The 68,016-nt window shown below is 46.4% G+C and overlaps 8 protein-coding genes and 1 non-coding gene across 11 annotated transcripts in view; 3 read left to right on the plus strand and 6 right to left on the minus strand.

Moving 5' to 3' along the window:
• Window positions 1-1,601: 1,601 nt before the first annotated feature.
• On the minus strand, window positions 1,602-5,623 carry LOC125535576 (uncharacterized). The gene is made up of 3 exons (XM_048698642.2): window positions 4,047-5,623; window positions 2,738-2,952; window positions 1,602-2,448 (listed from the first exon to the last, which is right to left on the minus strand). The coding sequence occupies exons 1-3, from the start codon at window positions 5,476-5,478 to the stop codon at window positions 2,002-2,004; spliced, it is 2,094 nt and encodes a 697-aa protein (XP_048554599.2). The 5' UTR covers window positions 5,479-5,623; the 3' UTR covers window positions 1,602-2,001.
• A 4,146-nt stretch (window positions 5,624-9,769) lies between these two features.
• On the minus strand, window positions 9,770-13,214 carry NSN1 (GTP-binding family protein). The gene is made up of 8 exons (XM_048698643.2): window positions 12,801-13,214; window positions 12,423-12,522; window positions 12,162-12,335; window positions 11,860-12,074; window positions 11,227-11,491; window positions 10,870-11,049; window positions 10,584-10,795; window positions 9,770-10,287 (listed from the first exon to the last, which is right to left on the minus strand). Exons 1-8 carry the CDS (start codon window positions 13,062-13,064, stop codon window positions 9,931-9,933), a joined length of 1,767 nt encoding a protein of 588 aa, XP_048554600.2. The 5' UTR covers window positions 13,065-13,214; the 3' UTR covers window positions 9,770-9,930.
• A 944-nt stretch (window positions 13,215-14,158) lies between these two features.
• LOC125535578 (DNA primase) lies at window positions 14,159-23,729 on the minus strand. Its single transcript, XM_048698645.2, has 16 exons — window positions 23,525-23,729; window positions 23,179-23,253; window positions 22,658-22,951; window positions 22,442-22,572; window positions 22,185-22,354; window positions 21,954-22,100; window positions 21,650-21,701; window positions 21,071-21,245; window positions 19,618-19,700; window positions 18,449-18,661; window positions 16,785-16,916; window positions 16,566-16,701; window positions 15,627-15,734; window positions 14,923-14,988; window positions 14,586-14,836; window positions 14,159-14,499 (listed from the first exon to the last, which is right to left on the minus strand). The coding sequence occupies exons 3-16, from the start codon at window positions 22,722-22,724 to the stop codon at window positions 14,416-14,418; spliced, it is 1,815 nt and encodes a 604-aa protein (XP_048554602.2). The 5' UTR covers window positions 22,725-22,951; window positions 23,179-23,253; window positions 23,525-23,729; the 3' UTR covers window positions 14,159-14,415.
• Window positions 23,730-25,363: 1,634 nt separating this feature from the next.
• LOC125540951 (SNF1-related protein kinase regulatory subunit beta-1-like) lies at window positions 25,364-27,736 on the plus strand. The gene is made up of 4 exons (XM_048704467.2): window positions 25,364-25,785; window positions 26,637-26,818; window positions 26,918-27,080; window positions 27,216-27,736. The coding sequence occupies exons 1-4, from the start codon at window positions 25,576-25,578 to the stop codon at window positions 27,531-27,533; spliced, it is 873 nt and encodes a 290-aa protein (XP_048560424.2). The 5' UTR covers window positions 25,364-25,575; the 3' UTR covers window positions 27,534-27,736.
• A 1,579-nt stretch (window positions 27,737-29,315) lies between these two features.
• LOC125535581 (calmodulin-1) lies at window positions 29,316-31,327 on the plus strand. The gene is made up of 2 exons (XM_048698650.2): window positions 29,316-29,544; window positions 30,658-31,327. Exons 1-2 carry the CDS (start codon window positions 29,469-29,471, stop codon window positions 31,029-31,031), a joined length of 450 nt encoding a protein of 149 aa, XP_048554607.1. The 5' UTR covers window positions 29,316-29,468; the 3' UTR covers window positions 31,032-31,327.
• Window positions 31,328-31,546: 219 nt separating this feature from the next.
• LOC125535580 (dihydrofolate reductase-like) lies at window positions 31,547-33,437 on the plus strand. Its single transcript, XM_048698649.2, has 6 exons — window positions 31,547-31,757; window positions 31,852-31,944; window positions 32,040-32,138; window positions 32,274-32,315; window positions 32,820-33,051; window positions 33,142-33,437. The coding sequence occupies exons 1-6, from the start codon at window positions 31,578-31,580 to the stop codon at window positions 33,300-33,302; spliced, it is 807 nt and encodes a 268-aa protein (XP_048554606.2). The 5' UTR covers window positions 31,547-31,577; the 3' UTR covers window positions 33,303-33,437.
• A 98-nt stretch (window positions 33,438-33,535) lies between these two features.
• Window positions 33,536-37,880, minus strand: LOC125535579 (CBL-interacting protein kinase 31). Of its 2 annotated transcripts, XM_048698647.2 has the most exons (15): window positions 37,717-37,880; window positions 36,659-36,895; window positions 36,372-36,434; window positions 36,179-36,250; window positions 35,919-36,026; window positions 35,745-35,825; window positions 35,578-35,631; window positions 35,369-35,494; window positions 35,198-35,287; window positions 34,907-35,029; window positions 34,704-34,814; window positions 34,470-34,583; window positions 34,276-34,332; window positions 34,124-34,198; window positions 33,536-33,787 (listed from the first exon to the last, which is right to left on the minus strand). In XM_048698647.2, the coding sequence occupies exons 2-15, from the start codon at window positions 36,845-36,847 to the stop codon at window positions 33,707-33,709; spliced, it is 1,344 nt and encodes a 447-aa protein (XP_048554604.1). In that variant the 5' UTR covers window positions 36,848-36,895; window positions 37,717-37,880; the 3' UTR covers window positions 33,536-33,706. The 2 variants fall into 2 exon arrangements, with proteins under 2 accessions (XP_048554604.1, XP_087399212.1); XM_087543086.1 differs by having other exon boundaries at window positions 35,745-36,026.
• A 27,481-nt stretch (window positions 37,881-65,361) lies between these two features.
• On the minus strand, window positions 65,362-65,434 carry TRNAE-CUC (transfer RNA glutamic acid (anticodon CUC)). The gene has a single exon. It is a non-coding gene; the product is annotated as a tRNA-Glu (tRNA).
• Window positions 65,435-65,440: 6 nt separating this feature from the next.
• Window positions 65,441-68,016, minus strand: part of LOC125535582 (alpha-L-arabinofuranosidase 1) — a 5,761-nt gene continuing 3,185 nt past the window's right edge. For both annotated transcript variants that reach the window (XM_087543087.1, XM_048698651.2), the window contains exons 11-18: window positions 67,499-67,643; window positions 67,092-67,210; window positions 66,939-67,010; window positions 66,727-66,830; window positions 66,421-66,477; window positions 66,107-66,305; window positions 65,865-66,008; window positions 65,441-65,744 (exon numbers count right to left, since the gene is read on the minus strand). In XM_087543087.1, the coding sequence (XP_087399213.1) occupies window positions 65,625-65,744; window positions 65,865-66,008; window positions 66,107-66,305; window positions 66,421-66,477; window positions 66,727-66,830; window positions 66,939-67,010; window positions 67,092-67,210; window positions 67,499-67,643 (960 nt within the window). In that variant the 3' untranslated portion in view covers window positions 65,441-65,624. The remainder of the gene's footprint in view (window positions 65,745-65,864; window positions 66,009-66,106; window positions 66,306-66,420; window positions 66,478-66,726; window positions 66,831-66,938; window positions 67,011-67,091; window positions 67,211-67,498; window positions 67,644-68,016) is intronic.

Here is a 68,016-nt window from a genome sequence, read left to right on the forward strand (position 1 = left end):
CATTGACATGCAACTAGGCCATTGACCCTTTTATTTGCCCCAGTTGCAAGTCCATCCTTGACTCGCAACTGGCCCCGACATTTTCTTAACCCAATTTCAAGTCCACCATCAACTCGCAACTAGGTTCGACCATTTTTTTTGTCCCAGTGTACATTTTTAAAATTCATGACCTTTTTTTTCTATTCGTGAACATTTATTTTATTCATGAATATTTTTAGAAAATAAAAAAATAACAAATTCATGAACATCATTTTATATCACGAATATATTTTTCTAATTTGTGACTTTTTTGAATTGATGAACACTTTTTGAGCTACCACTGTTTTTATTTCAAATTCTTAAAAAAAACACAAACTTTTTTCATGTTTTGCGGATGGGGTAAATTGACCTAAAAGACGTCATCCTAGGGACAAGCTGGAGGGCACTTTGCAAAAAAAAACCTAAAGGATACGGGCGTTATCAACAATAGGGCTGCTTCTCATTGCATGCAGACTTGTACAGTATCAATCAAGTCAAGGCCAGCGAGGGGAGCCGAGCTAGCAAGCGCTGGCCAGGCAGCCCGGATGTGTTCAACCTGACAGCAAATAAAAGCGGAAAAGGCTCAAAAACAAGGGAAACGTTTAGCTTCAACCGGCTGATAACTACGCCGCGTCCGCCTCCTTCGGTAATTGACACGCGTCACGTGGGCCTTTACTCCACCGATATCCTTATCACGAACGAAACATCTTCACGTTTTTCTCGCCCATAGCCAAAACTCAATGTGAGTTAACAACTTGGCCAGCGTCGTTCGCCCGCGCGCGCTTCGCCGGCGAGCCGCACCCCTTATCGCTGCTCGGCGTCCCTCCGCATGCGGCTAACCCATGCGTCGTGGTTGCCGCTAGAGGAGCACATCAAGAAAAGCAGCAGCTCGTTCAGGCTTGTCTGTAACGAGGACTGTTCGGCGGCGGCGTTGAGGAAGATGGCCAAGGAGCAGTCCCTGGTGACGCAGCTGCTCGTTGTCTTGCTTCCGGCGATCCAGCTAGCCGGTGGCGAGCTCGCCGAGGTCGTCGCCAAGATGTTTGAGAGCATACTGGACTGCTCGTCCAAGGCCAAACCGTGCAGAAGCTTTTCGGCTCGATCTGTTGACACAAAGCTTCTTCCACAACATCATCTTGGCTGCATTTTTTTTTGGCAACAAAGATCTTGTTGCAGGAATACGGAGAAAAGGCCGGAGATGTTGTTGAAATTTTTGCAACAAGGGTCTTGTTGTAGGAATACAAAGAAGAGGTCGGAGATGGTCTTGCAACAAAGGTTATCTTGAAATGCAAGTTTTGTAACAAGGGTCTTGTTGCAGGAATACAGAGAAGAGGTCGGAGATGTTGAAATTTTTGCAATAAGGGTCTTGTTGCAAGAATACAGAGAAGAGGTCGGAGATGGTCTTGCAACAAAGGTTATCTTGAAATGCAAGTTTTGCAACATGGGTTTTGTTGCAGGAACATGGGCGGGTTGGGGTGGCGCCCGTGCTAGGCGCAGCTCTGTCGAGGCTGGGGGCAAGGTTGTTTGTTTCTGCAACAACACGCTTGTTGCGAGAATTAATGAGGGGGCATGCGAGGCGCGGGCACTACATCGAACGGCTAACAGCGCGGGGATCCAACGGCCATCGATGCGGCGGATATTTTAGAATCATCGGCCGGCGGACATGTAGCAACACCCAAAAAACAAACGAACAACAAAAAAGTCAAGCAGGAAGGATTACAAAACACATGACATTATACTTAGATGTAAGATATTATGTCACATCTAGATGTAATATAGACGGACTTCCGATTATCGTCTCGTCTAAATGAGTGAGGCACTCTAACCAGTAAACCACGAGGTTAAGCTCAACTTTTACGTTAATTAATCCTAAAGATACGTGCACCATCAGCCCCATGATCAGTCGCACCATACTCTACATACATACTCTTGTCTGGTCTGAAGGCAAGGCAGCAGGACGTGGCCAAGAGCGAGCGACGCTACCAGCTAATACGGGCTACCAGGGCACCGAGGAGGCCCTCCACGGACCCCCGGGAGCCCCTCGCCGCCACGATCACGGCCCCCGCCGGCGTCGTGCCCCGGCCGGGCACCGACGCACCGGGGCAAGAACCTGGGCTGCTCGTGGAACCGGTGCTGCCGCGCCTCCCGCTGCAGCCAGTGCGGCTTCCGCTTCCGCTTCTTGTGCTGCTTCTGCCCGGCCTCCTCCTCTTCCGGCGGCAGCTCCTGACGCCGCCGCTGCGGGCTCCAGGCAGGCGGGGAGGAGGAGGAGGAAGAGCCGACCGGCACCGACAGGCTCTGCCGCTTGCGCGCGTACCCGTGCAGCAGCTGGGTGATCTCCGCCTTGATGCCGGTGCGGTGCGCGACGTCGACGTGCTCGTCCACCGCCCTCCACGACAGTATCAGGGCGTTCACCTGCCTCGCCATGGCCTGGTTCTGCCCATCCAAGGCAAAACCCCAAGGAGCCAAATCAGTTGAAAGCTTATAGCGAAATGATATGATGTACTATTAGTATTTGCAGCATATATGTAAATCAAAAAAAAAGCTGTGCAATTGTTTTTCTAATCCTGTGAAAGTAGATATATCCAGATTTTGATTCAAAATTCACGATCTAACTCTACTCACATTCATATGAGCTTGACTAGTATAAAGATGTTCAGTTTGGAAAAATCACTCTCATGCAAGACAAGATATTCTTATTGAGGAAGATATGCGAAGGACAAACCAGAGAGTCCCGTGAATCGCCTTCCCTGCTCAATATCTCCTGAGCAGTCTTCTTAGCTTTGCCAACATAATCATTCATGAGGGAAAGTGGAGGATATTTGTCGGTCAGATTCAAATCACACGCCAGTTTTATAGCATCAAGTGGCTTCCCATTCTCAATCAGATGGCTGATAGCATCAACTGGCTGCCCATTCTCAATCAGATGGTCGGCCGAGTCTGCAGAAGAATGAATCAGCAACTCAACATAGCGCGTGCAACAGGCAAAGTGGAAGTGTTAATTTTTTTCGAAAAGAAGATAACATGGCCCAACTTTTTTTCTGTGGCCGTGCATCACATGATGCAGAGGCCGGGGTTATCTCCTTTTTGAAAAAAAATTGTAATAACATTTTCTTGATACAGGTATTAACTGCAAAAGATATGTATAAATGAGACACTGGGAGAACATCAAGCAGTAAAAGACTGTCATCGCCCGCTGCTACAATTTGCATGCATGCATGATGACAACAGTATATATATTTCAGCTTGAAATTAGCAAAGTAGCCGCTTGTCCACTTGCCATAAGTTATGCATCAGCAGCTGGTGATATTGTATAATAGTATTCCGTATGACTCGGAACCAGTACCAAACAAATGCATGAGCATGAATAACTGTCAGTTTCGCCACTGCATCAACAAAATAACATGGAGAAATATGTATATTCCTCACCTAACAAAAAACATTATTACTTGTTTGGAATATGAGTATACAAGAGAATGGTTGGAAAATCTGCAAAGAACTTGTTTGGAATGCAATTTTGTTTTCCAATTCTTGCAGGGTTTGCAAGGTCCAAACATGCCTGCAGTAAGATTTTAACATGTACAGCTACAGGTTGGGAATATCTGAACAATAGTACTCCCTCTGTAAACAAATGCAAGACATTTACATTTGTTTACAGAGGGAGTATATTATATATTGTACAGCTACAGAGAGAGTGCATGGAACACTAAGGTGCAATATTATAGGACCATGACTTAGCACTTAAATGTTGAGCTAAATGTGAAGAGCAAACAATATCATCCGTGGCAACCCCTGTGCAAGCATGTTGAGCTGTTGACTCTATTCATATCCGAAGAACAAGCAACATCGAGCACCACTTCAGGGGCATACCACTGAAAGTATCTCAATAGGCCACATGATAATGATGATCCATGTAAGCGAGAAACCAAAAGTACTGTATATGCTAAGTGGATTGGAGAACACACTGACTATCTGCATTCGGCCACAGCAGTTCATGAAACTATGATTCAGCAGTGAGAGGCGTCCTAGCATACCAGCCATGGCGTGGATCAGCCCGAGACCATTGCGGAGCTCGATGCAGCTCTGCTTTTTGTTGCGCGGGACGTCGGCGAGGAGATGGTTTATCCCATCGGCGTCCAGCTCCAAGGTGATTTTGTACGAGGCAAGAAACTGCAGAAGGCCCCATACGGCGAGCCGGCCGAGGTCCCTGCAAGTTTCAGGCCTGCCGATGATCATCTCCCTCCAGTCCTCGGCCAGCCGTCTGGCCCGCTCCAGCGTGGCCGCCGACGGCTCGGCCCTGAGGCTGGGGACGCAGCAGAGGAGCGAGGCGCAGTTCTCCCAGTTCTTGTCGCTCTTGGGCTCGGCCCTGGCCAGGAAGTCCCTGACGGCGCCGACGACCAGCGCGTGGGGCTCCGCGGCGCACAGCAGCGCCGGGAGGAACTGCCGCCGGGCGCGCAGGCTCCTCTTGTTGCCCCAGTACAGCATGTCCGCCAGCAGCGAGGCGTCCCTGTCGGCGCGCGCCGCCGCGAGGTTCCACCTCACGGCCTCCCCCGCGCCGCCTGCGTGGTCCGGCGTCCGCCAGCTGCTCGGCGCCTTCCCCGTCGTCTCCCCGTGGCGATGGCTTGGGTACGCCCCTTGGATGGTCTCCTCCTCCCGCTCCTCTTCCTCTTCCTCCTCTGGTTCAAGGCCAGGAGACGCCTCCCAGTCTTCAACGGCGTCGTCTTGGCCGGGAGACCCCTCGATTGCCATCTCCGCCCTCCCCTGCTCCCCCTCCTCCTCGTCAGTGAGGTCCGAAGGTGCCCGCTTGGCCCGCCCCCCATCTTCTTCGTCCTCCTCCTCTGGTTCAAGGTCAGGAGACGCCTCCCCCTCCTCGACGGCGTCGTACTGGCCGGCAGACCCCTCGATTGCCACCTCCACCCTCCCCTGCTCCCCCTCCTCTCCGGCATTGAGGTCCGAAGGCGCCCGCTTGGCCCGCCCCCCATCCTCCTCCTCCTCCTCCTCCTCTGGTTCAAGGCCAAGAAACGCCTCCCCCTCCTCCGGTTCAAGGCCAGGAGACGCCTCCCCTTCCTCAACGGCGTCGTACTGGCCGGGAGACGCCTCGATTGCCATCTCCGCACCCCCCTGCGACCCCTCCTCCCCGGCATTGAGGTCCGAAGGCGCGCGATTGGGCCGCGCCCAATCCTCCTCCTCCTCGCTGCTGTCTTGGCCCTTGCCCCTCAGCTGGTGCTGGACGGGGTCGGCGGTGGACCGGAGCGCGGCGGCCTGGTGCGCCTGGAGCTGGCGGAAGCGTCGGGCGATGGAGGCCTGGAGGGAGGAGATGTGGGCGTCGACGTCGGCCCAGGTGAAGGGGACGGGGATGGGGGAGGCGGCGAGGAGGCGGTCGAAGGACTCCCGCAGGCGCTGCTTCTTGGCGGGGAGGGCGGCGATGGCGGCCTCCAGCTCCGCCGTCGAAGTCGCCGACGCCATCGGAGGCCGGCCGGCCGGCCGGTCGGTCGGGCTCGCCGGAGTGGGGATTCCGGGAAGGGGCTGGGGTTTTCTTGCCGGCGAGCGGAGGGGCTGGTTGGTTGGGGTTTAGAGAGGGAGAGAGATGGTGGGTGCGTGTCAGTCGGGCATTCTTCGCCCCCTGTTCAGTTCCGTCGCGGGGCCCACCTGCCAGTCCCTGGCTTGTCTTTTACCGCTTGGTTTGGGGGCAGTTGGGAAGAGGGGGTCGTATTCATTTTACTTTCACCGTGTGAGCTATTTACTGGGTTGGTGGAATTTATGAGACTGGGATTTTAGGTCTTTGAGGAGTGTGCAACTTCTTTTTCAAGTTTTACTGTAAAAAAAGGAAAAAAAAGACTAACAAAAATGCTTGCACAAACCTTCGCGTAAAATCAATGACACACGACTTAGATGTGCTTTGGTAGAAATGCAAATTTCCGTTTGCTAAAAAAATACAAAATCCCGGGACTGGAAATAAATATCACATGAGTGAGGCTTTCTGCGTAGGACAACTTGCATTCGGATTCTTCTGAAGCCATGTCCAGTTTGTCCAATGATGCTCCGGTTCGCTCGGCGTATGGCCGGTTAGTTTTGGAGACTAAGGAACTGATGAGTGAGAGGGAGCTTTTACCTCGGAAAATTAGCCCCTAGTCAAAATAGAGTTGCCGATTGGTTGGCCACCTATATAGCCGGTCCAAACGAGCTACGGCTGTGTGGTTGGGCTCGATTCCACCTTGTATCGAGGACTTGTGGCCTCTTGACTGTAACTTTATGAACTTGCAATAAAACTCCCTTTTGCCTCGCAAAAAAAAGAAATAGATATCACATGAGTGGGGCTTTCTGCATATAGGACAACCAAAGGAAAGGCTTACTCGAGGAAATCTTAACCTGTTGTAGTGGCGTGTAGTGGGGGGGGGGGGGGGGGTTGCCCATGGAATAGTTTGAGATCCTAGTAGATGAAAAGAGAATACTCAGAGGGATGCTCTGCTAGAAAATTGATAAACTGTGAATATGAGAGGTAGAACTATGTTAACTAGAAGATAACCCGTGCGTTGCTGCGGTAATAGGTTGCTGAAAATTTGGGCTGATAACGTTATCATATGATTTGTTATATTTGATTTTGTGTGGAGTTGCAAAATATATATTGAATATAAGTAGAATAACCGGATGGGAAACGTTTTTATTGCATGGTTGAATGTTGTGGTGGGGCTTTCTTCATGCATGGTCACATGTTGGGGTTGGCCTTATTTCATGCATAATTGTATGATGGGGTTAGCATGCTTGCATGTTGAGATAAATAAAGTAATGGGATCACTCTCTTATGTATACTATATGATTAACGGTTTTGCTAAGGGTGGTCATAGTGGGGAGTAATTTAGGCTAGTGTCATATACTACTGTCATGTATATGACACTAGTCTAAATTACTACTTTCATAATGCGAAGTAACATAATAGTAGTATCTTAGATGACTTCATTTATTAGCTTGTAGACTCATCTTGTCTTAAAAAGCGCTATGCTACAGTAACATATTATGTTACCACCTCTCATTAATTACTTGCCATATAAGCAACAATTTCTTGAAGTATGCTATGTTACTAGCTAAGTTACTCCCACTATGACTAGCCTAAAACACATCTAGATGTACCCTAAACATATCCATTAATTAACTCATCTCTTTCAAGCTTATCCTTGTGCATGTCATCAGTGGCGGAGCCAGAACTTTTGTGAAGCCTGGGCGAATTTGAGACTGAGTGTCGAACCTAGAAACCAAAATCGGGTGTTCGGATACACAATATATAAAACGACATCAAACTTTTAAACCACAAATCCACATTAATGATGTGGTGAAAATATAACCATAGAAATCATATAAATGTAATTTATAGTGAAATAAGTGTCACTGATTTTGTACCAAATTAGTGTACAAATTTTAAACTAAAGCATTGACACTTATTTTGGGGCGGAGGGAGTATTTATTTAGTTTCATAGGCCAAAATAAAGTTGAGACTTGAAAATATTAAGTTATAAAACCAGGCTTGCGACCAAACTCGTCATATTGCCGGCGGAAATATAACTATCCAAATTACCATTCAAATGTCCTAGAAGACACTATAAGATAAAAATGGATTTGTAATTCACATAAATTAAGTATTGTGATTTGTGAATATATTCAAATTAGAGAGCTTGCAACCGTCTCACGAGGCAATATGAGATGGTGGTTGTGGCGTACTTTCAGTGCCAAGAACCTCCTTGTCTCTCAGAGTTAATAATTTGAAGTTTGAAATTAACATCAACTATCTAAAACATACCCCTAAACGAAGGATTAAGCTCATAAAAGTGGTGATCATCTCCAATGATCAATTCCCCTCGTCGTGACCTCAAAATAAGTCTATTAATCTATTCACAAAGAAAACTATTAATCTCACCTAATTACAAAGACGGGGACAAGCGGCCGTTGATGCAAACCGTTCCTTGGGGTCTTGGGTGGATACTTTCTGGCTCCGCCCCCGCGGCCGGCCGCGCGCCCAGGCCAACCTCCGCTCACTGAAGGTCTGTCTCTGTCTCTAATCGATGAAGGATGCCGCCATTTTTCAAATAGAAGCTAAACGAACGGGGAGTCCCAGGGAGGTTGCCTTCTCGTCTCGAGTAAAAGAAAGAACAATCGAACCGAACAAGTAGGCTCGTCTCACGTGGGTACTCGTAGCCCATCCGTCAATGCTTAATTGAATAATTGATTAGTACGGTTGACTAGAGAGGAAATTAATGGAAGCCCATTGGCCCAGCTGCCCGTTGCCCGGGTAAACCGCTGTGCGAGTAGTATTTTCCCTGTTTTGATACCACCATCGTAGCATGCAGCGCAGCTAGCGAGCCCGGGCAACTGCCCAGGCTAGCCGGGCGGTGGCTCCGCCACTGCATGTCATCCTTCTACGATCTATAGAGGAGGGGAGTGATTCGTCGCACATATGACACGGTTGGTTATGGCAGTAAAGACATGTAGTTTCTTTAAATGGAATTAGGGAAGAAATCTCTTTTTAGAATAAAAAACTAACACAAAAGTAAAACTGTGACGTGAAAGCACAATTAAAGAAGGAAAATGAGATTGTATCTTTTTGTATAATGTGACTCTTGTCATCGTAGTTGAAGCGAGTTAATTGACATTGCGATGTTGTGCGCGTCCCCATCCCCACTCCTGCTCGTGTGTTTCTTCCAACTCTCTTCTCCCCCACGCGCTTCGTCGTGAACAAATACCCGAAGAACTTCGTTATCAACACGAAATGCAAGGGCAAGGCGATCTTAGAGCAACTCTAACAGAATCGCCATATTCGCCAAAATTGCATAATAACTGTCATATGTAGCACAAACCACAAAAAACAAACTCTAGAAGAGTTGTCATACCTTTCAAAATCACCATATGTTTTGTAATGGGAGCTCCATATTTGGTCTCCAGCCTCCATATTTGGAGTACAGGAGGGATACCATGGGTTGCACTCCATAATTTCACCCACGTGATGGGAACGTGGCGGGACGGAAATTTCATGGTAGGTGGGAATTGGTCCCCACCTACCAAGAAATAGGTGTCCAATGACAAACAGAATCCCACATGAAAAGTGAAATATGAAGGTTGTATTTTTTAGCGATTGTGACTTTCGCTCCACTAGCTCTTGAGTCTCCATGTTCTTTGACGATTGTCTTCATCGTATTTTTGTCAATGACGATTCTACTAGAGTTGCTCTTAGAGTTTGTGTCGTTGGTTTCCTTGCTCTCCTTATAGGGAATCACGAACCGGAGCAAAACAAGTAACTTCACTACTCATTGAGTTACACATTTACAAGTGGGATTTGAAAAGAGCAACAAAAGTGTTCCTCTAGAACAAACATGGAGACAACGCACGGCATCACGATGCCAATTAATTAACACGCTTTAAACTTACTTTCGATCTCCCGTTGCCGCTCATGATTGTATATGTGATTTGTACATGGGGAGAAGCATCTGTAGGGGCTGGCTTTGGCCTACCCATTGGCTGACACTGACTCAGGAGAGGAGAGGTGATGCTGCTGCTTGGCTGTGGCTTCGCTGACAGGTGAATGCAATCTTTTTTAGGGTTCAGAAGTTTGAAGACACGTCTATGTAGGTTGCCCCCAAAATTACCAGAGGAAACTTACGCCATCATCACGTCGACGGCAGTTTATATATTTTCTTTCTTGTACTCTCTTTGACAGTCCAAGCCGTGCACGTGTAATTACTAATTTATCAAGACAACAAAAACAGAGGGGTAAAAACAAGCATCATCCCATTTGTTGCATCTGTCTTCATCATTAAACCTAACGGCGTACAAAAACTCCTGCCAACTGTTGGCAGCCCACATCATACAGTTGTAATACAACCTACTAATTCGCACCCCCAAAACCTGCGGTTCTTATCTCACGACGCATCATCAACTCGTCATAGGCTCGCACTCCGCAGCAGGGGCGTCTTTCTTGTCGTCTTCACCCTTGGGTTCTTCGCCCTCGGCTTTGCTGCCATCGCCATCTTCGTCGTCCGCGGGGGAGGCATCCTTCATCTGGTAATCCACCTTGAAGTCGTAGTCCGCGTCCATGTCGTTCAGCACGCTGAACTTGTTCCCCTTGCGCCGCTTCTTCTCCGCTTTCTTCTTGCGGGGGTCGAGGATGCCCTCGGCGGTGTACAGCTTGTCGTGCTGCGTGCCACCACTCGCCGCCGCCTTGCTTCCTTCACGGTCGTTCGCGTCGGACATCGATTCGTCCTTCACAGGCGCACTCTGCGTCAGGGGATCCTGTTCAATGCAAGACAAATATCATCTAGCTGTACTAGTAATATGCAACTTGAAAGTTAACTTAGACGTCTCCAACACAAGAGATACCCAAAGCCCGCTTCTTTTCTGTCTACCAAAGCCTTTGACAGGTCTACAGTTTATAACTTGCTTAGTTAGAATTAGAACATGGCCAAACAAGCATATGTAGGAACTAAAGTGTAGGATACTGTCAAGAAAGGGGTAGCTGACTGCAAAAATCTACAATAATAACATTGCTGTTTTAATTAAAGGAAGACCACTGTAGCTGTAAGAAATACCTCGAGCATCGCTTCATCAATCTCTGGTGGGGCATTAGATGGAATTTCAATATGACTGAACTCCTCCATAGATTTTAGACCACTAATATATGAAGACTCAGCTTTGTAAATTTCATCAACATTGAATTCACTTCCATCTTCTGTGATAATTACCGCATTGGCGTCCTCCACAACATCCCTTTTAGGTGGCAGTGTAAAGTAGGGTACCTTGCCTAATAACAAGAGGGTTAGATGGCTTGGAAACAAAATAATAATTAACAATTACAGGATAACTTGTCAATTGTACCTTCATTCCAGTCATGAATCACTATTTTTGCAGCAGCTTCCACATCCACTATACCACCTTTTTTCAATTTCCCCCTGAGTGTAGCAAGTTTTTGAAGGAAATCATCAACTGAAGTAAAGCTTGGCACCTTGTACAGAGACAGCAATTTCTCGTGTGGGCAAAGACTGATGATTTCTTTAACTGCAAGAATGCAATAAATATGGAGTAAGTCATTGGATAATGCATTTCCAGGTATACTACCGTACTAGCTTGTTGTCAGATTAGTATCAGCAAAGTAAACTACAAGTACAGTAACTGGGATGAATATAAATTATCTAAAAGCTGGCTTGAGTGATGATAATGCACGATAACACCTACCAGGAGTGATTACATCGTCCATCTTCTCAACTCTTTTGCAATTACGAAGAGCTACAGACACACCACTGCTGGTAGATCTGAGCATCACAACACCAGGACAATCCAACAACTTCACCTTCTTGTCTAACTGAACCTCCTGCATTGATCTAGTAACCCCTGGAGTAGAACCGACATTAACCACACGGGACCTCTTCAAACTGTTGATTAGACTGCTCTTGCCAACATTAGGAAGGCCAACAATACCCACAGTAATTGCCAACTTGAGCTGCAAGCACACCCCAATAGTTAAATTTAGGCACAGGACCACTGTAAAATCAGGAGTAGTTATCAAAATGTCACGACGAGATTAAACAGTCCACACAGAAAATTTAGGTGCGTGCATGAAAATAAATCTGTCTGTCAATGTTGATATGGCTTCCATGGAACAGGACAACAAGACACAAGGACAAAATCCAATAGCATGAAGTCAGGCAAATCATATTTGGTCTTAATAAAGGATGGAATTTTCAATGTAAATAAGATAAGAAAACTATAAATCCTAAGAACACAGGTGAAACTCCTAAATGAAGCTAGATAAATACACACAAACAAAGACAGTCTCCGGTCATCTCTAAAAACATCAAGATAGGATACCTCATGACTCCTGGAATAATTTTTTAGCAGTTTAATCAGGTTCTCAGCACCAAGACAATCACTGCTTTGTGGGATATTGCTTGTTTTATCAAGCTTTGACGATTTCCATCCCAGCTTGGTCCTCTGCTCTTGAGTGTTGCACTTGAATGCAACAGTTGGCAATTCCTCCCTTAGATATGAAAGCCACTTCTCTACCGACTCCTTGGGGACAAGATCTACAATCGACAAAAAGGATAACCATAAGATGCAGAAAGATAGGAAAGATCACACTGATGATAAAGTCATCAAAAGTTACACTATACCTATCTTGTTGAGAAGCAGCACAATCCGTTTAGTTGGATCAGCCTTCCTGACCATCTTCTCCATGTCAACGCAGCGAGTGCCCAGTGGGTCCCTTGCATCAAGAACCTCGAGAATCACATCGGAAGCTTCGATGACTTTAACCAGCTCCTTGTAGAAGGCTCTCTCTGAATGGTCTGGAGACACATTCAGCAGCTTTAGTAAATAATGTTCATGCAAGCAGTAGGCCGAAAAACACCGGCAATGGGGGAAAAGAAGCTAACCATTGGTCTTAGGCACCGCTAAAGCAGCAGTCACCTCTGCTGCGTCATTGTCATTAGCCATGTCTTCATCGTCGGGTATTCCGAGCTTTCTCTTCCTAGCCTGAAAGAGGAGGCCACAATATTTGAGATCATTGTTCAACTTCTGTGAACATTAATAACAGACTTCTGAAGGTAGACATCGCGAAGGAAATCAACTCTCAACATCTAGCCAACCAATCTATCTAAGCAAGCATCTAATGACACCTAGGGAATTGACACTAAAAAATAACTAGATCATCAAGGACGACTACAAATTTGCTCTCATGACACCGACCGAACACTGAGGAATTGGTAGCGGCACGCCAGGGAAGTTAACGGCAGAGGCGGGTGGTTGCTTACCCTCTCCCTGCGGGCCTCCTTCTTGTCCTCCTGCTCCTTGATGGCCATGGCGCGGCGCACCTCCAGGTTCTTGAGCTCCTGCTCCTTGAAGGGCCACTCGTTGGGGATCCCGGGGTCCTTCTCGACCTTGCTCCGGCCGGTCTTGCCCTCCTTCCTCGCCTCCTTGCGCTTCTTGCGGTGGTGCTCCTTGACCTTGCGCAGCACCTTGTGCTTCGCCTTGAGCGTGACCCGCTTGCTCTTGCTCTTCTTGCTCTTCTTCGGCATCTTGCCGCCGACGACGACGCCTCTGCCGGGTGGGGTGGCGAGGAGGAGGGGAGAGCCGCCGCCGGTGGAGGGAAGGAGAGAGGAGGAGGAGGAAGGGAGAGCCGGTGGCGACGAGGAGGTATGGATGGCTCTGGCGGCTGGTAAGCAGGGGAGAGGTGCTAGGGTTTAGGAAGACGGCAGATGGGCCTTGAGGTACGCTGCGTGTGCGGCCCGCGCTAGGGCGGCACCGCCCACCTTGGCCCAAACAGAAAAGCACCCGTTTCCCCCTCCCGCAGAGTGGGCTGGCCCCGTAGCGTTAATTTGTTAGCATGCGTTCTTTGTTTCGTCCTGTTCTTCTTTTTTCTTTTATTTTACATTTGTCTTTTTTAATATGCTAGTAAATACTTATAATTCAAAAATTAATTGAGTTCAATCTCTAAAAGGGATATAATAGTGTAAAATATTGATAGCATTAAAAAAATTATGGCATTAAGAAAATATTCACATGTTTCAAAAATATGTTTGTGACATTTAAAAAAAGTTCACATACATTTTAAAAATTGATATTTAAAAATTTTCACGCATTTTTCAAAAGAAATGTTCATGAATATTTATTAAAATGTTTATACAATGCAAAAAAATGTTCCCATTAATATTTTTTAACGTTACATGACATTCATAAAAAATGGTCAATGTGTATTTGAAACAATGTTTAACATGTATTGAAAATATATTCATCATGTGTTTGAAAAATATTCAAGTGTATCGTGTATTGGAAAAAATATATGAAAAAACTAAAGAAAATCTCTCCTGCTCCCTGACTCCTCTCCTTGGTCTTATCGACTGTATGGACATACAGGAGAATTGGAGTGGGACTTTTTAAACTTTGGAACTTTTCTCAAATTTGCTAGAATTGCAACGGTACCTATCAAATTAACTCAGAAAAACAAACTCAACTTAGAGCAACCCTATACGTTCATGCCTCCCATTGTACACACCAATTTGTTTTTTTCTTTTAATAATAGGAAATTTATGTCAATACCATTAGTCCCTCCTCAAATTTTACCATCACATTGTTTCTTGGTAATAATAGAAACTTGCACGCTTCTAGCACATCCAAGCATCTTAGATGCCTAAAAACTTCAGATTTTTCTTTTGCTATTTTTTCGAATTTACTGTTCATCGAGAGGAGCCTGGGCTCATCTGTGGATTACCATTGCAATTTACCTTGTCAAACAATTAAATACACATCGCTCCCCTCAACAGATTCTGCGAACCAAATGGCAGGCATTCTATGTACCTTATTATGGCAGCTACATCTACATCTACCATGAACAAACGTGTTCAGTAACCGTGGTTGCAAGAACCCTTCCTATGCATCGCCCTGTGATTCCATCTGCACCATAAACCTTTCCACATCCGTCCACCAGCCAGCATCATCACAGCCGCCATCCTCCTGCGCATACACACACATATCAGGGATCATGACTTCCACCGACCAACTTGGGGCAGCAAAAGCGAGAAGCGACACAAACTACTAACCAAGTTACAAGATGCAGGAGGAGCATGATCGACATTCTCGACACTGTCAGCAAACTTCACCGCTTCTTCCCACCAATCAGGATCCTCCTCCTCCTCCCCGCTCCCCATAACAGAGTTAGCATCGTTTCCGCCGCCTTCCATATTGAATTCTACAACATTCCCTTGATAATCTCTCCGGGCTGATCCGGCTATGGAGGTGGTGAGCTCAGGAATCACATCTAAGGGTACGGCACGCAGTGGAGAACGGTACCCTGTTCATTCCAAAGCACTCGTGTTAAGAGGAAATGATTATAGTGAAAAAGGAGAGTTACTGGAACAATCGATGTTCCTTTCTTACCTCGACAATCAGGGTCATAACACTTCTGGTAATACGCAGCTCTTTGGAAATCCACAATGTACATAACTGGTGCACCGTCAGTCAGGATTAGTGATTAGCTAATATGCTAACATGAAGTAGTGACAAACTTCAGAAAACACACCTACATGTGCAGGCAATGTTGCTTGCAAGTATTCATCTAAACTGAAAACATGTCACCGACACGCAGTTAACGTTTCCTACTTTGATCAACTCTGTAGGGTTTGTGAATACTTTTTTGCAAAAAAATTCATTGCAGCTATTATAGGCTAACTACTTCAAGCATCCTCATTAACAGAAAATTATGATAATATGTACTTACGATGATTTTGCAGCAGAGTGAACTAGCAGATGAACACAACATGAGATGATTGTAATGCTTAACAAACATGTCAAGTATTATTTGGTTAAATATTGTATACTAAAGGCAAAGAACATAACACAAAAGATTTGTTGCAGCAGCACATGGCCATTATACATTTGTTCTTGCAAAAATGCTAACAGTAAATTAAGGGTGAACACATGATGGTACAAATCCAAACAACACTGTAGTAGCATACATAAAGTACAGTATAAACTTATGGTATTTTCTCAACTAACTGATTATGGTACATTTGCAAGCAGCATCAACAAAGTAATGCACTGCTGTGCAAGAAAGTCATATACAGAGAACGGTAAAATGTTACCATGATTGCTTTTATGCTCTCTTCCAATATGCTCACAGTATCTACTCCTTGACATGCTATAAATCATTAAACCATCTTGGGAAAACCAGTACCAGCATCGAATTTTCCCTGCAATAATAAATAAATGTTTAAGTAGTGATGAAAGAGTAAGACTTGCATTTCCCAAAATGCAGCATTTATTTGCTTTCAGCATAAAATTAATTAAATAAGAGTACTATAAGAAATAATCTCCTAAAAATATATTACAACATTATCTGCGGAAACACCAATACTGTGAAGCCTTCAGCAAATGAAACAGCGCAGCAAAAGTTCAGGATTAATGACCAGAAACCATTCTTTTTTATTTTACTGTAGAGGGGCTTAGTTAGACACATTTCCAACTGAAGGTAGTGTCACTTGCATGGCCAGCATGCTAGTGTAACAATGTGCCGTATTCATACAGCACCAAGGCAGCAGCAGCACACAACTAGACAGCATACACTCAGGTTATATTGCCATTGAATGGTTTTTATTCTGAAGAACAGGGTACTATAGGCATATTGTGGAACCATGTTCTTTGACAGGACTGCCCACAAACACACATTTCAGAATTTCAAATAGACTGCCGGAGGCAGACAAACCTGTTGAAACTGAGTCTTGTATAACACATAAATGTATGCTAGAAAAATAACCACTGTCTCAAACAAAAATAGTCCATCCAGAAATAGAAGGTGCAACGCTTCTCAAGATTTATTTCTGGCTAAGAATTTGTTCAGTAGCATGTGGATTGCGTGATACAAGATCAACATCAATGGTTCGTAGTATAAAAGCACTTCTCACCGATATCGATTTTGTATCAGATAATCTACATATAGTTGGACTAATTGCTGGTCAAAATCATGTGCCTCATATTTCTGGATGAAGGGAGTAGAAGGATATCTGTGAGGAAGAACCAAAAACCTGAGACACTTCCAAAGGAAGCTATAGATTCAATAAAACCGTCCAGAGCTGGAAAAGGAGATCTCCCGTAAGTATATGCTTGAGGAAAATCACTTCGGTAAGTATCAATGGCAACCCGGCAGTTTTTTACTTGAATCTAAGAATGGCACATTAGAGAAAAAATCATATATAAACTCAACATAGTAAAAATACATCAGTAATGAAACCACAAATACTCACTCGTGTAACGCTGGCTTCAGTGTCAAAATGTAATGCTTTCTTGCATTCCAAATCAAGTTTGCAGATCAAAAGCTTATCGCAGTCATCATCTAGTCTGCAAATAAGTGACTCCATAAATAGTTCCTTGTCATTCTGTAAACGAGTAGAACATCATATCAGCCTATCAGATGCAATATTGAGATAAACCTCGCAAGTTTGCATGTGGTCAACAGTGGGTAACATTAGGGGTAAAAGATAATGACGCTATGACAGGAAAAGGGAACCAGAGACTGTATAGCATCACCATCACATGAAAACCTGCACCTGTCAAGTTGATTTGTCTGCAAGACTGCAAGCACATAGGGACTGCAGTGCAGACAAAAATCTAATCGCCGACTGCATTTCAGCATTCATTTAAATTCCTCATGCCAAAAGATATTAAAAACTGTTGACGCAAAACACATTTCGAAGGTTGCATGAGTTGATACTCGATTTTGATTTCAAAAAAGAGCTGCCTGCACCAGCCTATTTTTAAAAAGCTGGTTTGGGATGAATTCCCAGGTCATTTATGGAACCTCATTAAGTTACATCATATTTGGAAATAGTGCTTCAAAATTCAGATATAATATTAAATTCTTTATTTTACCATCTGCAATGCATTGCCATTTTATATTTTTAACTGACAATGCGATAATAGTTTTCTCATGGAATTTCCAGATTTGTTACATGTACACAAGAGAACCGAGTGTCACTCATTTTAGCTAGGTGCATGTCCACACCTACCCACGCGCCTTCGGGTCCTGGACTCCGCGGGCATCTCACAGTTTTCTCCCATTTCTAAATAAGAAATCTGCAGGGTACTAGCCCCTGTAGGTCTAGTTTTTCTCTTCTGTTACATGTACAGAATGCATCTCTTTTATTAAAAGAAAAGTCACAAGGCCTAGTACCTGTAAACCTAGTCTTTTACACATAATTTGTACATGTAAACACATAGTTCAGAGCTTCTCTAAAAATATTATTGTTTATATCCCGATCAGGGTGCTCCATCCCGATCGCGCCGGTCCAGAATAGGGAGATGATTGGGATGGAGCACCCTGCAGCCGGCACACCACCTTCCCCTTCGCTTCCAGCATGACAAACTGCTGTTGCGAGATCTCCGACGGCAGAGCCGCGCCCTCTGGCCAGCAGGACACCGTCCTGTTTCCCCGCAGCACGCTATTTCTACACTCCATTGGGCAGCAGGAGACGGGCGGTGAGCAACATTACACACACCAGCTCGCCCCAAGCCACACCGCAGCGTGTGCTCCATGCATCTCCCGCAACGGTGGCTGGCAGTGCGTGGCTGCGTGCAGAGGTGCTAGACGAAATGCAAAGGGGGAGGGGGGGGGGGTATAGGTGCTGAAGGGTGGACCCTACGTCAACCTAACGGTGTGAGTTTTGGTTGCCACATCATCACTTATAGCGGGACCCACCCACCGGTCAGATTCAGCGTCAATCGATGCTTAATCGTGTGATTCGTGTTTTCTCTAAACAGACTTTTGGATGCTGGTTGATTTTTGAAAAAAAAAAGTGGTGGTTTTTTTACTCAGTAGACACAATTATGGTGTTTTTTTGCAATTAAGTCATCCATTAAAACCATATCTTTTGTCTAGCATAAAACGAGCCTGTGGTCAAGAGCTGCTTACCATGTTCTTACATTTGAAACGTCCAGTAGCCACAAGAAATGATTTTTTCCCAGACTTTGACGAGAAGGCTAAACGGAAGCAACGATTACGAGAGTATACAGCAGTATCCACAAAGAGCTGATCAGCAGGTTCTGCGCCACTGCTATCTTTTGTAATATACAGTTTATCAAGGTTGGGGTTGGCTGCACGTTGAGCGGCAATCCGAGAGCAGATCTGTGGAGAAGAATAATATTTCATTCTGGAAGCCACAGGAAGCAATACAGTTTATCAAGGTTATAGAACATGCAACACAATCAAACTCTACCCTTGAACCTCAAAGGATGCAAAAAAATCTATTTCTCAGAACATAAACCCATTGCCTAGAAAACATCTTAAGCATGTATTGGAAAGCATATAATCTCCATTTAAATTCGAAGTTTTCCTTTTGTTTTTCTAACATCAGTGCTATATTTTCATTACAAAAGAAAACAGAAAATGAATTTATTAGCTGCCAGTCCTGAAATGTGGCGAATGAGCTCTTTGCTTCGGTCTTAATCTTCGATTTGTTCTTTTTGTCCCTCTTCCTTTGACTTGTTGACCATGATGGCCTGCTTAGGCCCATGATAGCTTGCTCGGACTTTTGTTGACTGTTTTGACTCGTGTTGACCACCTATGCACATGCCACAACAAAAATATTCTAGAATCCACCCCCCCCCCCAAAAAAGGAAACAGAAACCACACTATCCAACTATTTAATTATCTTGTTGAACAGTGACAGCCATGTTTTCTAGAAGATAACATGGAACCCGTTTATCAAGGGGCTTTCAATCCCTTACTGAAAGAATGAAAGGATTGTAATTTTTCCTCGATACAGAAGAGGTTTTGATTAAATAAGTTATCAAGTATAGTTTGAGTACTATGTTCTATGTTATGCTTGCTCTATTGGTGGCTCACTGCTAATACAATACACATTAAACAGACGTTTCGCATATGTACTTCTACCATGTACTGTTTAGAACATTGCTAAAATGTATAAATTTAGAATTGTTGCTTGCTTGAATATTAACCAGTACAGCAAGCTGTGTAGCAATTGACAAAAATAAATATAACCAGCATAACAAGGTATTCAGCAACTGAAATTTATAAATTTACAGAAAACAGCAAAACTAAAGATTGAGATTGAATAATACCTCAGAGATAAATGCACCAACATGGGAGTTATCCTTGAATGCAGTCTTTGGTATACGAATGATCAAATGGCGCGAAAACTTTTCTAAGCAAACAACAATAGTTGTCATGTGAGTACCATTAAGCAGCATACAAGTTCACCATGACAAGAGTTTAGTTATAACAAAGAAAACTAAAAAATACATGGAAATCTTTGGTGCAAACAAATTTGAATAATAATCAATAAGGGGCAACTTCAATCTGCTTTCACATTGTTCTACTTCTCGCAACTCCTTGCTTGTAGAATAACTTGTTTGTGGTGGAAAAGGCCAAGGTTTTTGAGTCGCCGACTAATCGCCAAGTCGTTGGAGCGAGGTTGGCTTGCGCAGGCGACTTGGCTTGAGGAGCGAGTCGCGCGGCTGGTAGGCTAGTCGACGATTAGTCGACGACTAGTCGGGCGACTAGGACCTCAGAGCAGGGCGGCTTGCTTCAGCAAGGCCAAGGGAGGGAAGACTGGGGAGGTGAGCAGGCCAGAGTTCGAGGGAGGGGAGGAGGAGACGAAGCTGGAGAGTGCGCCGCCTGTACGAGGAGAAGCACGGAAGAGACGAAGGAGAAAGGCACATGGGAGAGCAGATGCACGGTCCAGATTAGAGCATATGGACGGTTGGGATTTTATTTGGAAGCTAGGGTTGCATAATGGGCCTATTGGGCCAGCTCTCTAGCACGAAACAGAGGAGGAGCAAGACGCGTGCTCCCATCCCACATCAGAATCGCCGCCTCCATTGCTCCTACGAGCTGCTGCTGCCTTCTCCGAGCTGAAGTATCCTCCAAGCAGCTGCCTTCCCTCTCCTCCGCCTGCAACAGCACCTCTTCCCCCTCCTCCTCCTCCTCTTCCCCCTCCTCCTCCTCTTAACACCTGGGGCGACTTGGGGCGATTAATCACGACGAGTCGCAGACTAATCGCAGCGAGCCACTAGTCGGAGGCATGGCGACTCGACTTGGCTAGGCGACTCAAAAACCTTGGAAAAGGCATACATTAAGTGCATGAAAACAAACTAATGCTTTAACCATATCCACTCCGATAATATATAAATCTGCAACTTATTTTACTACAGCTGTTCTAGAACCGTGATTATAACTTGTGCTTGCCCTGTCCTAGACAAATTACTTAGTAATAGTACTGTCTTCTTCTTTCTTGTACTCTCAATGTTAAATTTTCAAATTTCTCTGTGGAGAAGCCCTGCACCTTGAGAGAAGAATACAGGTGCATCACAACATGATTAGGCTGAGAGCCATGATGCCTCTGTTCAGCATTACTAAGAAGTGGTTGCATACAATTTAGTTATGTGATTTCCGAACATGCCTAGTGTACACATCTACTCAATAATTATGCGAGAATAATCCTCACATTAAGTTAAAAGTTACAACCAATTTTCCAGGGTTAAAACAGATGCAAAGGGGAACAAACTGGGGCACCTTCATTAGATGAGTCTAATTCTATGATCCATTCTTCTTGTCCTTCGATGGAATATTTGTCCTGCAAGGCACTGAATGTGACAGCAACCAATGTATCAACCATTTCATCTGCATCTCTCTTCTGGTTCAGTTTTGCATTAAACTCAAGATCAAAGTAAATGTGGCAAGGTGAACCCTGTAGCATCAGTAGAGATGTTATAGTCGATATCTAGGTTGTGACAATTTGTGGTAAAATTCAAGCATTAATGTATGTAAACTGATTCTTTAAACCATAATAGTATATTTTTTTCTCTATGGAGAGTATTAATCCCTGGCAAGACAGCTTGCAAACAATGCACAAAAAACACACAGTTTGAATAAAGTTAAGGCAAGCATAACCTGCTTTTCTTTACCAAGTTTATGAGTTAGGAATTATAAAAGCCAGAGATAATTATGTCCTTACGGACTCTTTCCGCGCATCCTCCCCATCATAACTGGGAACTAGAACATGAAATTAAGGTGATATACAGAATTTTCTGTGTAGCTACCATGCAACATATAATTTATGACCATTTTTAGGACAAAGATATGGAGACTTGCCTCCTGGATAACTTCATAGTGATGGCGAATCTGTTGATCCATATTATTGTACCTGGAAGAGATGTTACCACGGAGCAGAATGGATGGGTATTATCGATATGATTGGCCATTTAAGGAAAACAAGACGAATATTCAAATATGGCACAAAGTAACAGAGGATGCAATTTTATTCAGAGAGCCCAACTTGTTTTGCCCTCTAGTAACAGGAGGTTGCAATGAAACAACCGAGCAGAATGAGACAGACAGATATAAGCTATAAGGTATCTATGAAATAGAAAGGGCAACAATGTAACAAGGTCTCAACCTTCTCCAGAACTCGTCATATGTAGACACAAGGAATCTTCTTTGCCCGCTCAAGTGATCTTGATAGATGAAGACTTTGGTGTGTGCATGTTCCTTTGAGAACCTTATTGCCTCATCTTGCCTAGGGAATGTAGCCCAAACAACATCCCTACATACCCACAAAAAGAACAGCATTCAGAACAAAACGAGCTCATTTGCCACACGCGAATTTAACATCGACTGAACTAGACACCTGGAGACCAAATCAGTTTGCTTCTTGAGGTCAATGTGGATTTCACGAAGCAGCCTCAAGAGGCTTATTGGCTTTTTTACTGGAACACCTTGCGGAGAACCGTAGAACACAACTGGAGACATCTGCTTTCGATTTCTGAATTTGATCGCGGCTGATGATGGCTCCCTATGCTGGAATGAACAAGGTGTCACATGAATTCCCTTTCTCTTTCATGTTTCTTGTAGTTAAACCACAAGATCGAACTGAAAAAAGGTCACCTCGCTCGCATTTCCCCCAGCTTTCCGTGTGGATGCAGAAGTGGAACTGCTTCCACCACCGTCGCCCTCCGCCGCAGGCGTGACCCGCAACTTCTTGCCCTGCTGACGCGGTCTCACCCTGAACGCCGACTCTGAATCCCAATCGAGTCGAATCGACCAAGTAAGTCGAGATACATTCGAGGGAAACCACCATTTTATTTAGAAAAAGGAGCTTACGGGGAGGGGAGATGCCGCATTTAAAGCAGGCGAAGAGGCGATCCACATCGTCCTTCGAAGAACCCATCGGATTCGAATCGATTCAAATTCTGTGTGACGATGTTCTTGACCCCCTTGGTAACTAAGGTTTGTGGTTCTGGGGTAGAAAACTAGAAATGCTCGTGAGCAGGAAATTGACTTTTCGTTGGCGCGAAAGGGCTGCTTGGGCGGCGGTCGAATCCAACCACCGCTCCCTTTTTACTTTTCTTCTGGGCCGAACAAAAGGAGAAGTAACTTCTTTTGCTTGTTGTCCATCTACAATGCAAAATTGAACAAAAACAAACAAGATACCATGCTCAGGGTCTATACAGTACATATATATAACTTGAAATAGCACACTCAAATATATGCTCACTGTCCATAAACAGAAACAAATGCATGCCCACTGCCCATACGCAATCAAATGTATGCTCTCTTATGCACGCAATGAAACCATAGAAAAGCACAACAAAACCCGGTTGTTATCTGCAGCAGGGTTATACCTTTGATTTTTGAGGGAGAAATGGGCTGCCTGCCTTGCTGCTTCTATGCGTCGGCTCGGTGCTCCTATTCGCTAACTGCAGATAAATGGAGAGATACATCAGATCTGGCACAAAGAGGAACAGCAATGAACACAGAACATATAGATATGTCGGATCTTGCAGAGAAACGAGAGCGCGCGCGGGGGGGGGGGGGGGGGGGGGGGGAGCAGCGCCTCCATTCCCCACCTCCACAGCGCCCCGCCGCCGGCGCTGACGTCCACAGCAGCCATCGTAACCAGAGTGTAGGCAGAGGGGGAGAGGGCTAGAGAGAGAGAGAGAGAGAGAGGGGGGGGGGGAGGGAATGCACCTGCAGGCTGCAGCGCTGCCTCTTTTGCTCAGCCGCGCCGCCGCTCCGATCAGGAACCGCCGCCGCCGCCGCTGCCTTTCGCCTCCGCGGGAGCGGCGAGATGGAGGAGGATTTGGCGGGCGCTAGGCGTCGTCCGGCGGATGCGAGCCCAAAATCAACCACCTCGCGGGCCGTTGGATCGGGGCGTTCAATGAGCGCAAGCTGGACCCACGCTGCAGTACTATAGAGTGCTTTGAAAAAACCAAGTAAAAGCCCAACCAAACACTCTTTTGGTGTCTTGCTTCGACCATCACACCCTCCCTCCCAAGCTGCGAAACATCTGCGAGCGAGAGCCGTGGATGGTTACTTTTCGTCCATCGCTGTCAGCCACCACCACCCCGATCGCAATGTCCATAGCCCTGCCCCGCAAACACCACCACCCAGTACCCCTCACCCCCCCCCCTCCCCCAATCATGGTTCGATGGCACACCATATCATCGTGGCATGCTCTTCTTCGCCATGACTCGAAACTCCAGGGGTTCAATTGTCCCCAATGGACGATTTTTGCTCCGGTGCACATGTGGATCCTATGTTGCAAACAGGTACCGTGCCGCTCATGGTGTGTTTGTTGAGGGTGCTTCGCCCAGATCTGGTGCAGATTTGTTTCTTTCAAATAAAAATAACATATAAACTTTAAAGTTTGCATGACAACAAAACATTATAGTGCAACATAAATACCAAATAACATTCTTTATTAAAAAATAACATTCTATGTATTATGCTATCCCAAAAATCCCCACACATTATAGCTCTAAAGTTCATTGATTCACGAAGTTTGAGGTCCATATATTGTTTTATTTGAGAGAAAGAAAATAAAATCATGTAGTTAATTAGCTAGCAGAAATCTTAAAAGCAATGTTGGAGGATGAGGACAAGGGGTAGTGTGCTTGGGCTTGGAAAACCCATTCTCAATGTGGGCGCTAAGCGTCGTCCGGCTGACGCAGGCCCAGTGAGATGGACACGTGCAGGTGTCCATCGCCTGATCGTTGCAATTAGTGTCCTGCTTCAACGCAACACCCCCTCCCCTTCCCTACCGTGAACCACCCGTGAGCAGTTGCCTTCCGCCCTCGGTGAGATTGCGGCCACCACCACCCCAACATAGGCCCCGGCCTGCAAACAACACCCCCTCCCATCCCCTCAAACGTGGCCCTATCGCGCACCATATCGTCCGCGACACGCTATTCCTTCGCCATGACTTGAAGCTCCGGGATTTTGACTGTTCCCCCTGTTCATCGATGGACGATTTCAGCTTTGGCGAGCGGCGCAGATCACATGTTGCAAGAAGGTACCGTGATATACTAGTCGTGTTTGGTGAGGTTGCTTTGCCCAGATCAATTGTACATCTGATGAGGATGCTTCCGAAACCCTAGCTACCTAATTCTCTCATACGAGCATATGTTGCTCGCGGGAAAAGGCATTTTGCAACATCTTATTGCTTCTGTAGCAGGTAAACCCCAAAAAAATTATCTAAACATTGTATATTTGCCAATTGAAAATTTTCATTAGCAAAAAAGACAGCAAAACACTTGTGCATCAACTTTGGTCTCTCTGATTTGCATCATTTCCCACGGGACGATTGCTTATGCACGATTGCCCTCTTTTTTCCCCTGTGAAAGATATTGCGTACTGTTTTTTTTTTTGAGACAGCCTCCTGTTTTTTTTGTGAGCATCGACAGCCTATTTTGAGAATTACTGTTTTTTTAGTGGCGAGAATTACTGTTGTTGATGGAGCACGGGAAACTAATGGGCCCTGGCTGGCACGGGTGTGGGCAACAGGGCCGTGGGCCTGGGCTCGTGCGTTCCCCGGGCAAACAAACCCAGTCGCAGCACCGCACCGCGCCGCGCCGGACCGGGTCGGCAGTTCCGCCTCGATCGCCCTCCTCTCTCTCTGCCGCGATCGCACGCACGGCGGCACGGCGGAGAGACGGCACACCGCCACGCCCCGACCGGCCTGGCCTCCGATCTTTCTCTCCTCCTCTGCCCCGCGCGCGCTGGGGCCGGAGGGTCGGTCGATGGGCAACGCGAGCGGCAGGCTGGAGGACATCGCGGACGCCGAGATGGACGAGGGCCGCGGCCACGTGCGGCGCGCTTCGTCTACGGGATACGTCGGGGGCGTGAGGGGAGGCGGCGGCGGTGGCGGCGCCGTAGGAGGGGGTGGGGGAGGGTCGTCCTCGCCCGGAAGCCCCCCGCGGCCGCACTCGCCGCGCATGTTCGTGCCCCAGGTCAGTCAGATCGATCACGCACGCATACGTACGTAATTCAATCAAATCCATCCCTGAATCCCGCGCCCGGTTTCGAATCACGGCGAGCTTCTTGCCTCCAAATCCCCAGTGCGATGCAACGGCGTGGCTCTCGCCTTATGCCGCACTGCGCTTCTCGCTCGATCCGATGAGATCACGCCATGAACCCGAAGGTATTGATCGATTAGAGCGGCTACGGTTAAGTGATAATTACGACTACGGTTGATTTAAGCCCCTAGCTATCTGTCTATCGTCACCGTGAGCCTCCATTGTTATCTGAAGACGTGCCGTCTGAAACTTCATATTTGTGACAGTCTATCTGAAGACGTGCTGTCTGAAACTTCATATTTGTGACAGTCTGACAGATGAATGATTGGTTCAGGTCAGAGTTGAGGGGTAAAAAAAATACTTATTGAACATTTTCCTTGGTGAGATTCAGATATTGAACAGCTTGATTTCACTTTCCCCGACGAGTGACTTTCAACTAGAAATCTCCAGCCAGCCACACCTGACAAGTTTTGGTGTTTGCACGATAGCTGATACTGTAAAAGAAAAACCACTGGCTGTTTGTGTCTTTCATTAATGTGTTTAATTATCGAACTACTATTAGTAATTTGTTGCATCCGAATGCTCAAAAAATAATACGGTTGTATATCTGTCAGTAGCATCTGTTCTGAAAATTTCGTGGCATATTTGGTACCCAAAAGTCTGAATGCCTACTATCTTGTCATTCGATTTTACCCCCTCGGTCTCATATTTGCCACAAGAGACTGCATATACAGCTCTTCTTACACATGATCCTTATGAATTCTTTGATATATCTTGTATTGCAGAGCCCTGTAACTCCACTGCAAAGAGCTTCAGATGTGCCACCTCCGGTGTTCAACCAGATACTGATGCGTGATCAGGATGATTCCGACGGCCCCCCTCCAAAGAGGATCCCTACTTTGCTTGTGTGGCCTCATGGAGGCAAGTGTATCTTCGTGGAAGGATCATGGGATCACTGGACATCAAAGTACATTCTCATCAACCAGCAGTGACCTTTTCTCCCCAAAACTGAAACTTGATGAAATGACATGCTTGAAATACTGACAGAGCCAAACCTATATGGCAGGAAAACCGTTCAGAAATCTGGGAAAGACCACACCATCTTATTAGAGCTTCCATCAGGAGTTTACCGGTACAGATTCATCGTCGACGGGGAAAGAAGATACCTCCCCGATCTTCCCTGTGAGACCGACAACGTGGGCAACATCGTGAACCTTCTTGACGTCAATGTGAGTATTCATTTATTCCTGATCTTACTTACCATTACCAACCATATATAGCACCATTCCTGACACTGATCAAGGTGTATATATATGTTCACGGTATTCATTTGATCATCGGTGATGCAATCGCAATTGATGCAGGACTTTGTGCCGGAAAGCGTGGAGAGCGTGTCGGAGCTGATGGCGCCCCCCTCCCCGGACTCGAGCTACGGGTTCCAGATCCCCGAGGACAAGGAGTTCGCCAAGGAGCCCCCCACCCTGCCGGCGCAGCTCTACCTCGGCGTGCTCAACTCGCGGAGCGCGGAGCAGCGGGAGTGCGCGCGGCCAAGGCATGTGGTGCTGAACCACCTCTACATCGAGAAGGGGTGGGGCGCGCAGCCGCTGGTGGCGCTCGGCCACACCCACCGGTTCCGGTCCAAGTATGTCACCACCGTCCTCTACAAGGCCATCGAGCGATAGCGCTTACCGTAGCGCATGAAGCCAGTGCCGCCGAACGGGAGTGAGAGGATTTTCACCCTTCATGTCTGCGCCGATCGGATCGTGCATAATTTGCATAAACAAGCTGTAATTCATATAGAGATCATGTTCATTTTTTTGTCGAGATGACTGGTTTCGCTTGTCAAGAATAAAATCAGAGTAACACAAGATTATGGAGCGTGTCAGTGTTCATATGCCTGTTTTAACGGTGCTCAACTTGCTCCCAACAAAATCGTTGCTGTTTATAATTACTAGGAAAAACTTTTTTTTTGAGGGAATGCTAGAAAAACTTAAATAAAGGGGATCGACTTCCAGGGCCTAATGGAAAGATTGTAGCCTGAAGGCCCAACAGCGAGCGGCCGTGGTGCCAAATGGCCCACGGTCCTGGCGAGCCCGATAAGCGGAAACCTGAAAAGCTGGAGGACCGACTGGCGAAACTGGGCACTCCGCGTCCCAACCGCGTGGAGGGCATTCCCGTCATTTCCCCCCTGTTTGAAAGATGCCAGCGGACAGTGCATTATCGAGAAATTCCTTCCTTGTGCGGCCCCACGTGTCGGCTCCGTCCACAGAGATGCACGGGCCTTTGGCCCTAACGGAGCGCCCGGTGTTACCAAATTGCCCCTGGTAGAGCATGATCCGTATATCTGCAAATTTACATGGTTTTATCATTTTCTTTTCGCATTTTTTCTCTTTTTATCTTCTATACATCCTCGTTTTGTGGGGATTGATCCGCTATGTTGTTCACTATTCACACTTTTCATAAGGTATACCATGGAGTTGCACATATATTTGTCCTCTTATCCTTTGCTAAGAAAAGGACACCTTTGAATACATTTCTAAGCGGAATTTTTGAAGACTTTTAGACGCGTGAAAGCAACCTGGAAGGATTCCATAGACCGTCAAGAGAAATACTGTGTAGAAACCGCGTATTTGTTTCCACAAAAAAATACTATGCTATTACGTCAATCATTGTCCTCGTGTCATGAACATGCAACTGAATCTTAATATCGGCTTAAGCACAAATAGATGAATGTTCGTGGGGAGAAAAAATAGAGGGGAGCTCATAAGGATACAAAAAAAAAATTGTTTTCGACCTCCTTGCACATCCACGCGTCTTATGCTGAGCAACAGACCACATAACACACGCGCGACACACTCATGAACTAATCCATTAAATCGAGTCTTCATCTACCCTACCAGTCCATGACCTATCTCATGTCACTCTTTTTATGACCTGTAATGCCTGACAACATAGTATACTACACCATTAATGCTGTCCTAGGCAAGTAGAGATAAATATTTCCCGAAAAAAAGATAAATATCGACATGTTTCATGTACTTTTGACATTGGTACACTACTACTGTACGTGTTAGAGCATGATATAAGATGAAGAAGGCCCAATTGCACATACATAAAACCATCAGACAACCGTGTTGATGTATAGATGACCCGACTCCAGAGCCCAGCCACAAAACAAGTTGCATTATTTTCTCAAGTTAGGTAACGCATGACTATTCCATGAATTCGTGCCCTGCACCTACCAAAGCACTCCAAAATGTGCATTAGAAACCACAAGTGGCATACCATCTACTAGCAAATTATTGGAGCTGGCCATCTTATTTTCTCTGGAGCTAGCAGTGATAAACAACAAGAGCGTCACGGGACGGGAGGGCGGCAGAGGGGCAGTTTGGGGAATCCGGCGCGCGGACGCTAACGGCCGCGTTTAGCGGAGCTGACGGTGGGGCGTTGTATAAATCCGGCCGGGAAAATTCCACCGGACGCCACGCCACAGAACGCTCCCGGCCTCTCTCTGTTTGCTCTCGCGTCCGCCGCGCCCGCCCCGTCCCGTCCGTGCCCGCGCGCGTGCTCGCTCGCTCGCCGCCTCCGATCCACCGGCCCACCACCGCGCCGGCGGCATGGCGGATCAGCTCACCGACGACCAGATCGCCGAGTTCAAGGAGGCATTCAGCCTCTTCGACAAGGACGGAGATGGTGAGAGCGTCCCTCCCCCTCCCTTCCGCCTCCCGTCCCCCGGATCTCTCCTTCGCGCGACGCTCGCCGCCGCGCGCGCGGTGCGCATTGCCCCCGCCCCTGCTGCGCGTCGAATTCGCGCCGTCGGGAGGTAGATCCGGCCCGGATCTGGGCCTGGCCGCTGGCGGAACCGCGTCGCTGTCGTGCGCGCGCCTAGTGGCGAGTCGATGATGATGTGCACGCGACGCTTATCTTCCCGGTTGACCATTTCGTGACGGCGACGTCTCGTCGCCGTCTAGGTTTTATTTATTTTCCGGATCGCGTCGCGATCGCGCCCACTGTTGCTTCCAGAACAGCTAAGCCTGAACGAGTCGTGGTTGTTGACCGTGGACTGTCGCTGTAGCTTGATCTTTACTGGACTTCGTTCGGTTTAGGTGGTTAAATTCATGTAGAGATCCTTGTACAGAGAAATCCCGCCATCTAGTTTTACAGGGAAATTCTATGAACGTTTGATGATGCTATGTAGGAAATTTAAGTAATTTTGCGATTTTGCTTTGGATGATGTGCCATGTGGTGGTCAAGTTTGTCTGAATACCGATGACCCTACTGTAGTTGAAAATCCTTGTGCTGGACTAGTTGCAAGCCGATAACATTTTAGTAGTTCCCTGATTTGTTGAGGTTTCACAGTACTCGTGTAATGTAGAAGTTGGTTAGTAACCGCGTAGAAGTATCTTGTCTCGAACGCTTCACAGCGAAGTTATTGTTGCGGTAATTTGTTTTGATGTTATTCTGTGGGCTTGTAATCACCTGGGATAAATCTAGATACGCACCTTCCAGCTGAATTAATGCAAGATATTCTCAATACTGTACTTATGCAAGATATTCTCAGTATTGTACAAATATGTTTCGATTTAGCGTCTTAGTACCCTGCTTGGAGATCTTCTTTACTGCTTTCAAGCTCATTAATGGCAATAAGAACATTGTTTTTCCTTTTTTTTTCAGAAGTTGATCTGTCCTGATTTGATGTGTAGTGAACAATAATCTTTTCCATTTGTTAAAGAAGATTTAATTTGTTTTATGCATGGCCAACACGCTGTGTTTGATCCTGGAGTTGATTGTATCTATCTCTTACAGGTTGCATCACCACCAAGGAGCTGGGAACAGTCATGCGTTCGCTGGGGCAGAACCCAACGGAGGCTGAGCTCCAGGACATGATCAATGAAGTCGACGCTGATGGCAACGGCACCATTGACTTCCCAGAGTTCCTCAACCTGATGGCCCGCAAGATGAAGGACACCGACTCAGAGGAGGAGCTCAAGGAGGCCTTCAGGGTGTTCGACAAGGACCAAAACGGCTTCATCTCTGCTGCTGAGCTCCGCCACGTCATGACGAACCTCGGCGAGAAGCTCACCGACGAGGAGGTGGACGAGATGATCCGTGAAGCCGACGTCGACGGTGATGGCCAGATCAACTATGAGGAGTTTGTCAAGGTCATGATGGCCAAATGAGCACCCAACCGTGCTCCCAAGACAGGAGGAGAATTGTGCATTGCATATTAGTTTAAGATGCAACTCTTATTTGATCGATTTCCAGTTAAGCATCCTACCTAGCTGTAGCTGCTAAAACGGATTGGACGACGCAATTCCTGCTATGTTCTCCAGTGTGTTTCCAGACCTCTTGTGTTTTATGTGAACTTGTGTCCTCCCTGGTGTATCCTGATTGCTGTTGCGCCCGTTTGTAGTATATTTTTTCATCAACTTCTGCTTGACTCTTCTAGTATCAATGGAAAGCCAGTGTTTCGTAATTCTTCAACTCTATTAATTTTACAGGTGTTATCCTGTGCTTTGGTGCCTGTTTTTGCTTGTGAATGGCAGATGAAGATACAATTGATGTATGTGATGCTGGATGAAATTTGAAATGTAAATTTAGCCTTCACAGAAAAGTATCAGGCTTAAATGTGCTGCTGGGTAGGTTGCAACCAACAATCGCTGGATGATAGCAACGTTGCAGCCTGTGCCTGTGAGGAGTAGTAGGTAGCAACTACCACCGTGCTCATGGTCCTCTTAAGGCCTGGAATTCTCTGTGCTTGTGCAAGAGTGGAACACACGCACACACACATGGAGCAGGAGAAGAAGCTCAAGGTGCTCTGCCTCCACGGCTTTCGGACAAGTGGGGGTTTCCTGAAGAAGCAGATCAGCAAATGGCACCCTTCCATCCTCCAGCAGTTCGACACGGTTTCTTCCCTTGACTCGATGATAGATCCTGTTTAAGTGCTTTTTGCCTTTTGCTCTGGTTTAATCCCAAGTTCAATTCTGCTGGGTTTTTCAGGTCTTCCCTGATGGCCAGTTCCCAGCTGGGGGGAAGTCGGACATCGAGGGCATATTCCCCCCACCATACTTTGAGTGGTTTCAGTTCGACAAGGTATCTTTTTCAGTAGAAACCAGGACTGAAATCAGCACTTCTTCCAGGCTTCAGTTTGGTTTCCAGCTAGCATCATTCATGTGTTCCTACTGCAGGATTTCACCGAATACACAAATTTAGACGAGTGCATTGCCTATCTGTGTGATTACATGGTGAAAAACGGGCCTTTCGACGGTCTGCTTGGATTCTCCCAGGTAAAGGAAACCTTCAAAATAACTACTGTTTGGGGGTGCTTATGATATTAATTCCTGAGCAACACAAGATTTTCTGTGTTGAAAACCTACTTGTAGTATGTTTTGCTTCATCTATTAACTTCTCTTTCCTTCCAGGGCGCAACACTTTCAGCCCTTTTGATAGGCTACCAAGCACAGGTACTCCTTTTGAACTCTCAGATTCTGCAAACTTTGAGTCCTCGAGTTAAGTTCCAGAGATATACAAAGGAGCCAAAAACAATGGATTGGATCTGCAAGTAAATATTGATAAATGAACTGTGAGATCCAACTACCATTATTAAACAACAGAGTCCCCGCGATCTAGCAATTCGGTTAGTGGTTGAGAGTTTTTTGGCCCCTTTAGCAATAGGAAACTCCTGTCCATCCTGACAGAATAGTAAATTTTGATAAATTTAGCAGCGTCACATGCCACACTCTAGGAAAGAGGAAGTTATTCTTCAAGAGCATATGCCAAAGATATCATAATCTTATGCAGAACATGTTGATACAGGCTTAGATCTGTCTCTAAATTAACAATTCTAATAAGTATTTACTAGGACATGGAAATTTAGGCAGGAAATATGGTTCTCAGAGGAAGATGTCCTCCAAACCATGTGTCTGCTTCTGGTTCCATGTGGATTCTGACTAGGTTGAATGATGTAGGGCAAGGTGCTGAATGATCACCCACCAATTAAGTTCATGGTGTCAGTATCCGGGAGCAAATTCAGGGACCCAAGCATCTGCGATGTGGCCTACAAGGACCCGATCAAGGCGAAATCTGTACATTTCATTGGAGAGAAAGACTGGCTCAAAGTACCTTCCGAGGAGCTGGCTTCTGCCTTTGCTGACCCTCTCATCATAAGGCACCCCCAGGGTCACACTGTCCCCAGGCTTGGTTTGCACTCTTCCCTGTCTTTCTTCTATGTAAATAACTGTCGAAATTTCTTGTGAATAGATTGAGAGGCAGATTGTTTGTCTTTTACAGATGAGGCATCTGTGAAGCAGCTTTCTGAATGGAGCGCAAGCATCCTGGAGGATCTCAAGAACGCAGACGCTCCCAAGGCCTCAAATTCAGAGAGTTCAGGAGATAAGGACAGTGTCGGCGTGGAGTCAGCAGAAAACCTGATGGAACAAGTTGCAGCTTGAGGCAGTAGCTGAACTTTGCTTGTTGGGTTGGTGTCTGAAACCTGTTGCTTGCTTGCTGTATCCAGATGGTAGACCTTGTTCACCGTATTAGCCTCATTGAGATATGAGAATAAATCAGTCCCGATTTGCCTGTTCTTTTCCTCCCATGTTCATCCTCTTTATCTTGATATCAGTATGCTCCGATACTACACAAACAAAATTTTAACCTTTCCTTCTTCAAGGGAAAAAAGAGAGGCACTTGAACCTACTGGTATATATTTCATCTGCTTCTAGACCATGAAGTCATGAACCAGCCTAAAGCTCTATATACATCGAGCACCGGACGAATCTACAAGGAACAAAGGACAACTATATACATGAGAACCTAAAATACTACGTCCTGAGAAAGACACTCTGCAGCTGCCTTATGTGGAGCCTCTTTCTTCAACCTCACTCTCGCAAACCCAAACAACATCCTTTATCTGCGCAGAGAGTGTTTTATAGAACTGCAAACAATTAATGCCGAGTCAGTTAGGTTTACCCATTGGATATAAACTGATTTGCAGCTACAAGAATAAACTCAATGTTAAAAAAAGACATTCTTCTTTGTTGGGTACTCCCTCCGTCCCAAAATAAGTGACTCAACTTTGTACTAACTTTGTAGTACAAAGTTGAGTCACTTATTTTGGGACGGAGGGAGTACTTGATTGTGTTCTTAGTCGCTTGCTTAAATTACGTGTGCATAGTCCTTCATGGGCACTTGTATAGAATAGAAAAGCTTCAGGAAAGAAGCTACCGTACATCTTAATTTCCTAGAGAACCACGATATCCAAGAGCAGTACCTTTTGAAATTCCAGAGTATCTCCTTTTGCCTTTTTCAGCTCAACAACAAACAAAGATGGAGCCACTTGGAAGACCTAGAAATGTCAGCCTTGATCAATAATTGCATTACGTTATGAAAGACATTTCTCAAACTGCTGTGTTTTATTCTAACCTCAGTTGCAACATTTAGGTTTCCTTTTCTTCCTGCTTCTAGGTTCTTCATTTGCATCTAGAAAGAACAAGATATAAAATGAAAGGTTAAGTCATGGGATGACAAGGACAGTCTCAGTTACTCATATTTAGATACTTCAAATTTCACACAACCTATGTTAAAAGTCGTATCCATGGGAGGATGCTTGGCATTACCTTGTAGTTCTTCTTTTGGATGTCAAAGCCAAGTGGCTTAGCAGCTTCTTCTATTCGACTGATGATTTCTTCAGGAGGACATTGTGATGTAAATCTTGTTTCTCTTCTGTACTTCTGTCATTGGTTAACAAATTTTAGCTAACTACAATTGCATGGCTTCTTGTGACAAGTTGCCATAAATATACAGATGTTGTAAAGATATTCATGGGACACAATGCTGGAACATTTCCTAACCTTATCAGCTTCAAAAAAATTGCGTAGGTTCAGTCCTTTATTCAGTGATATCAACTCGAATGCGTTCATCGAAGCTGGCTGCCCTTCCATTTCCTCCTTAACTTGTTTTTCCTGGTAACCATAGTAACCATCCATATTAGTAATATTAACTCAGCCATAAAGGCTAATGGCTTTTCCAGTGAAAACACGGTCGGTTAACTTACTTCTGAATCTCCAAAAGCAGCATCAACATCATCCAAACTAGTTTGATATTTATCATAAAAAACAGGTGGCTTGTATCCTTTTTTGAACCATGGGTCTTTCAATAGTTGTGGGATAGTTATCCGCTGGTCAACGACAATGAAGAACCGAGTAAGAAAGAACTCCATAAGTAATGTAGTCATAGACCAAAAAAGTGCAGAGCCACCACTTGTGTTGCATGGGAGCAGTTCTGTTGACCTTTTGGCTAGCTAATTTCAAATTTCAGAAATGGAATGTGAAGTAAAAAGGCTTACAGTAGAAGGATTGGGATCCAGAATCCTGGGAATCAGCTTTTTAGCTCCATCAGAAAACCATGAGGGACAAGTAAACTGAGCTCCAGAGATCTGTCAAGAGAAAGAGGGTAAATGCAAATATACATCCATTAATATTGGCATTTATGTATTTTCTTATTCCTTCTGTCTTACCTTTTTATAAAGGGCTGAGACATTGTCATCCTCAAAAGGCAGATATCCAGCAAGCATCACAAAAAGAATTACCCCACAAGACCAAAGGTCTGCAAGCGCACCATTATAGCCCTTATCTTCAATAACCTGGATATTGGGTAGCATTATATTATAGGCATGTTCATTCCTGGTTAAAACAAAATCAATGCAAATGTAGAAGAAGCTGTTACCTCGGGAGCAACATAGTTTGGTGTCCCACATGTAGTATGTAGTAACCCATCAGCCTGTTAAGTTGAAGTAATCGGAGGTTACAGTTTAATAAGTTAAATGACATGAAAAAAAACTACAGAAATGCAATGACTCGTGTGATCTTTATGATTGTAAAATGCGTTATTACCTTCGCCTGCTCAGATATCGCACTTAAGCCAAAGTCTGAGACTTTGAGGTTCCCAGCGGTATCAAGCAACAAATTCTCTAGCTGGCACACATAAAACATCCATTTGTCAGTTTCATGTTTTGCTAAACCAGATACATAAATTGGAACCGAGGGGTTGAGTGGTTGGCGATGTACCTTCAGATCTCGGTGGTATACACCCCTGCTATGGCAATAATCAACAGCGTTGATCAATTGCTGAAAGTATCTGCGTGCTTCATCCTCCTTCAAGCTCCCACGGGCGGCCTGATTATGAAGTTAGTAGAAATCAATAAAGGCGAATGTAAAAAAAAGCCATAGTGTACTAATATAAGATTACAAGTTTTCAAGCAACTGGTGTGCTGCTAAGCTCCCATCACAGAGAAATATGAAACAAGAGATGCAGTAGCAGTACTAACGATGATATCATGGAGCTCTCCACCCGTGACATATTCCAGAACAATGAAAATTCTTGCCTTGCTTCCCATCACCTGTTACAGTGGAGTCAAAATAGTTAGTTATCAACTGTAGACTTGGATGTAAATATTTCTAATGTAGGTAGGGGATATCATACTTAAAACAAAATGCCAAAGGTCAGTGTTCAGTCTTTACCTCATGCAGGCGGACAACATTGGGGTGCTGTATGAGCTTCATCGTACAGATTTCTCGTCTAATCTGCCAAAAGAGTTCAGAGCGGCGTCAACATCAAGGTAGAGCATAAGCCCGTAAGCTAGCCCCCTTTCTTGACTATATTTAGAATGAAATACGGGAGCAGTTATTTCTGCGCATAACAACAGCTCAGTTCTAGAAAGCATGAGGCAGGGAACTTTCTCTATGCTGTGAAATATCTAGGAAACAGAGCAGTCACGCAAAGGAAATTTATCAGAAAATGATCTGACCTGCTCGACCAACCCGTGCTTCTGAACCTTGGCCTTGTCAAGGATCTTGATGGCAACAGGATCCCCGGACTCGGTGTCCTTGGCGAACCGGACCTTGGCGAACGTCCCTTCCCCGATCGTCCGCCCGAGCTCATACTTGCCAACTCGTCGCCGCACTTTGAGTGAGGCTTGCCTCCTTGCCTTGTACATCCTCCAGGCCAGTCTCTCCTAGGCGCCCTCAAGCCAGTCTCCAAAGACCTGCCATTTTTGAACAATTTAAGATGTGGTGGAACCGGACAATTCAGCACCCAACACAGGTAGCATGAGACAGGTCAGGCAAGGGTGGAGGAGGAGCAGGACAAATGCTGCTGGATTAATTTGACCATATATATAATAACGCTTCTCATTCACGGCTTGGAAACTGAAATCAAATCGGGAACGTGCAAGCTTCATCGACTGCAGCTTCCTGGAAGCTGCCTGCCGAAACCTTTATGCATTTATGGCGGGTAATTAATTTCAGTGGTTACTGCTTCGGGGCGAAACGTCAGCAATCGGATCTCGCCGTTAAACGTCTCCGGATACTGGCGTGGTTCACGAAGCATGCCGCGCGCTAGGACGCTTGAAACCTCAGGCGGATATTTTGCGCCCGGCGCTATGATGTAAGCCTTGGGAAGAATTTAGAGAATTTTGATGTCAGAAGTGCTGAAAAAACACAGGCCACGGAGATTAACCAAGAAAGGATGAAGATTTCGTGCAGCATCTGCGGAGGCACTGGGAAGGGAACAGGGGCAAAACGAATGGCGCGCGAGAGAGAAACCTCAGCCCCCAACCTTGGAAAGCTCCATGGCGTCATTTCGTTCCCTTTCCTCAGGCGGAACTGGGCGAGACGAGGATGCAAGACTCTGCTGATGGAATGTTGCACGTGCAGGGAGATCAACACGCAAGCCGGCCGGCCGGGCAGGAGCCGGAATCCCGTCACCGGCCGGAGAGAGGGCTCCCTGCCCATTCTTGTCCCGGGCGGACGAGAGGCGAGAATCCCGGTGCTAGCTAACAAACCAATGTGGTGGGAGGGGGCGTACCTTGTTGGGGGAGTCGCCGCCGGGGAGAGGAGCGGAGAGGAGGGGGGCCACGGGCACGGCTCGGCTCGGCACACGGGGAGGGAGAAACAGCGGATAGGCAGCCAGCAGCCAGCGCGTGCGGGATGGAGATGGGGGATGATGAGGGAGGGAGGGAGGGAGAAGCTCGCAGTTGCGGGGGCGGGGGTGGGGACTGGGTCGCCTGCTGGCCTTTCCTTTTTGTAAGGCGCGTGGCGGCGGACCGGACAAACGCCCCCCACCGTTTGCCCCTCGTACCTGCACCGCTGATGGGAATGGGATGCCGTAATAATTAATAAATCTAAACCACTTCTATAAGAAAATAGGGAATTTGGGTTTCTGGCTTTTCTACCTTTCCAAGCAGTGGCGCCTGTTCATGTTGGCCCTTTGCACGACGTCTCGTGCGCCGCGTATTATGAGACAGATGGAGTATGCCGAGTTTTTCGCTTGATGGTTTGTGAACCGTGGCGAGAGGGGTGTCGGCGTGCTCTGGATGACGGCTTGCAAGTTGTGTTATCGCTAGATCTTTTTGGCGAGCGAAGAGGTAAAGTTCCTTAATTGCTTGGCGGTCATGGCTCGATTTCGGTTTTGGAGTAAGATAGGGGGGGGGGGGGGGGGGTTGCGTAGGCTCGATTACATTTTGTCATGACAATGTTACTACTATCGACATACTTTCAACCTCAGTGTGCCGCTTCGGCCAATGGCTTTCCGAGACCTCCTCCCACCTTCGACGGCTGGATCTACATGGCGGAGACGTGATCCACGATCCATGTGGAACACCACCACCGCAACCCCTCCCCCAGGCCCTATTGGCGTGCCAAGGGTACGGTCTATGATTGGTGGGAGAAGCGCCGATAGCGTCCACGAAGTAGCATCGTCACCTTTTTAGTGCGATTCCGAGGATACACGACATCGAATGCTTGGAAACGATATAACCAAGATGGATCTTAGAAATGAGATCTTCCCACGTCAGATGTCGCCTACATTTTCCCCATAATGGTGTATATTTTTATGATGGTGGCAATGGCCCTTCCACCGCCAGTGGCATTTTCCTTAGCAAGTAATTCCTTGCCTCGTAGAATTCATCACTATTGACCCACAAGGACGACGTTTTTCCTTTATCATGTCCATGTGGTCACGACGACCAGACTTCGGCATTGCACTATCGATTGTAGTCTTTTCCTGTGAAGGTGAAGTGGTCATGCACTCATGGTGGATTTAAGTTTTGTTTGTGGATCTATGCATGTTAACGATCGAATCGTATCTTCTGCTCCCTCCGTCACGCAATATATGATCGTTTCTCAAGCTGAAACATAGCTTGAAAAACGATCATATATTGTGGGACGGAGGGAGTTTTAGTTGCTTCTTTTGTGTCAGGGCTGGCTGATCATACGTAGTTGGGTTTCTAAGCTTTTTCTAAGGGGGAGTTGGTCCATTTTCAAGGGAAAGAGAGAGATAAAGAAAAGAAGAGCCTGTTGAGGCTCGATCACGTCGCGCTGTGGTTCTCGGTTACCAGCTGCGGCGACCCCGTTTACTCAATTGTTTATCTGAACTATACTACGACGATCGTGATTAGCATGTAGAGACTTAAAAAAAAACGCTTACCAAAGCATTGACATTCTTTGGCGAATGGCGCGTCGTCGATCCAGTGGATCGCCAGTCGGATATTCTTTAATTAGGGTTTAATCTCTCTCGGCTAGGCTAGCTAGCAGCTGGTCAGATCAGATCGACGCCGAAATCCACTCCATAGCCTACACCTATGTATCCAAGACATGGTTTATTCCCTCCATCCACCCGAAAAAAGAAAGACATGCTTTTATTCTTTCCTCTCTGCGAATATTGTAGTGAGCACATTTTTATTGAGATTACGACCAGTGTTTAGGAAATGATTGGGACCAGGATTGCTTGGAAAATTGATTTGGACTAGGAGTGTTTAGAAAAGGATCGATGCTTGGAAATCAGATCAAATATAAGTATATCCCTGCTGCGTGCAACATGCTCGGCAGAATATATTTCATGGCAAAATAAAAGGGGGAGAAGCTAGCAGACATGCTTGGCAGAACGAAAGTACGTATGATCTTATCTTGGGGTGAAATTTCTTGTGGTCACATTGTGTTTGAACCCGCAACGTCTGCAGCCGGCACATGCACGCATGCATGCCGTGCCACCAGGGGTGAACAGTTAGATAGATATTTGTTCTGTTTGTCTCAGCTGTTACTCTTACTCCATCCCAAAGATCCAGTCAAGCCTGGCTAACTGACCGGCCACATATTTGGTCTGTTTGTCTCAACTATTGCAGTACAAAATTTGTCACTAATTGGTCTCTCTCTCTCTCATGACAAATAGTGAAGGACCAACTCAAAAAACAAAAAAGTTAGGGCATCTCCAGCGTGGACCGTCCGCATCCGTTCGGACATGTGTTGTCATCCAACGTAGACCAGTCCAGACGTCCTTTTTTCTCGTAAACAGGAAACAAACCGCCGGAGAGGGGGAGCTTTGCGGGAGTCCGGACTGCTGCCACGTAAGCGCCCGTCAACCCTGGCACACCAAAAAAAAAAACCTCCGGCTGCGAGCGCCGCCTGCTGCATGCGCCTTCTCCTTGCATGAAACGACATCCGTCTGCCTGCCTACCTCCATTAAATCAACGTGTGTGCCGAGGAACCTACTCTGGCGCCCCGAGCGCTACATTTCCGTCCCTGTGCCGGCCGACATAAAACACCTCCCGGTTGGCGCCTCGCATCCACATGTGGCCAGGCGTCAGGCAACCACACCACACCTTCGCTCCCCATCTCCTCCTTGCACCTCACCCGCCATGGCATCCGGCTCGAGAGCCCTGTGGGCCGGCCTCTCCGGTGAGCAGAATAAGAAGATCTCTGGCATTGCAGCCGGCTAGGTGGCCCGACGAGCCAGCCGGATACAGTCTGGCTTGCCGACAAGCTCTCCAGACCGACGCCACCGCCATTGCCAGGACGTCATTGCCCCTCCAGGCCGGGCAATGCCATCTCCCGGCAATCTTTCGCGAGCGATGGCGGCAATGCGTCTGATCGGCGAAGAAAGAAGCCATGTTGCAGAGATTGACGCGGTGGCGGAGGAAGTTGACTGGGGCACCGACAAGGACCTCGCCAACTCTGCGTCGGCCACGCCTGCCGCCGCCGCCGATAGCAAGGAATAGTATGCCACGGGAGGCCGCCGCTTGGGTCTCATGAAGGCCACCGCCATCGTCTTGTCGGCCTATCATAGGCGATGACTTTGCCTGCTTCGCGGGGGCGTAGGCCACAATAAGCATGTTCCAACCGCCCCCAAAACCAATCTTGATCCGTGCTTTACGGCTCCCCTTCCAATGAAGCATATCCCTTCGAGGCGCATGGCGATCCGGCGAGCTTGCTGCCGGACATGGGAAAGACATGCCATGGGAATGGGGCTTCGCCGCGGCCGCGATAGACTAGGTTAGATAGCCTGGCATAGTCCGATATAGTCTAGTTGAAATATGTCCGAATGTAAATATTTTCGCTCGGATTAGATGAAAATGCCGGGTTTGCATGTGATTCACCCGGTCAGTTCAAATTCGGTTTGGATTGTATGTGGCTACAGTTGGATGGCCGGCTACCGTATCAGTATCATAGACTGGTCCCTTGTCTGCGGGCGAATGTGGTGTCTGATTTATGGGTCAACATCAGAGATGCCCTTAATCAACGAGAAACTCGTCCGTCAAGGAGCTTACTTAATTACGGGCAGTTGCATGCACGCACGGTGCTACGGTGAAAACAGGTCGCCCACCGAGGCAGAGAAAACATTTTCCTTAACCCACCCACACACACGCACCCTGGCTAGCTGGCGAATCGACCACGCATTGATCCTACCAGATACGTACACATTTGCCACGGAAGTAATTAGCAATCCAGGTCCAGCCAGCCAGACAACAAGTATGCACTTTTTCGGATTGTTTGTTCGTGCGTAATACTCCCTGTGGGTACGAATTTAGTTAGTAGGAAGCTTCGTGGAAGGTGCGCGCGCAGGAGGCGACGACCGCCCGGAGGTGAAGCCATGCATGGCCTCATCGATCACTCGCCTCACTGGCCGTATCTGGAGCTGGGACGCACTGCGCTTTGGAGCTTGCCGCATGCAGGCGGTGGGCGGGAGCGGCGCGGCGCGGGCGGGTGCGCGCGTGGAGAGGTAGCGGCGAGGGGCGCGCGCCTGCCGGGCGAGTTCGTTGGGAGAGTCTCAATCTTGTGTGCGTCCACGCCCGCCGGGTAGGCGAAACCACGTGCGGCGGCGAGGATTAGCCTTGGCTCACCCGGGGTGGAAACAGACGCCCCTGAGAAAGAGCTCCAGCCGTTACTAGAGCAACCCAACATGCTGACCCAAAGGAACGTTCGTTTTATTCGGTTTTTTTTTTCGTTTGGGTCGGTCGTTTGTCTTTTTTTATTTGAGTCGTTAGCGCAGTCAACGCGCAGGCCCATTTCTGCCCTCGCGGTCGGCTTGCTGTGGTTTTTTAATCATAATTCAAGCAAAACACAAACATTTTACATAGTTTTACAAGCAAACAAATACAGCATAGTCCGTAAGCTAAACATAAATATATCATTATTTACAATTCAAATAAAAATTAAATTGTCCCAAATTATATTTAAAAAAGATACATCATTGGTTGTCAACATGAGCCCATATATGCTCAACCAAATCATCTTATAGAAGTGCATGCTCTAGCCAATGCAACCAAAAGACCGGTCTGAGAGAGAGGGCCGGACATTATACTCCAACACTCCCCCTCACGTCTATGCTCATTTGGAGCTATATGACGTGGACAGCGGAAGCGGGGGCAGGCCGCAATTATTTATTGCGTTTACTGGGTTTTGAACCCTGAACCTATTGGTTGTAAGTTTATACACCTAACCAGTTCATCCATCAGACCGATCTTAGGGAGGGGGCCGGACATATACTCCAACACTCCCGCTCACGTCTATGCTCCTTTGGAGCTATATCCAAAAGTCCGAACTGATGGAGGGAGGTGGGCAATATATTTCAACACATCTTGCAGCCGAACGCGAGTTTTCCAATCACGGATTTGATGATGAAATTGGGTGAGCTGTGCAAACGTTGCCGCTCCTCCATGCTCACGCACAACATTGTCATCCTGAAACTGAAACCCTTGGTCGTAAATACGTTCCGGGTGCTCATCCTCTATGATCATATTGCGCATGATCACACAAGAAGTTATCACCTCCCACAACTTCTTGGTGCTCCAAGTTCTAGCAGGATATCGAACGATGCCCCATCGAGATTGCAGAACACCAAAGGCACGCTCCACATCCTTCCTAGCACTCTCTTACTCTTGTGCAAATCTCCTCCTCTTCTCTCCTACGGGGTTGAAGATTGTCTTCACAGTACTAGTCCACTGAGGATAGGTACCGTCAGCTAGGTAGTATCCTTTGTTGTAGTTGTGGCCGTTGATGTTAACATTCACCGGCGGGCAGTTGCCTTCGGCAAGCGTTACAAACACCGAAGAGCGTTGAAGCACGTTGATATCATTGTGCGATCCGGCCATGACAAAAAAAGAGTGTCAGATCCAAAGATCTTGTGAGGCCACGGCCCCAAGTATGACAGTGCAAGCCTTGACATGGCCGCTATACTGCCCCAGCCAAGCAGAAGGACAATTCTTCCACTCCTAGTGCATACAGTCTATACTACCAAGCATCCCCGAGAAGCCCCTGGTGGCATTCATCGTCAACAAGTGGGTTGTATCTTCAGCATTTGGCCCTCTCAAGTACTCAGGGCCAAACATTGCAATCATAGCCTTGCAGAACTTTACATGGAGTCTAGGCAGATAGACTTGCTCATACGAACATACTCATTAATGAGATCATCGGGAACTCCGCATGATCCGGATAGCTGCAGTGCATTTCTGATAAGAGGGGAAACTAATCTTTCCAAGGGCATCCTCCTTGCACTTGAAATACTTATCGTATCCGACCATCCCTTCCGAATATGGTTGAAAACATGCCTAGCCATACGGAAACGACGTCGAAATTGGTGACGTTTGAAGAGCGGGCTGGGTATCTCAAAGTAGTCCTTCCATCACAGACCTCACGTCCATCGGCGACGGGCAGGTCACAGACTCCGATGAGGATGAGTAGGGCATGGAAGGCGGCGGGGCCTCGAGTGCCAAGTGGGCCAGTCTGTCTCCCATGTTATACTCTTCCTGGCTGGCGACCACACCTTCATTTTCCGGGTCCTATCACCGCCGCTCATGGAGACGGCCGATGGAGGACGTGGTCGCCGAAAGGAAACAACAAGGACTTGGACGACTGACGCAGTCGTATGCTAGGTTTAAGTCTGGTCCCCTTTTTCACTGAAAAGTGTCCGATATGTAATGAATGTGCTCCGGTTTAGATGAAAATCATCCGGTTTACATGTAATTCATCTATTTATTGAAATCCGGTTTGAAATGTATGCAGCTACGGTTGGATGGCTAGCTCCCGCATCAGTGTCCGCGGGCTGCCCCCCGGTCTGCAACGGATGCGGGGTTTGACTTGGGGGTCAGCGTTGGAGATGCCCTTATATCGTGCAAACATCAACTGCATAATATTTGCCCTTCGTGGACATGAATAATATTGGTGCCATTGCAAAGTGGGGTTAGGGCATATCCAACATGGAACCCTAAAACAGACACAATATCCGTCTGTGAATAGTGATGCGGGAGCCAACCATCCAATCCTATCCATCAAGGGTCCGAACACATTTCAAATAGAATTTACACAAATCGGGCAAATTTCATGCAAACTGGACGATTTTCATTTAAACCAGACCAAATTCATTAAATTTCTGACATATGTGAACTAATCAAAAGGGTACGATACTTTTTTAACCTAGTCCAAATCATCGCTGGCCATGGAGGCGTCTGTGTTCCACATCTTATCTTTCGCATGTCCGACAAGCTCAACGATCATGAGCTCCAGGAAGTGAAGTTGCGGGAGGGGAAGAATATGATATGTGACACGACCCATATGGGACACGAGATGTTCCCACGTCCGTGTGCGACCTCCTAATATTCCTCGCCGGAGTCTGTCGTGTGGACAATGCCAGACATGGACGGGCCGATCTGGTGGTCGTTGCGGCCGACTACGAACCAAGTGGGCGGCATGACAGACGCGGTGTTGGGGAACATAGTAATTTCAAAAAAATTCCTACACACAAGCAAGATCATGGTGGTGCAAAGCAACGAGAGGGGAGAGTGTCGTCTACGTACCCTCGTAGACCGTAAGCGGAAGCGTTATGACAACGCGGTTGATGTAGTCGTACGTCTTCACGATCGACCGATTCTCAGTACCGAACGTACGGCACCTCCGCGTTCAGCACACATTCAGCTCGGTGACGTCTCGCGAACTCACGATCCAGTAGAGATTCCGGGAAGAGCCTCGTCAGCATGACGGCGTGGTGACGGTGTTGATGAAGCTACCGACGCAGGGCTTCGCTTAAGCACTGCTACGATATGACCGAGGTGGATTATGGTGGAGGGGGGCACCGCACACGGCTAAGAGATCAATGATCAATTGTTGTGTCTCCAAGGGGTGCCCCCCTCCCTGTATATAAAGGAGTGGAGGAGGGGGAGGGGGCCAGCCTCCTATGCCCTTCCAAGTAGGAGTAGGAGAGGAGAAGGAAGGGAGAGAAGAAGAGAAGGAAAGGGGGGCGCCGCCCCCTCCTTGTCCAATTCGGACTAGAGGGGGAGGGGGCGTGCGGCTGCCCTAGCCGACCCTCCTCTTCTCCCACTAGGGCCCATTAGGCCCAATATGCTCCCCGGGGGGTTTCCGTAACCCCCAGTACTCCGGTATATGTCTGAAACCTCCTGAAACACTTCCGGTGTCCGAACATAGTCGTCCAATATATCAATCTTTACGTCTCGACCATTTCGAGACTCCTCGTCATGTCCATGATCATATCTGGGACTCCGTGTTGGGGAATGTAACAATTTTTCAAAAAATTTCCTACTCACACGCAAGATCATGGTGATGCACAGCAACGAGAGGGGAGAGTGTTGTCCACGTACCCTCATAGACCGAAAGCGGAAGCGTTAGCACAACGCGGTTGATGTAGTCGTACGTCTTCATGATCCGACCGATCAAGTACTGAATGCACGACACCTCCGAGTTCTGCACACGTTCAACTCGATGACGTCCCTCGAACTCCGATCCAGCCGAGTGTTGAGGGAGAGTTTCGTCAGCACGACGGCGTAGTGATGATGATGATGTTCTACCGACGCAGGGCTTCGCCTAAGCACCGCTATGATATGATCAAGGTGGATTATGGTGGAGGGGGGCACCGCACACGGTTAAGAGATCAAGAGATCAATTGTTGTGTCTTTGGGGTGCCCCCTGCCCTCGTATATAAAGGAGTGGAGGAGGGGAAGGGCCGGCCCTCTCTATGGCGCGCCCTAGGGGAGTCCTACTCCCACCGGGAGTAGGATTCCCCCTTTCCTAGTAGAACTAGGAGCCCTTCCAAGTATTAGGAGTAGGAGGGAAGGAAAGGGAAGGGAAAAGGAGAAGGAAGGAAGGGGGCGCACCCCTCCCTAGTCCAATTCGGACCAGCCCATGGAGAGGGGTGCGGCCACCCTTTGAGGCCTTTCTCTCCTTTCCCGTATGGCCCATTAATGCCCAATACGAATTCCCGTAACTCCCCGGTACTCCCGAAAATACCCGAATCACTCGGAACCTTTCCGATGTCCGAATATAGTCGTCCAATATATCGATCTTTACGTCTCGACCATTTCGAGACTCCTAGTCATGTCCCCGATCTCATCCGGGACTCCGAACTCCTTCGGTACATCAAAACACATAAACTCATAATATAACCGTCATCGAACTTTAAGCGTGCGGACCCTACGGGTTCGAGAACTATGTAGACATGACCGAGACACGTCTCCGGTCAATAACCAATAGCGGAACCTGGATGCTCATATTGGCTCCTACATATTCTACGAAGATCTTTATCGGTCAAACCGCATAACAACATACGTTGTTCCCTTTGTCATTGGTATGTTACTTACCCGAGATTCGATCGTCGGTATCTCAATACCTAGTTCAATCTCATTACCGGCAAGTCTCTTTACTCGTTCTGTAATACATTATCCCGCAACTAACTCATTAGTTGCAATGCTTGCAAGGCTTATAGTGATGTGCATTACCAAGTGGGCCCAGAGATACCTCTCCGACAATCGGAGTGATAAATCCTAATCTCGAAATACGCCAACCCAACAAGTACCTTCGGAGACACCTGTAGAGCACCTTTATAATCACCCAGTTACGTTGTGACGTTTGGTAGCACACAAAGTGTTCCTCTGGTAAATGGGAGTTGCATAATCTCATAGTCATAGGAACATGTATAAGTCATGAAGAAAGCAATAGCAACAAACTAAACGATCAAGTGCTAAGCTAACGAAAAGGGTCAAGTCAATCACATCATTCTCCTAATGATGTGATCCCGTTATTCAAATGACAACCCATGTCAATGGTTAGGAAACTTAACCATCTTTGATCAACGAGCTAGTCAAGTAGAGACATACTAGTGACACTATGTTTGTCTATGTATTCACACATGTATTATGTTTCCAGTTAATACAGTTCTAGCATGAATAATAAACATTTATCATGATATAAGGAAATAAATAATAACTTTATTATTGCTTCTAGGGCATATTTCCTTCACTCCGAACTACCTTCGATACATCAAAACACAAAAACTCATAATACCGATCGTCACAGAACTTTAAGCGTGCGGACCCTACGGGTTCAAGAACTATGTAGACATGACCGAGACACGTCTCCGGTCAATAACCAATTGCGGAACCTGGATGCTCATATTGGTTCCTACATATTCTACGAAGATCTTTATCGGTCAAACCGCATAACAACATACGTTGTTCCCTTTGTCATCGGTATGTTACTTGCCCGAGATTCGATCGTCGGTATCTCAATACCTAGTTCAAACTCGTTACCGGCAAGTCTCTTTACTCGTTCCGCAATGCATCATCCCGTAACTAACTCATTAGTCACATTGCTTGCAAGGCTTGTAGTGATGTGCATTACCGAGAGGGCCCACAGATACCTCTTCGACAATCGGAGTGACAAATCCTATTCTCGATCAATGCCAAGTCAACGAACACCATCAGAGACACTTGTAGAGCACCTTTATAATCACCCAGTTATGTTGTGATGTTTGGTAGCACACAAAGTGTTCTTCCGGTAACCGGGAGTTGCATAATCTCGTAGTCATAGGAACATGTATAAGTCATGAAGAAAGCAATAACAGTAAACTAAACGATCAAGTGCTAAGCTAACGGAATGGGTCATGTCAATCACATCATTCTCTTAATGATGTGATCTCGTTAATCAAATGACAACTCACTTCTATGGCTAGGAAACTCAACCATCTTTGATCAACGAGCTAGTTAAGTAGGGGCATACCAGTGACACTATGTTTGTCAATGTATTCACACATGTATTATGTTTCTGGTTAATACAATGCTAGAATGAATAATAAATATTTATCATGATATGAGGAAATAAATAATAACTTTATTATTGCCTCTAGGGCATATTTCCTTCACGTGGAGCTGAGAGGTCCTCCGCCCGCGCCTCTTTTTCATCTGCCTCCGTGTCCATCTTTGTGAACTGCGCGTTCCTCTTTGCCCACAAGACGCACAACCATCATCTCTTGCGGCGGATATCGCGACGTTGTGCATGGACTGGTACAATGCAGGCTGCTCATCCTAGAAGCCAAGATCATCCATGAACATTGCGCGACAACATTTATTGTTCGTCTGTTGATGGAGCTAAATTTGTCAGATCTCGGATAGGGGGTCCCGAACTAAGTGTCTAGAGACGATGATAACGAGGACACGAGTTTTTGTTGGGGAACATTGCAGAAAACAAAAATTTTCCTACGGTTTCACCAAGATCCATCTAGGAGTTCATCTAGCAACGAGTGATCGGATTGCATCTACATACCTTTGTAGATCGCGCGCGGAAGCGTTCAAATAACGGGGATGAGGAAATCGTACTCGACGTGATCCAAATCACCGGAGATCCTAGCGCCGAACGGACGGCACCTCCGCGTTCAACACACGTACGGTCAGCGTGACGTCTCCTCCTTCTTGATCCAGCAAGGGGAAGGAGAGGTTGAGGAAGATGGCTCCAGCAGCAGCACGACGGCGTGGTGGTGGTGGAGCTGCAGTACTCCGGCAGGGCTTCGCCAAGCTCTATGGAGGAGGAGGAGGTGTTGGAGAGGGAGAGGGAGGCACCAAAGGCGTAGGTGAGAGGCCTTCCCTCCCCCCACTATATATAGGGGGCCTAGGGGGGCCGGCGGCCAAGGGGTAGGGGGCTTGCCCCCCAAGCAAGGGGCGCCCCCCCTTTAGGGTTTCCCCACCCTAGGCGCATGGGCCCTAGGGGAAGTGGCGCCCCAGCCTACTTTGGGCTGGATCCCTTCCCACTTCAGCCCATGGGGCCCTCCGGGATAGGTGGCCCCACCCGGTGGACCCCCGGGACCCTTTCGATGGTCCCGGTACAATACCGGTGACCCCGAAACTGGTCCCGATAGCCGAAATAGCACTTCCTATATATAATTCTTTACCTCCGGACCATTCCGGAACTCCTCGTGACGTCCGGGATCTCATCCGGGACTCCTAACAACATTCGAGTTACTGCATATACATATCCCTACAACCCTAGCATCACCGAACCTTAAGTGTGTAGACCCTACGGGTTCGGGAGACATGTAGACATGACCGAGACGGCTCTCCGGTCAATAACCAACAGCGGGATCTAGATACCCATGTTGGCTCCCACATGCTCCTCGATGATCTCATCGGATGAACCACGATGTCGAGGATTCAAGCAACCCCGTATACAATTCCCTTTGTCAATCGGTATTTTACTTGCCCGAGATTCGATCGTCGGTACCCAATACCTCGTTCAATCTTGTTACCGGCAAGTCACTTTACTCGTACCGTAATGCATGATCCCGTGACTAGACACTTGGTCACTTTGAGCTCATAATGATGATGCATTACCGAGTGGGCCCAAGAGATACCTCTCCGTCATACGGAGTGACAAATCCCAGTCTTGATCCGTGTCAACCCAACAGACACTTTTGGAGATACCCGTAGTATACCTTTATAGTTACCCAGTTACGTTGTGACGTTTGGTACACCCAAAGCACTCCTACGGTATCCGGGAGTTACACGATCTCATGGTCTAAGGAAAAGATACTTGACATTGGAAAACTCTAGCAAACGAACTATACGATCTTGTGCTATGTTTAGGATTGGGTCTTGTCCATCACATCATTCTCCTAATGATGTGATCTCGTTATCAATGACATCCAATGTCCATAGTCAGGAAACCATGACTATCTGTTGATCAACGAGCTAGTCAACTAGAGGCTTACTAGGGACATCTTGGTGTCTAAGTATTCACACATGTATTACGATTTCCGGATAACACAATTATAGCATGAATAAAAGACAATTATCATGAACAAGGAAATATAATAATAAACCTTTTATTATTGCCTCTAGGGCATATTTCCAACAGTCTCCCACTTGCACTAGAGTCAATAATCTAGTTACATTGTGATGAATCGAACACCCATGGAATTCTGGTGTTGATCATGTTTTGCTCTAGGGAGAGGTTTAGTCAACGGATCTGCTACATTCAGGTCCGTATGTACTTTACAAATTTCTATGTCTCCATCTTGAACATTTTAACGAATGGAGTTGAAGCGATGCTTGATGTGCCTTGTATTCTTGTGAAACCTGGGCTCCTTGGCAAGTGCAATAGCTCCAGTGTTGTCACAGAAGAGTTTGATCGGCCCCGACGCATTGGGTATGACTCCTAGGTCGGTGATGAACTCCTTCACCCAAATCGCTTCATGCGCTGCCTCCGAGGCTGCCATGTACTCCGCTTCACATGTAGATCCCGCCACGACGCTCTGCTTGCAACTGCACCAGCTTACTGCCCCACCATTCAAAATATACACGTATCCGGTTTGTGACTTAGAGTCATCCAGATCTGTGTCGAAGCTAGCGTCGACGTAACCCTTTACGACGAGCTCTTCGTCACCTCCATAAACGAGAAACATTTCCTTAGTCCTTTTCAGGTACTTCAGGATATTCTTGACCGCTGTCCAGTGTTCCTTGCCGGGATTACTTTGGTACCTACCTACCAAACTTACGGCAAGGTTTACATCAGGTCTGGTACATAGCATGACATACATAATAGAACCTATGGCTGAGGCATAGGGGATGACACTCATCTCTTCTATATCTTCTGCCGTGGTCGGACATTGAGCTGAGCTCAATTTCACACCTTGCAACACAGGCAAGAACCCCTTCTTAGACTGATCCATATTGAACTTCTTCAATATCTTATCAAGGTATGTGCTTTGTGAAAGACCTATGAGGCGTCTTGATCTATCTCTATAGATCTTGATGCCCAATATATAAGCAGCTTCTCCAAGGTCCTTTATTGAAAAACTCTTATTCAAGTAGGCCTTAATGCTGTCCCGAAGCTCTATATCATTTCCCATCAAAAGTATGTCATCTACATATAATATGAGAAATGCTACAGAGCTCCCACTCACTTTCTTGTAAACGCAGGCTTCTCCATAAGTCTGCATAAACCCAAACGCTTTGATCATCTCATCAAAGCGAATGTTCCAACTCCGAGATGCTTGCACCAGCCCATAAATCGAGCGTTGGAGCTTGCACACCTTGTCAGCATTCTTAGGATCAACAAAACCTTCCGGCTGCATCATATACAATTCTTCCTTAAGGAAACCATTAAGGAATGCCGTTTTGACGTCCATTTGCCATATCTCATAATCATAGTATGCGGCAAATGCTAACATAATTCGGACGGACTTCAGCTTCGCTACCGGTGAGAAAGTCTCATCGTAGTCAACCCCTTGAACTTGTCGATAACCCTTAGCGACAAGCCGAGCTTTATAGATGGTCACATTACCATCCGCGTCTGTCTTCTTCTTAAAGATCCATTTATTTTCTATGGCTCGCCGCTCTACGGGCAAGTCAGTCAAAGTCCATACTTCGTTTTCATACATGGATCCTATCTCGGATTTCATGGCTTCCAGCCATTTGTCGGAATTCGGGCCCGCCATCGCTTCTTCATAGTTCGAAGGTTCACTGTTGTCTAACAACATGATTTCCAAGACAGGGTTGCCGTACCAATCTGGTGCGGAACGTGTCCTTGTGGACCTTCGAATTTCAGTAGGAGCTTGATCAGAAGTATCTTGATCATCATCATTAACTTCCTCTCTAGTCGGTGCAGGCACCTCAGGAACATTTTCTTGAGTTGCGCCACTTTCCGGTTCAAGAGGTAATACTTCATCAAGTTCTACTTTCCTCCCACTTACTTCTTTCGAGATATACTCTTTCTCTAGAAATGATCCATTCTTGGCAACAAAGATCTTGCCTTCGGATCTGAGGTAGAAGGTATACCCAATAGTTTCTTTAGGGTATCCTATGAAGACGCATTTTTCCGACTTGGGTTCGAGCTTTTCAGGTTGAAGTTTCTTGACATAAGCATCGCATCCCCAAACTTTTAGAAACGACAGCTTAATCTTCCCAAACCATAATTCATACGGTGTCGTCTCAACGGATTTCGACGGAGCCCTATTTAAAGTGAATGCGGCAGTCTCTAAAGCATAGCCCCAAAAAGATAGCGGTAAATCGGTAAGAGACATCATAGATCACACCATATCTAATAGAGTGCGATTACGACGTTCGGACACACCATTACGCTGAGGTGTTCCAGGCGGCGTGAGTTGTGAAACTATTCCACATTTTCTTAAGTGTGTGCCAAATTCGTGACTCAAGTATTCTCCTCCACGATCTGATCGTAGGAACTTGATTTTCCTGTCACGTTGATTCTAAACCTCACTCTGAAATTCCTTGAACTTTTCAAAGGTCTCAGACTTGTGTTTCATCAAGTAGACATACCCATATCTACTCAAGTCATCAGTGAGGGTGAGAACATAACGATAGCCACCGCGAGCCTCAACACTCATTGGACCGCACACATCAGTATGTATGATTTCCAATAAGTTGGTTGCTCGCTCCATTGTTCCTGAGAACGGAGTCTTGGTCATTTTACCCATGAGGCATGGTTCGCACGTGTCAAATGATTCGTAATCAAGAGACTCTAAAAGTCCATCTGCATGGAGCTTCTTCATGCGTTTGACACCTATGTGACCAAGGCGGCAGTGCCACAAGTATGTGGGACTATCATTACCAACCTTACATCTTTTGGTACTCACACTATGAATATGTGTAGCATTACGCTCGAGATTCATTAAGAATAAACCATTCACCATCGGAGCATGACCATAAAACATATCTCTCATATAAATAGAACAACCATTATTCTCGGATTTAAATGAGTAGCCATCTCGTATTAAACGAGATCCCGATACAATGTTCATGCTCAAAGCTGGCACTAAATAACAATTATTGAGGTTTAAAACTAATCCCGTAGGTAAATGTAGAGGTAGCGTGCCGACGGCGATCACATCGACCTTGGAACCATTCCCGACGCGCATCGTCACCTCGTCCTTCGCCAGTCTCCGCTTATTCCGCAGCTCCTGCTTTGAGTTACAAATGTGAGCAACTTCACCGGTATCAAATACCCAGGAGCTACTACGAGTACTGGTACGGTACACATCAATTACATGTATATCACATATACCTTTTGTTTTGCCGGCCTTCTTGTCCGCTAAGTATTTGGGGCAGTTTCGCTTCCAGTGACCACTTCCCTTGCAATAAAAGCACTCAGCCTCGGGCTTGGGTCCATTCTTTGGCTTCTTCCCGGCAGCTTGCTTGCCGGGCGCGGCAACTCCCTTGCCGTCCTTCTTGAAGTTCTTTTTACCCTTGCCCTTCTTGAACTTGGTGGTTTTATTGACCATCAACACTTGATGTTCCTTTTTGACTTCTACCTCTGCTGATTTCAGCATTGAAAATACCTCAGGAATGGTCTTTTCCATCCCCTGCATATTGAAGTTCATCACAAAGCTCTTGTAGCTCGGTGGAAGCGACTGGAGGATTCTGTCAATGACCGTGTCATCCGGGAGATTAACTCCTAGCTGAGTCAAGCGGTTATGTAACCCAGACATAGTGAGTATGTGTTCACTGACAGAACTGTTTTCCTCCATCTTACAGCTGAAGAATTTGTCGGAGACTTCATATCTCTCGACCCGGGCATGAGCTTGAAAAACCATTTTCATCTCTTCGAACATCTCATATGCTCCATGTCTCTCAAAACGCTTTTGGAGCCTCGGCTCTAAGCTGTAAAGCATGCCGCACTGAACAAGGGAGTAGTCATCAGCACGTGTCTGCCAAGCGTTCATAACGTCTTGGTTCTGTGGGACGGGTGCGTCACCTAGCGGTGCTTGTAGGACATATTCTTTCTTGGCAGCTATGAGGATGATCCTCAGGTTCCGGACCCAGTCCGTATAGTTGCTGCCATCATCTTTCAGCTTGGTTTTCTCTAGGAACGCGTTGAAGTTGAGGACAACATGGGCCATTTGATCTACAAGACATATTGTAAAGATTTTAGACTAAGTTCATGATAATTAAGTTCATCTAAATCAAATTATTCAATGAACTCCCACTTAGATAGACATCCCTCCAGTCATCTAAGTATAACATGATCCGAGTTAACTAGGCCGTGTCCGATCATCACGTGAGACGGACTAGTCAACATCGGTGAACATCTTCATGTTGATCGTATCTTCTATACGACTCATGCTCGACCTTTCGGTCTTCTGTGTTCCGAGGCCATGTATGTACATGCTAGGCTCGTCAAGTCAACCTAAGTGTTTGCATGTGTAAATCTGTCTTACACCCGTTGTATGTGAACGTTGGAATCTATCACACCCGATCATCACGTGGTGCTTCGAAACAACGAACTATCGCAACGGTGCACAGTTAGGGGGAACACTTTCTTGAAATTATTATGAGGGATCATCTTATTTACTACCGTCGTTCTAAGTAAACAAGATGCATAAACATGATAAACATCACATGCAATCAAATAATAATAGTGACATGATATGGCCAATATCACATAGCTCCTTCGATCTCCATCTTGGGGCTCCATGATCATCTTGTCACCGGCATGACACCATGATCTCCATCATCATGATCTCCATCATCGTGTCTCCATGAAGTTGCTCGCCAACTATTACTTATGCTACTATGGCTAACATGTTTAGCAATAAAGTAAAGTAATTTACATGGCGTTTCTCAATGACACGCAGGTCATACAAAAATAAAGGCAACTCCTATGGCTCCTGCCGGTTGCCATACTCATCGACATGCAAGTCGTGATTCCTATTACAATAGCATGAACATCTCATACATCACATATATATCATTCATCATTCATCACAACTTTGGCCATATCACATCACAAAACACTTGCTGCAAAAACAAGTTAGACGTCCTCTAATTGTTGTTGCAAGTTTTACGTGGCTGCAAGAGGGTTCTAGCAAGAACGTTTTCTTACCTACGTGAAAGCCACAACGTGATTTGTCAACTTCTATTTACCCTTCATAAGGACCCTTTTCATCGAATCCGCTCCAACTAAAGTGGGAGAGACAGACACCCGCCAGCCACCTTATGCAACTAGTGCATGTCAGTCGGTGGAACCGGTCTCACGTAAGCGTACGTGTAAGGTTGGTCCGGGCCGCTTCATCCCACAATACCGTTGAAGCAAAATAAGACTAGTAGCGGCAAGAAAGTTGACAACATCTACGCCCACAACAAATTGTGTTCTACTCGTGCAAAAGAACTATGCATAAACCTGGTTCTGATACCACTGTTGGGGAACGTTGTAGAAAATAAAAATTTTCCTACGGTTTCACCAAGATCCATCTAGGAGTTCATCTAGCAACGAGTGATCGGATTGCATCTACATACCTTTGTAGATCACGCGCGGAAGCGTTCAAAGAACGGGGATGAGGAAGTCGTACTCGACGTGATCCAAATCACCGGAGATCCTAGCGCCAAACGGACGGCACCTCCGCGTTCAACACACGTATGGTCAGCGTGACGTCTCCTCCTTCTTGATCCAGCAAGGGGAAGGAGAGGTTGAGGAAGATGGCTCCAGCATCAGCACGACGGCGTGGTGGTGGTGGAGCTGCAGTACTCCGGCAGGGCTTCGCCAAGCTCTATGGAGGAGGAGGAGGAGGTGTTGGAGAGGGAGAGGGAGGCACCAAAGGCGTAGGTGAGAGGCCCTCCCTCCCCCCCACTATATATAGGGGGCCTAGGGGGGCGCCGGCCCTAGGAGATGCAATCTCCTAGGGGGGGCGGCGGCCAAGGGGTGGGGGGCTTGCCCCCCAAGCAAGGGGGCGCCCCCCCTTTAGGGTTTCCCCACCCTAGGCGCATGGGCCCTAGGGGAAGTGGCGCCCCAGCCCACTTTGGGTTGGATCCCTTCCCACTTCAGCCCATGGGGCCCTTCGGGATCGGGACCCTTCCGGTGGTCCCGGTACAATACCGGTGACCCCGAAACTGGTCCCGATAGCCGAAATAGCACTTCCTATATATAATTCTTTACCTCCGGACCATTCCGGAACTCCTCGTGATGTCCGGGATCTCATCCGGGACTCCTAACAACATTCGGGTTACTGCATATACATATCCCTACAACCCTAGCGTCACCGAACCTTAAGTGTGTAGACCCTACGGGTTCGGGAGACATGTAGACATGACCGAGACGGCTCTCCGGTCAATAACCAACAGCGGGATCTGGATACCCATGTTGGCTCCCACATGCTCCTCGATGATCTCATCGGATGAACCACGATGTCGAGGATTCAAGCAACCCCGTATACAATTCCCTTTGTCAATCGGTATTTTACTTGCCCGAGATTCGATCGTCGGTATCCCAATACCTCGTTCAATCTCATTACCGGCAAGTCACTTTACTCGTACCGTAATGCATGATCCCGTGACCAGACACTTGGTCACTTTGAGCTCATAATGATGATGCATTACCGAGTGGGCCCAAGAGATACCTCTCCGTCATACGGAGTGACAAATCCCAGTCTTGATCCGTGTCAACCCAACAGACACTTTTGGAGATACCCGTAGTATACCTTTATAGTCACCCAGTTACGTTGTGACGTTTGGTACACCCAAAGCACTCCTACGGTATCCGGGAGTTACACGATCTCATGGTCTAAGGAAAAGATACTTGACATTGGAAAACTCTAGCAAACGAACTATACAATCTTGTGCTATGTTTAGGATTGGGTCTTGTCCATCACATCATTCTCCTAATGATGTGATCTCGTTATCAATGACATCCAATGTCCATAGTCAGAAAACCATGACTATCTGTTGATCAACGAGCTAGTCAACTAGAGGCTTACTAGGGACATCTTGGTGTCTAAGTATTCACACATGTATTACGATTTCCGGATAACACAATTATAGCATGAATAAAAGACAATTATCATGAACAAGGAAATATAATAATAAACCTTTTATTATTGCCTCTAGGGCATATTTCCAACAGTTTTTACACAGGTTCGGGCTCTCTGAAGAGATAAGACCCTACACGCTGCTTGTGTATATTGCTTTTGGATGGAGTACAAAGTACAAACTAAGATTGTTGTGTATCTAGATGTTCTATCAACTAGCCCAACCCTGGTTTATATAAGTTACCGGAGGCCTAGGATAACAACAATCCTAGTCGGCTACGTCGGTGGAGAGGAGTCCTTCACGGATCACAGATAAGGAGTACTTGTCATGAATGACAAGGCTTCTTGATTTTCCTAGTAGATTGTCATGGGCTGTCCAAAGTGGCCAAGGACGGAACGAACAAGGAGGTCCTTAGCCCGACTCACTAGACTAGGAGTCGACATGATGAGAGGCCCCTAACCGGGAGCCGTGGAACCGCTTGTAGTATGAAATGGAGGGAGTATGTCGAGTTTATGTTTAATATATTGTGCACCATGAGAGATGCGGGTGTGCTCCTAACAACGACCTACAAGTTTTGTTATTGTTAGATCTTTCTGATGAGCCAATAGGTACTATTCCTTAATTGGCTCGCTGTCATGGCGCATTCTCGACTTTGCAGGAGGGGAAAGATATATGGAAAGAGTTTGTTTAGCCTCAATCATATTTTTGTCTTGATCATATTTGTGTGGTGACAATGTATTACTATTTTTGAATGGTTTTTAATTTCTTTTGAACGGGATACATTCAAGCCAGCGTGTTGCTTCCACTAGCGGCTTCCAAGAAACCCTCCCACCTTGGCAAGGGTTGCAGCTACACGACATAGGTGTGATTTGTGATCCATGTGGAACCCGCCTCTCTCCACCACCACCACCCCCCGGCCTTATTGGTGCACCAATTGTGCGGTCTATGATTGGTGGGAGAAGCGCCGATAGCATCCACAAAGTTGCGGCATCATGCCCTTCTGAGGTACGTGGCGTGGAATGCTATAACGAAGACATATTTTAGAAACTAGAGCTTCCCACGTCACATGCTGCCTACATTTCTCAAAAAGGTATAAATTTTGTGATAGTGGCACTGGCCCTTCCACCGCCAGTGGCATTTCTATTCGTAAATAGTTCCCCAAAAATGCTACACCTACGTAACTTGTTACGTAACTACGTAATTTTCCTTCCCCTAAACTAATCACCCCCCTGAATTTCATGGGGTGGGCCTGGGCCATTTTTCTTCCAACTAAATCAGGCCACATCAGCTCATACGCTAAGTTTCGTAATACTCCTTCTAGATAGCTTATGTAGGTGTAGGAAAGCTCTTCCCAAAAAATGCTACACCTAGGTAATCACAAGAAGTCAGAACGTCGTTTTTTCCCTTCTAGATAGCTTACTATATACTTCCTTTGTCCCAAAATAAGTGACTCAAGTTTGTACTAATTTTGCATTAAACTTAGTACAAAGTTGAGTCACTTATTCTAAGACGGAGGGAGTATATATCATGTGGTCAGAATAAACAATATATCATTATGCTATACATCGATCATAATCTTTTTGATGAATAGTCAGTGCTCATGCTGGATCAACACAACGACTTTTAAGTTTGAGTTTTGATGATGATCTATTTTACGGATCAAATCCCCCACTAAAAAATCATACTTTCTACATATTAATTACTATTTTTGCTAGGGCTGATCATATAAATATAGCTGAGCTCATAAGTTTTTATAAATATAAGGGGAATGGTTCAGTTTCAAGAATGGGAGAGGGGGAGACGGAGGGTATGTTTAGGCTCGGTCACGTTGTGCTGTGGTTTTTGGTTACCAAGCTACGGCGACCCTATTCATTTTTTTTCCTGAACTATACTATGACGATCGTGATTAGCATGTCGAGACTTTTTAAAAAATGTACCAATGCATTGACATTCTTTAGCGATTGGCGCGTTGGATCGACCCAATCGCCATCGGGTTATTCTTAATTATTATTTATCTCTCTCTCTCGGCTAGCAGCTGGTCAAAGCAGATCGATTCGGTAGTGCAGCCGTACAGCTCTGTATCCAGGGCATGTTTTATTCGAGGCTAGCTCTGCGTGTGAATGAACTGTATAGCGAACAATACTTGAAAAATATTGAAATGCATTTTCTGTGAGTGGGTGATGTACTACTTATTAAGACTGTGACCAGTAGGGTTTGATTAGGACTCAGAGATCAGATCAAATATATACTCGTATGTATATATCTCTGCTGCGTGCAACATGCTGGGCAGAATATATTTCATGGCAGAATAAAAGGAGGAGAGGCTAGCTAGCAGACATGCTTGGGAGAAGGAAGCAGACATGAAATTTCTTATGGTCACATTGTTACGGCACATGCGTGGTGCCAGGGGTGGTTAACTGTGAACAGATATATTGACATTTGTTCTGGAAAGTAAGCTTCTCAACTATTACTGATTACATCCCAAAGACCCAACTAACCTTATCTAATGTAATTTTTTTTACTGATTGCTCCACATCCAATTGTCTATTCATTGAACTGGCCTTTGTTTTTCTTGATATTAGTTAGATCTAAGATGCATTTTGGGCGTCTTTGTTAAAAAGAACTTATCTAACCTTGTAAAAAAAAAATCTTATCTAACCGGCCGACCTCTCCCCCTCTAATACGAACATGTAAAATTCTTGTCACTGATTGACCCATTTGTACAAAGAAAGACAATAGTTAACGAGAGAGGCTCGTCGGTCAAGAAACTTCTTTTTTTAACATCAGTACAGACACAAGTGCTCATATACACGCGCATACACTCACCTCTATGAACGCACACACGCACACCCTACCCCTATGAGCACCTCCGAAAGACTGAGCCGGCATATCATCTTGAAATTTACAAAGTCACCGTAGGCACCTTGTCGTTGACGGGAACGTCTCCTCCCACTGAATGCGCATCGCCGGAAATCCTGAAATAAATCCAAGAATAAATGCGAGCACCAGGATTTGAACCCTCCTGGGCTGGGGATACCACAGTCCCTCTAACCATCCAACCACGGGTTGGTTCGCGTCGGTCAAGAAACTTACTTGCCTGGCAGTTGCATGGCACGTACAATACATACGTACGTATATGTTGGTACAATAAGAAACAGTTGGTCCACCAAGACAAGAAACTGCAGATAACATTAATCCATGCTTTCCGTCAATTTTTTTTTTGATCGATGCTACACGCACGTACAGTCCTTGTAAGACGCATGGCACGAGCTGTTGGTTTCCTTCTTGTGTTCCAACGTGAATGGTCCATGTTAGTTAGTGCCGTACAAGGATTGTATAGGAAAGTAATATCGTATGCACGTCATTTTCGTTTTTTTCTTTTGGCGTAAGAGATATAACCTTTTGTTAAACCCACACACCCACACAAACATTGGGTTATTAACCACGCATTAGTTCCGCCAGATATATGTAATAATGTACTCCCTCCGTAAACTAATATAAGAGCATTTAGGAAGTACTTACTAATGTAAGTATATGCCACGAAAAGCCAGGCAGCAAGTAACGTCACCGTCCTATACGTATTCTTGCATTGTTTTGTTCGTGTGTATAGACATACTCTCTATCTGCGGAGGCAGGCGCGGTGCTGGTGTAGGACGACTTTAGGAAGCTTCGTGGCAGCTGCGGTGCTGGTAGGCGACGACCGGAGACGATGATGATGGGGTCATGGGCACGTAGTGCTACGTACGCGCGTGTGATAAGCGCTGGCTTAGCCTGAAATGGCCGTGCATGGAGCTGGGACGACGCAGGACGTTTTGGAGCTTGTTGCATGCACATGCAGGCGGGAGCGGTGCGGCCCGGCCCGGGCTGGTGCGCGGCGCCGTGCGAGTTCGTTGGAGGAACATACGTCCACGACGGTCCACGGCTAAGTGAAACCACGTGCGGGGCGGGGGCGAAAGTTAGCTCGCTCCGATGGAAACAAATGTCCCCTGAGAAAGCACGCTCTGTTATCTATCCGTGGTACTGATCATTGTTTTCTTGATATTAATCAGATTTAAGATGCGCTTTGAGTAATTTTTTTTAAAAAAAGATGCGCTTTAAGTGTCTTTATTAGAAAAAACCTTATCTAACTTATCCAAAAAAAAACCTAACCTTATCTAGCCGTCCGACCTCTCCGGATGACCACAATCTTGTCGTGCATGATCAGGCATGCAATTATTACCTCTCACAATGTCTCGGGATCCCACATATTAGCATGTACACGAACAATAGCCCGGCAAACAGTTGTGCTGCCCGGTGTCAAAACCCCTAAAGTTGACACCATATGCTCCTCCTTCTTCTCCATTTCTTCGAGGATCATCGTCATCATCAACTTGTAGCCGCCATCACCGTCGTCCTATGACAACGGATCGAATAACTCGTTGTAAATAAACTCATCATCCGAGTCCATTGTGTATCCCTACAAATGTGCTTAAAACAAGGTAGAACATATGTCCGGAAATTTTGTCTCATAATAATTGATGATTATTCTATATTCATTTTGGTATTTTTTTGGATGATAAAGGTAAAACCCAAGGCACATTCAAGACTTTTGTAAGAAAAGATCAAAGCCATATTTAGGTCAAGATCAAGAAAGTCTGAAGTGATAATGGGACGAAGTTCAAGATCACCAATATTGATGTCTCCCTCGATGAAAATGGGATCAACCACAAGCTTTCCACCACCTGTACCCTCAACAAAATGGAGTTATGGAGAGGAAACATTGATCGTGGTGGTACACTATGCTCGACGAGTATAATAGGCACATATGCTTTTGGCCAATGCCATCAACACCATGTGCACCGCCATCAATCAACCATACCTTCTTATGTTATGAGTGTGTTTAGGCTCCCTGCTTCTGTTTGCGATGAGCTAACACGGTTGATGAGGCAATATTGGTGGGGTGTCGAGAATGGGAAAAAGAAGATGGCCTGGATGAGCTGGGACAGAATGATGCTACCAAAGCCTATGGGAGGCATGGGTTTCAGGGACATGCGAGCTTTCAACCAGGCCTTGTTGGCCAAACAAGCCTGGCGCTTGCTGGACTCGCCTGGAATTTTATGTGCACGATTACTGAAGGCTGAATATTACCCTTCAGGTCATACTCTGGACACTGTTTTTTCAGGCAATGGCTCCGCGGTGTGGAAAGGTATATTGCATGGTCTTGAGCTTTTCAAAAATGGTGTTATTTGGCGGGTGGGGAACGGAGCTGCAATACGGACATGGAGAGACCCATGGATACCGCGCCCCTCTTCATTCCGGCCAATCTCCCCTAAAGGTACTTGTCGTCTAAATCGTGTTTCTGATTTCCTAGATGTCAATGGTGCTTGGAGAGTTGACCGCCTGAGACAATTTTTTTGGCCGATGGACGTTCAACATATTTTGAAAATCAGAACATCCCCCCGTCAACGAACGGACTTTCTCTCTTGATTTCCGGAGAAAAGTGGAGTTTTCACAGTGAAAAGTGCATATAAACTAGCTATGTACGAACACAATATCCAGTTCGCAGATGGTGCTTCAAGTACTAGCCCAGATGGCAACCGGGGCTTATGGAACTATGTGTGGAAATCTAACATACCTCAGAAAATGAAGATCACAGCATGGAGGGCTGTGATAGGAACTCTACCCACACAGCAATGCAAGAAATACAGACATGTTTCTACTCGCTCGACCTGCCCTTTGTGCGGTGTGGAGGAGGAGGGTACATTCCATGCATTGGCTGCCTGTTCGCACGCTAGAAGTCTCTGGGAACATATGCGGAACAGATGGCCCCTTCCAGGTGATGAATTTCTCCTTGACAATGGGAAGGAATGGTTGCTGCACCTGCTTACCTGGTGCTCTGATGATGTTCGGGACATGTTAATAATGTTGATATGGCGGATTTGGCAATTACGCAATGACATGTCACATGGTAAGGATCCACCCCCGATTCTTTCTACGGTGGATTTTCTGGACAGCTACTACCAATCCATCAAACTAGCTGAGAGGTTTTCAACACTGATGAAATCTTGAAAGGTAAAATGGCAGCTACGCCCTCCACTGCTCCCATACAGTTGGAGGCGGCCCCTCCACTTCCCTGGCCGGCCCCGAAGCAAGACTACGTCGCCCTCTCCGTGGATGGTTCATTTTTGGGGGCTGATGGGTCAGCGGCTGCGGGCATGGTTCTCCGGGACAGCGAAGGTTTGGTTATTTTTGCGTCTTACCGTTTTATTTTCCACTGCAATGATCCTTTGGAAGCAGAACTATATGCAATCATGCAAGGTATGGCCTTGGCTATCCAGCACTCCAACCGGCCAGTGGTCTTGCAGTCGGATTCTTCGGAAGCTCTGTCCAGTTTGTCAAATGATGCCCTGGTTCGCTCGGCGTATGGCCAGTTAGTGTTAGAGATTAAGAAGTTGATGAGTGAGAGGGAGTTTGTACCTCAGAAAATTAGACGTAGTCAAAATAGAGTTGCCGATCGGTTGGCCACCTATAGCCGGTCCGAACGAGCTACAACAGTGTGGTTGGGCTCGATTCCACCTTGTATCGAGGACTTGTGGCCTCTTGACTGTAACTCTATGAATTTGCAATAAAACTCCCTTTTACCCCGCAAAAAAAAAATCAACCATACCTCCACGAGCTCCTCAAGAAGGTGGTATATGAACTTCCCAGTAGAAAGCCCCAAGTAGGATATTTTAGAGTATTTGCGTTCAAATGGTTTGTTCGTTCCTGTCTTCCTGACAAGCACCGTAGAACTGAATTTTCTCTTAAAGCTCACGACGGATTTATTCTTGGTTATTGTATGGCGACTGCTACGAATAAGTCGGAAATCATCCGCCTAACCAGCCGTCCGATCTGACGGGGGTTGCCGTTAGATCGTAGCACAGCCTCATCTTCCTTCCCTGTACGTAGCGCAGCAGTTGGATCGCAGCACAAACCTCGTCTTCCTTCCCTGTACCAAGCGTAACAGCTTCCATGGCAGCACTGGTGGCGCCGCCGACGCTCCATTGGAACCTCCGGCGTGCTTCACTCCAGCTCCGGCAACGCTCCATTGCAACCCCGACGACCTTCCGGCGTGCTTCACTGCAGCTCCGGCAACGCTCCATTGCAACCCCGACGACCCTCCGGCCTGCTTCACTGCAGTTCCCGGCGACGCTCCATTGCAACCCCGACGACCCTCCGGCATGCTTCACTGCAGCTCCGGTGACGCTATATTGCAACCCCGACCCTCCGGCGACACTTCACTGCAGCCGCGGTGGAGCTCCAATGGCCCCAAGAGCTCTCCAATGTAGCGCCGCCGCCGGCGACTTGCAACATCAGCAGGTTGTATCGCAGTGCTGTGGCCATGGATGCGTTGCTCTGCATTGGAGCACAGATGGTCATCGACGAGCGCGGCGCATCGCCGGCGGTACCGACGAGCGAGCGCCTCCCCCCGTGCGCGCTGCGTCGCACCCTCGAGGATGCAACACCGCGGCGGTGGCGTGCGGACTTCACCGTCTCTCCATTTGTGGTGGGATGCAGGAGCGTGGTGGAGCCGTCGCTCCCTTTTTCGCAGCACCTTGGCTGAAGTACGCCATGGGGGCTCTCCTCTTCTCGCGAGCAGAGATGGGAAAGAGAAAAAAAATGAGCGGGGATGAAAATGTGTGGAGGAGAGACGGGGTGAAGAGATAAGGCCGGCTGAGCGAAGCGGTGGAAGGCGAGAGGACACGTGTTGATCAACGGGAGCGGCTTGCGTTTCGTTCTTTTCATCCGACTTAAAACAAACGTTTTCCTTATTGTATTGCCTCAAAACTCTCACACACATCATGTGTTCAACAATTTCCCCAAAATATTCATATTCCAATCGTTTGCTGTTAAAGCTTTAAAAAATGGATGTATGATATGTTGGTGCAAATATTCATATTCCAGTCGTTACAATTAAAGTTAAAACTGGATGTATGATACATTGGAGCCAATATTCATATTCCAGTCGTTACAATTAAAGTTAAAACTGGATGAATGATACATTGGAGCCAATATTCATATTTCAACTGTGAACGTTTAAAGTTAAAGCTGAAAGTGCTAAAACTGAGACTGGAATAGTAGCCATTTGTAAGTAGGTTAAAAAGTGGCGTGGGAAAAAAATGTTCCGTCGCCGGGACTTGAACCCGGGTCTCTCGGGTGAGAGCCGAGTATCCTAACCACCTAGACTACGACGGAAGGTGATGAACATTTGCAAATATCGCTTCTAGTTACGGAGCACAATGTTTGCTGTAATAAGCTTCAGAGAGACGGCCACGTAATGTTTCTTCCAGACATACAATCCAGGCACAGAGAATAATACAGTACAATCTACAATATACGTGGTAATTATCTCTATGATTTCCTTCCACTCGAGCTAGTTTCTTCTTCATATGATTGAGTGTTTGCTGGGCTCCAGCAGGAGATCGAACGATGTGAGGGAGTAAGGGCTCACTGACACGCCCATCTGCTGCTTGGCGTCGGCCACCGGGCTCGACACCGGCGCCACCTGCAGAATTCCAGCAACACGGTTGCAGAGTCAGCAAACACCAGAGCTAAACAGCTAGAGCGAGCAATTTACCACCTGCAGAGTCAGCAAAAAAAAAAAGTGTGGTGGTGCGGTGCTGACCTTTTCTGGCTGCTCGAAGGAGTTCTCGTCGAGCGCCGCGGCGGATGTCAGCACCGTCTTCTTCGAGCCGGAGCTCTTGATGCCGCTCTCCAGACCCGTCACTGTTATGTTGAGATCCATGGCTTTGCTGCCGAAGTTCACGACCTGCGGAAAGATTGTTGTGTTTGGTCATTTTTGTTTCGTAATAAGGTTGGTCAGCAGAGTTTGCTTACTGAAATTTGGAAAAGAAAAAATGGGAGCACCTTTATTTTCAGGTAAGTGCTCTTGTCTTTAGGGCTCTGCCAGGTGATGGCAGATGCAACCATCTGATCGTAGTTGGAGACCTGCATGGCTGTGGGGTGAAAGGTGGCGCCGCTCGAGTCCTTGAAGAAGTGTAGCATCCAGTAGTTTGGGCATCCGTAGTGCTGCCATGAGTTGAACACAATGGCATCTGGGCTCCACCTGTGGAGGGAGCACATAATATTTTCTGCCTTGATTATCCAAATACACGACACGATCGAGGCTGGCAAACCATATCGAAATGTGAAACAATGATTTTAAGATGTTGAATCTTTACCTTCGATCATTGTCGTTTACAAACAGCGGTGCGCAGCTTGCCATCTCGACCACATCACTGCAGTAGAACAATTAAGGGGCAAAATATCAAAGTTTGCAGTGCAACCCACCAGCAATGCAAATGGCAGACTGCCCAGACTTGTTGGGACAGTTAGGCATTATCCTCTAGCATTTGATGTCAAAACCTCAATTTCTACATGGCTCTTAATTATTGGCATCATGAACCAGATTTAGTACCCAGGAGCGCGCACACACACACACACAAAAAACAGTACAATGAAAAACCAGTAAGAGAACATATAATAACCTGTTCTTCTCTAATCCAACGAGAAATGCAGCTTCTGCAAGTGCTGCTACCAGTGTTCCTTTGCCAGCGTCGTTTCCAGTCACGGCGTACTCACTAACGATTGCCTACAGTTTGACAGTGATTCCACAGGTCATTTCTAGCTCAGAGACTTGGCACAGAACATCACAGATGTAGCATGTCGGGATAGCATTTGGAATTTTGAAACATACTACCTTTGGTCCGCTGCGTGGTGTGTTGTCAAACATACTAGCTCTCGAAAACATGTTAGCAGAAGATGCATAGACCTGCAGCAGAAATGAAGTTTTTATCAATCATTAAGGTTAATTTGTGATAGCAAGCCACAAAACATAACAGAGGAGCCTTACATGAACATCATATAGATCGGCAGGGTTGGATGCTGAAATAGTTGACTTATCACAGCTTGATATAATGTTGATGTCTGGGTAAGCAGCTTTAATCGCAGAATAGAACTTTTGGTAATTGCCTATTAAACCAAGTAAACATTTAGTATGCGCTTTCCTGCTTTATCCATGAGAGAGAAAAATGTGCAAAATCTTTGCGCATACTTTCACTAAGTAGAGAAGCAAGGTTGCAGATACAGGAGTTATCCATAGCAGAAAAATAAATAGAACAAAATCTTTAATCAGAAGTCACATGACCAAAAATTCTATGCAATCATGGCATACATAGAAAATTCTTGATCCACAAACACACTGAATCATGTACAGATTTGTGAACCTAGGAAAGAAGGTTACTGAACTGAACTACAAACCTCTGTAGTAGAGCATCCAACATTCTTGATTCCCTATTGAAACATAATCAAGCTTAAAGGGTTGTGGATGTCCCATTGCCGCACGAACTGAACCCCATGTAGTGTTGGCCCCTCCCCTCGCAAACTCGATACCATCAACAACATCCTGAAATACTACAAGTATGAAGAAAATGCAGGGAAGGCCAGGAAGGCCGTAAAGGTAATGGTATAATAGATTTATTCATTTAAATAATTTCGGAAAAGTACTGGACTAATACTATATAAAAGAAAATTCTAAAAAAATATATAAGAGAAACTTCATGCTGCCTCAGAATGTTTAGCAACTAATCTCTTTTTCTTGGCATCAACAAGAGAACATTATGTGCCGTAATATATTTTGTGGTAGTAACTGAGCCTAGAATGCTCATGGCAAATTTAATCGCAATATAAATCATTTGTTTTGCAAACACACCTGCTACAAAAAATAGGTTGATTTATTCTTAAAATCTTCAACTTACTTTGTAAACCAGTTTGTTTTT

Source organism: Triticum urartu, chromosome 2A (assembly GCF_056163025.1).
Source record: "Triticum urartu cultivar PI428250 chromosome 2A, HENAU_Tu73, whole genome shotgun sequence".
In the NCBI taxonomy this organism is placed as follows: Eukaryota; Viridiplantae; Streptophyta; class Magnoliopsida; order Poales; family Poaceae; genus Triticum; species Triticum urartu.

What these genes read in the sequence shown, in the direction of transcription:
- NSN1 (XM_048698643.2), bottom strand. Translation starts at nt 13,064, where the DNA reads ATGCCGAAGAAGAGCAAGAAGAGCAAGAGCAAGCGGGTCACGCTCAAG. An exon ending in ATTATTCCAGGAGTCATGAG is followed by an intron (nt 11,492 to 11,859) that starts GTATCCTATCTT and finishes GTGTGCTTGCAG; the next exon opens with CTCAAGTTGGCAATTACTGT. An exon ending in TTGATGAAGCGATGCTCGAG is followed by an intron (nt 10,288 to 10,583) that starts GTATTTCTTACA and finishes TGCATTGAACAG; the next exon opens with GATCCCCTGACGCAGAGTGC.
- LOC125535576 (XM_048698642.2), bottom strand. Translation starts at nt 5,478, where the DNA reads ATGGCGTCGGCGACTTCGACGGCGGAGCTGGAGGCCGCCATCGCCGCC. An exon ending in GCTGATCCACGCCATGGCTG is followed by an intron (nt 2,953 to 4,046) that starts GTATGCTAGGAC and finishes ATTCTTCTGCAG; the next exon opens with ACTCGGCCGACCATCTGATT. An exon ending in GCGATTCACGGGACTCTCTG is followed by an intron (nt 2,449 to 2,737) that starts GTTTGTCCTTCG and finishes TTGGATGGGCAG; the next exon opens with AACCAGGCCATGGCGAGGCA.
- LOC125540951 (XM_048704467.2), top strand. Translation starts at nt 25,576, where the DNA reads ATGGGCAACGCGAGCGGCAGGCTGGAGGACATCGCGGACGCCGAGATG. An exon ending in TGGGATCACTGGACATCAAA is followed by an intron (nt 26,819 to 26,917) that starts GTACATTCTCAT and finishes CCTATATGGCAG; the next exon opens with GAAAACCGTTCAGAAATCTG. An exon ending in TGAACCTTCTTGACGTCAAT is followed by an intron (nt 27,081 to 27,215) that starts GTGAGTATTCAT and finishes CAATTGATGCAG; the next exon opens with GACTTTGTGCCGGAAAGCGT.
- LOC125535580 (XM_048698649.2), top strand. Translation starts at nt 31,578, where the DNA reads ATGGTCCTCTTAAGGCCTGGAATTCTCTGTGCTTGTGCAAGAGTGGAA. An exon ending in GTCTGCTTGGATTCTCCCAG is followed by an intron (nt 32,139 to 32,273) that starts GTAAAGGAAACC and finishes CTTTCCTTCCAG; the next exon opens with GGCGCAACACTTTCAGCCCT. An exon ending in TCACACTGTCCCCAGGCTTG is followed by an intron (nt 33,052 to 33,141) that starts GTTTGCACTCTT and finishes TGTCTTTTACAG; the next exon opens with ATGAGGCATCTGTGAAGCAG.
- LOC125535579 (XM_087543086.1), bottom strand. Translation starts at nt 36,847, where the DNA reads ATGTACAAGGCAAGGAGGCAAGCCTCACTCAAAGTGCGGCGACGAGTT. An exon ending in TCTCAGCCCTTTATAAAAAG is followed by an intron (nt 35,288 to 35,368) that starts GTAAGACAGAAG and finishes TTCTCTTGACAG; the next exon opens with ATCTCTGGAGCTCAGTTTAC. An exon ending in ACCTAAATGTTGCAACTGAG is followed by an intron (nt 34,199 to 34,275) that starts GTTAGAATAAAA and finishes TGACATTTCTAG; the next exon opens with GTCTTCCAAGTGGCTCCATC.
- LOC125535581 (XM_048698650.2), top strand. Translation starts at nt 29,469, where the DNA reads ATGGCGGATCAGCTCACCGACGACCAGATCGCCGAGTTCAAGGAGGCA. An exon ending in CTTCGACAAGGACGGAGATG is followed by an intron (nt 29,545 to 30,657) that starts GTGAGAGCGTCC and finishes TATCTCTTACAG; the next exon opens with GTTGCATCACCACCAAGGAG.
- LOC125535578 (XM_048698645.2), bottom strand. Translation starts at nt 22,724, where the DNA reads ATGGGTTCTTCGAAGGACGATGTGGATCGCCTCTTCGCCTGCTTTAAA. An exon ending in GTTTCAAATGTAAGAACATG is followed by an intron (nt 16,917 to 18,448) that starts GTAAGCAGCTCT and finishes ACTCGTTTACAG; the next exon opens with AATGACAAGGAACTATTTAT. An exon ending in CTGAAGCCAGCGTTACACGA is followed by an intron (nt 16,702 to 16,784) that starts GTGAGTATTTGT and finishes TGCCATTCTTAG; the next exon opens with ATTCAAGTAAAAAACTGCCG.